This window comes from Sciurus vulgaris (assembly GCF_902686455.1).
Source record: "Sciurus vulgaris genome assembly, chromosome: 2".
Taxonomy (NCBI): Eukaryota; Metazoa; Chordata; class Mammalia; order Rodentia; family Sciuridae; genus Sciurus; species Sciurus vulgaris.
The window spans coordinates 170,806,854-170,867,801 of NC_136462.1; the positions used below are offsets into that span (position 1 = coordinate 170,806,854).

At 36.8% G+C, this 60,948-nt stretch overlaps 1 protein-coding gene across 1 annotated transcript; it reads left to right on the plus strand.

The window, feature by feature from the left end:
- The first annotated feature begins 21,655 nt into the window (after nucleotides 1-21,655).
- On the plus strand, nucleotides 21,656-60,325 carry TMX4 (thioredoxin related transmembrane protein 4). Its single transcript, XM_079129633.1, has 8 exons — nucleotides 21,656-22,025; nucleotides 31,058-31,173; nucleotides 39,664-39,709; nucleotides 41,302-41,430; nucleotides 43,158-43,203; nucleotides 49,959-50,060; nucleotides 55,048-55,111; nucleotides 56,252-60,325. Exons 1-8 carry the CDS (start codon nucleotides 21,850-21,852, stop codon nucleotides 56,614-56,616), a joined length of 1,044 nt encoding a protein of 347 aa, XP_078985759.1. The 5' UTR covers nucleotides 21,656-21,849; the 3' UTR covers nucleotides 56,617-60,325.
- Nucleotides 60,326-60,948: the final 623 nt, after the last annotated feature.

A 60,948-nucleotide genomic window follows, 5' to 3' on the forward strand; every position in this document is an offset into this window, starting at 1 on the left:
AACTGGTGAAGAAAACAATCAGTCGCAGGAAAAGTTTTTCTTAGAAAATTTTCACAAATATGAGTAAAAATGACCAAATGTGTACACATAACTGCTCTTGTTAGCAAGTCATAACTTGCTTTTTGTGGATAGTGTCCTCTATCAATGTATATCAGGGAGGCCATGAAGCTCATGACTTTTCAATGCCTTTCTAGACTTCATGTTGTTTTGCTTAAATAAAGCTAAACTTGTCTCTTCCATTTTCTTTTCCTCTTCCATCCTTGAGTTTGTTAACTTTAGGGGTTCTTGTTAAAAGACCTAAGGTAAAGAAAGCCAAGGTCAAGGAAGACTTTATGTTTTTCAGATGTGTGTGTGTGTGTGTGTGTGTGTGTGTGTGTGTGTATGAGAGAGAGACTTGAGAAGAGTTTTGATCCCTTGGGTTTTGGATGGGAGGAATTAGATTTGATGCTTATATTTCTTTTAATTGTCTTCTTCTATTTTCCTTTTCATAAGAAGCATTGTGGCTTAAATGTCCCTTTCATAAGTCTTGAGAAATACAAGCAGGGTTGTTTTGACATGACTTTTGAATGTGGCATTATATTCTTGCTCCATACCTGAGCTACATGGTGTATACTTTTCTATGCATCACAAATGAAAAAAGTCTGAGCTTTAATATCTAAGAGGTGTTTAAAATTGGCATGCATTTGTCTCATCAGTCAGAGTTTAGAGTATATAAAACACTATGCTAAATGAAGGCTTTCCCTTGGATCTTTGAATAAAAGAAAAAGTCTTAGGTTAACAAAACATAACTCTCACAAATTAAAATTGAAGAAGCATTTAGTGGTCAAGTAAGTTTAAGGGGCTCTGTTTTACAGTCTTATTTGATCTCTACAGACATGTTTTTACAATGCCCATCAACTGAGAAAACAAGTTTAGCTTGCTATACATGGGTGTTTCTAATCATTAGCATAGTTACCATATTTATCCTGACAACCTCCAGACACTACATTCAAGTCTTCAGTAGTCCTTCTGATTTAGATATTTTACCACTCATTTCTAAAGTATATAGGGGGGAAAACACTTCAATCTTATACAGTGCTTTCAGAGAATCCACTGCATGAGACTAGCATATTCTAGATATGAAAACACTAAAGAGAAAAAGAAAATTATGGATCATCTTAAGTCATTAACAAGGATGATGCCAAATCTTAACCAATGTTGTCAAACTGAATCCAGAAAACTATAAAGATACAGTACCACAACTAAACTGCTTTTCCTACCTGCCCTCACCCAAAATCAAAGCTTGCTTTAATATTAGAATGTAAGTTAATATTAAAAAATCATGTTTTAAAGATACAGGAAGTGTTTATAGATGCCAACACTCATTACTGGCAAAAATTTTTAGCAAACTAGGAATAGAAAAGAGTTGCTTAATCTAGTTAAGAGTATCTATAAAAATATCATATTTAACACTGAAACACTGAAAACTTTCCCTTTGCTAAAAACACTAACAAAACTAGACACTCATGCCAATACCATTGTTTCTAGTCAACTTTATAGTGAAGGTCTTAAATAAGGGTGCAGTAGGAAATAAATTGCTTGAGGACAGGAAAGGAAAATAGGAAACTCTCTTTCCCTTAGGAAAAAATTTGCGTATGTTAAAAAATAGAAAATCATTGTGTGTAACAAATTAGCACAAACCTGGTAGCTTAAAACAGACACATTTGTTATTCATAGCTTCTGTGGGCTGCAAGCCATGACCTAGTAGGGTTTTTGACTCCTATTCTCAGTTGACCCAGGTGTTCCCATCTGGTGCTCAGGGACTTTTTCCAAGCTCATTCAGGTTGTTGGCAGTAACCAATTTCTTGAGGTTGAAGAATGATGTCCTCAGCTGCTGGAAGCCAGTCCCTGGAAGTCAGGCCCCTTCCAGAGGCACTTCACCCTCTGTCTGCTTGCTTCCCAAAGGTTAACAGGGGAGCATCTGTCTCTTTTGAAAGAGCCTCACCTCTGGGTTTTTAAATGATCAGACTGGGCTCACCTGGAGAAAACGCCACTTTGAGAGCTAAATGATATCTGCAAAATCCCTTTACTTTGCCTATAACCTTACTTAATCATGGGTTACATCCCACAACCCTACACAGGCCCTACCCACACTCTGCAGCCTGCATACCAGAAGGCAGGGAGCCCAGATGCCATCTTAGAATGTGTCTTGCCACAGAAGTTTAATTTTTTTATGTGAATAAGAGTTTAGCCAGTTAGATGTATACAAAATTTATAGAGAGTCATTTGTGATTTTAAGTAATAGAGACACAAATTTAAAAGATACCATTTAAAGCAACATTTAAAAATGGAGTAATTAGCTAATACAACAAAAAAATGCAACCTCTATGGAAAAGAATATAAAAATTTGATGAAAGATATTAAATATGTTTTAAAAAAATCTTTTTTGGTACTGGATATTGAACCCAGGTTCCCAATGTAGCTTTACCACTGATCTACATTCCCAGCTCTTTTTATTTTTTATTTTGAGGCAGGGTCTTGAACCTGTGATTCTCTTGCTTTAGTCCCCTGAGTAGCTGGGATTACAGGTGTGTGCCACTCTCCAGGATTAAATAAGATATCTTTAAAGAAATGATATATATTGTTGATAGATTGAAAAACTCTTAACTGGTTAAAATGTCAGTTCCTATCAATTGATTTATTGACCTATGGTAATCCTTTAAAAAAAATCCAACAGGTTTTGTTTTTAGGTTTGTTTAATTGGTTTTAGGATTGGCCAGAATTAAATAAGTCTAAAATGTATATGGAAAAATAGAGAAACAAGAACAGTCAAGGAACTCATAAAAAAAGGTAGATGATTTTCTCTACCAAATGTCAAAATATATCATAAAGTATACTAAAAAGCAGGATCGTATTAATATAGGGAATGAAATAGTTCAACGCAATAAGTTTGAGCTATTTACACTTAGCTTATGATTTACAAATGTACATATAATCCGTGACACACAGGTTAGTACATCAGATCAGTAACAATAGTATATTATTTCTGGGACCACTGGGGAACCATGTTGAATTGAATTGAATTAAATTGAACTGAATTGAATTAAATCCCTACTTCACAGCACACAAAAAAATTAAAGAGTGTAAAGGTCTAATAATTAAATGCATAATTGGATTGCTTTTAGAGGATAATATAAGAAAACCAGATTTGTGACTTTACATTCGAAGACAAATTCCTGAATAGAATTGTGAAGGTACTAACAAAAAGGAAAACACAGGTAAGGGTATTAAAAACTTTGGGAAACTTTATTAATCAAAAGACACCATGAAATTAGTGAAAAACAATCTAGGTGTAATGGCAAAAGACTAATTTTAAGAATACATAAAGAAATCCTACAAATAGATAAGAAAATTTCAGACAACCCAGTAAAAAACAAGTGAGCAAAGTACCTGAGTTGGTCCTTCATTACAGAGGAAAAATTGACAAACTTTTGTAAAAACTCCTTAAAATATCACTAAAGATTCACCAGATAGGAGTTTCTTACAGTAGAAAATACTGGAAGCTGGGTCTGAAAGTACCCAGAAATCCACTGTGGGCACAGAAACTAACACAGAGATTTTGATAAGTAGATGAACAGAGTGTCTGCCCTTAAGGGTGAGAGAAAGAGAAAGAGCACTCATAGCAGGGGAACTACCCTTAAGTAGTGGAAGCCCACAGGCTAATTGGACCAATAACTAACTAGGAAGTTAACAATCTAGATTGAAAAATAGTATGTGGGGAGGGGGCAGAATCAGGGGAGAAATGACTACAGCCTTGACCTTTCATTCTAGTTTTTGTTTTTATAAGAAGATACCTTTTGGGGCTAGGGCTGTAGCTCAGTGGTAGAGCACTTGCCTCACATGTGTGAGGCACTGGGTTCAAGCCTCAGCACCACATAATGATAAATAAAGATATGGTGTCCATCTGCAACTAAAAAATATTAAAAAAAAAAAAAAAGAAGATCACTTTTGGGTGTATGGGCAAAGATCCATCTTCAGTGACTGCTTCCTGCTAGACATAGGTATAGAACTGATTCAGGGGAGTAAGATGTCATTGCAGTAGATGGGGATTAGGGACTAGATAGTTTCCTTGGGGAGTACACTTTAGCCAAGCTCTAATTCCTTTATAAGGAATTAGATATAAGGAATTAGATATAAGGAATTTATCCTTTATAAGGTCCTGATAGTCCTGTAATACAAGCTGGACAGATAGTTAGGAAAATGGCAGACAGGGAAAATAGCAGGAAAAGGCAAGAATGTAGCTGTCAGTCCAGTCCTCATGACTGGGTGTGGTTGTCTGGTGCCTCAGTGTTCTGGTCCTTGGCCTCCAAAATGGAAAGGAAGGTGGAGGTCTTGATGGCCTTCAACCTGCGGTGGAGAGGTCCCAGTGGGGTGGCCGAGTATTGGTTGGAAGAAGCCTGAGGATTAGAAGCTGAAGAGGAGTTTTTGGATTGAGAGTAGAGCTTAACCCAAGAAATGTGTAGCCATCCCAGTAAACCTTGCACTTTGACAGCCGTTGATGTAACCAGGATCACTGTATGGGGCCCCTGCCATTTGGGAGATAGAGGGACTGTAGCCTCCTGAGGAGGAGAAATAAGAACTTGGTCTCCTATTTGATGAGGTTGAGCCAGGGGTCCAGACAAGGGTCTGGGCAGGGAGGAGTTGGTGTAACCTCATAGGAATGCCCAAGTGTGGTTTAGAAGAGGAATGAACATATGAGAAGTAAGGGACAATAACCCCAGGGGAAGGCTGGGACAACCATATATCAGCTCAAAAGGGGAGATATTGGCAGGTTTCTTTGGGAGTGAACAAAGACACAGAAGATCAGCATGCAGGAGTTTATAAAAAAAAATGTTTGGTTAAGACATTTTTAAGAGCTCCGTTTATTCATTCTACTTTGGGTGAAAGAGAATACGGAAATGCCAAAGGACTCCAAGAGCCTTGGCAAGTTGTTGGGAAATAAATTCAGGCCCATTATCTGACAGGAAGGAGGAAGGCACTCCAAAGTGAGGAATGATTTCATGAAGGATGAAGGTAGAGACGGTTAGTGTCCTTTTGTTGGAGGTGGGGATGGCTTCAACCCATCCCAAGAAGGTGTTTATCATAAACCAAAGGTATTTAAATTTTCTACCTTTGGGCATGTGAGTGAAGTCAAGTTGCCAATCTAACCCTGGACTGGCACCACAAGCCTGGTGAGTTGAAAAAGTAGGGGTCTACAGCTGTAGGATTGGTTCGTAGACAAACTTCACATGTGGAGGAGAGCTCCTTCAGAAATGAGATGTCAGAGGAGGATGGTTGCAAATGAGTCTTAGTGGAATTGAGAGTGAAGAAAGGTTGGGTGGAATAGACAGTGGAGGTACAAAAAGGATTTCCCTGTTGGGGGGCAGAGTCATAATGGGGGCTGGTATGGATGATAGGACTACTCTTCTAGCCTCCTCATCTGCCTTGTTGTTGCCTGAAGAGACGAATGATTGGTCTGTCTGATGAACTTGGCAATGTTCAACTTGGCAAGGCCTATGATTGCTGGGAGGTTAAGAGCCTCAAGGAGGTTTAGGATGTAGCCAGAGTTGGGGATGGAGTTCCCCTTTGTGACAAGAAGGCCCTTCTCTTTCCAAATATTGGCATGGGAAAGGATAACGTAAAAAGTGTATTTAGAGTCAGTGTAGATTGTGTGGAATTCTCCCTTTGAGAGGGTGAATGCTCAAGTGAGGGTGATTATTTCTGCCTGTTAGTTGGAAGTGTTGTTTGGTAGTGGTCCTGAGTCTACAACCTTTTCCAAGGAGACAATGGCATATCCAGCCCACTGAATTCCTTCGTAGACCAAAGAGCTCCCATCAGTGAACCATATGAAAGTAGGGTTGTTTAAGGCCCCCTCCTGAACATTGAAGGGGCAAGGAAGTAACTCTTCCAGAATCTCAAGGCAGCTATGGGTTGCTGAATTATGCATATTGGAAAGAGGGGGTAAGAGGGTGGCTGGATTTAAAGGAGGGCGTGTCTTTAAAGAAATGGAAGAGTCCTCAATAAGAGCAGTTTGCAAAACTAACACCCGACAGGGTAGTAGAGTTTGCAGACCCTTATAAGTAAGAAGCTTGGACAGATGATGTGAGAGCGTCAGTGGGAGCCCCAAAGGAAAGATTTTTTGATTTCTGGGTTAAGACAAATGTTGCAACCAATACCCTAACACATGGTGCCTAGCCTCTTGCACTGGGGTCTAGCGTTTTTGATAGGTATGCCACTGGGCCAAAGGTAGGACCGAACATGTGTCTTAAGACCCCCAGAGTGAGCCCACTTTTCTCAGAGACAAACAGAATGACCTGGTGATGTCAGAGAGGTGTAGGGTTGGGGCTTGAAGAAGGGCTTTCCTTAGTGTCTGGAAAGGAGTTTCCACCTTGTTGAGAAGAGGTTCAGTGGGAGTTCCCTTTGAAGCCTCATATAAGGGGGCCACCAGGATGGAAAACTTTGGAATCCAGGATCATAAATATCCTGCTAGTCCTAAAAAGGAAAGGATTTCTTCCTTGGTAGAAGGAGGGCATGTTCTGCAACAATGCTTTTCTCTCTACTGTGAAGGTCTTAAATCCAGTTGAGAGGCTGACTCCTAAGTAAATAACCTGAGGTTGGGAAAGTTGGACCTTTGCTGAAGAGACCCTATAACCTCTGTCAGCCAGAAAATTTAGAAGCTTAATGGTGTCTCCTTGGGAGTCCTCAAAAGAGGGACTGCATAGAAGAAGATCATCAACATACTGTAAGAGAGAGGAAGAAATGAAAGTAAGAGAGGCAAGAACATGAGACAGTGTTTGGCCAAAGAGGTGAAGGCTGTCCCAAAATCCCAGTGGGAGAACTGTCCAGGTCAGCTGAGAAGAAACTTGAGTGAGAGGGTCAGTCCAGGTGAAAGCAAAGAGATCCTATGAGTGAGGATGAAGAGGGACAGTGAAAAAAGTATCCTGCAAATCCAACATAGAGTAGTTTGTGGTGGAGGAGGGATAGAGGAAAGCAAGGTGTAGGAATTGGGCACAATGGGGAAGATGAGGACAACTGCCGAGTTGATGATGTAGAGATTTTGCACCAAATGGTAAGATCCTTTAGGCTTTTTAACACCCAGGATGGGAATGTTATAAGGCAAGTTGGTGGGGCACAGGAGGTCTTTACGCTTTAAATCCTGGATGACTGGTTGAAGCCCTAAGAGGCTACTTTGAGGAAGGAGATATTGGGCTTGGGCTGGGTAGGATGTAGGGTCCTTCAAGCGAATGAGTACAGGTAAGCATGTGGCTATAGAGGGTGTGTGGGTGTCCCAGACCTTGGGGTCAACAAGGGAGGGAGGAAGGGAGTATGAAGACTCACATTGGGGTGTATGTTCCTGCAAGGTCATGAGCAGAGGAATAGCAGAGGAGTCTTGGTGGAGGCTCATGGTGGGTGAAAAGGAAATAAAGGCACCCAATTTGGTTAGGATGTCCCTTCCCAGGAGAGAAATGGGACACATAGAAATTATCAAAAATGAACTGAATTAGATAAGGAAATCTCCAATTCCTGGTTATTTGGACCATTGAATCATTATGGACTGTGTAATGCAATCAGATTATTTTCTTTTTAGACATTCTTGAATTACACCAAAGAACCTGAAACTTAATTTTGGTTAAATTATTTATTTATTTCATACATTCATTTTATTTCCCTTTTTAAGGTCTGGATGAGACTTTTTTGGGGAACTCTAAAAACTCTTCACTGTGGACCACGGGGCACTTAGAAGCCAGAGTACTCCTTCTCCAGGCTCCTTCCCAGTACCTTAGGACCTCCCTAAGGTAGTGCAGAGTCAGCCCAGGATGCCAATAGGCAGGACCTAATTAAGTCTAAAAGTAAAATAAAATAAAATTAAATTAAATATTTATTTTAGAATCATGTCTTTCTATATACTAACTTGGAGAATATCAGTTAATATTTAGGATATAAGATTTGAGGTGAACCATCTTCCAAAAAAGATGGTTCCATATATAATAAAGTCCTGACATAAGAAAGTACAAGTAAACTGTACACCTTTCTCCCATGGGTTTTAGGAACTGTAGTAATATGGCTTAGAAAGTATAATGGCCTAAATGTCTTCAAAATGTAAATTCCTGTGGAGAAGAATTTTATTTATTTGGGAGAGGGGTCTTTAGGTTTAAAATAGAATGTATGTCAGCTAACTGATTTAACAGGCCTTTAATTGATTTGTTTTTTTAACCCACCCTCCTCTTCTGATGAAGAAGAATTGAGGGGAAGACACTTACTTGTATAAAATTCCCAAATTGGTGGTATTGACTTCTCACCTTGAACCTTTCCAGACCTGATTAAAATTTGGTTTATTCTAATTTCTGTATCATATCATCATCTGAGGTTTAAGTGGTTACTAGTCTTATAACATGTATGTATCATATGTTTGTTCATCTAAAGCTTTTTAATCCAAATAAAAATGGAGTTTGCAAAGTGGAAAAAAACAATGAATGAGTGAAGCAGATTTGTCCGATAGGGATGGTATGGTTTTCCCTCTACCCTGACAATAGAGGATTTTGGAGGGGAAGTGGGTCCCCCAGACTCCTACAGTACTGAAAAGGTGACTCTAGTATCTATAAGGAAAGATAGCTGCCTGCCTGCCCACTGTAAGGGTCATGTGGGGCTCCTGAACAGTGATGGTCATTGGGTGTAGAAGTCCCGGGCCCCTTCAGTGATCCATTGCCAATCCCAGTAAGTCACTGGGGGAAGGGAATGAGGGTGACCTGGTACTTCTCTGAGCACCAGGGCAATCCACTGCCCAATGTTCCAGTTGGTGGCATTTCAGACAAAGACCTGGGGGCTTCCAGGGGTTGGGGCAGTCTTGTGCCCAGTGGCCCTCTTTTCTGCACTTGAGGCATGGGCCTGGAGGTCTTCTGGGAGCTAGGGTGCCCTTAGTAGTGGCCAGCTGAGCAGGTCTAGCTGGCTAAAAGGTTTTGGCTAGCACTATTTTTTGGTTAGCATTTTTTTTCTTCCCTTCTGTTATTCACCCTGAATGCCACTGCTTCAGCCTCTGGCTATGGGGTAAGGGATCCCCTGTCCAATCTCCTCAATTTAGCCTTTATGTCTGGGTAACTTAGGGAAAAAAAGTAAGTCATGAGTAGCTGTTGTCTCTCTGGAGTTTCAGGGTCCTGGTTAGTATATTTGAGCATGGCCTTTGTAAGGCGACTCAGAAAGGTATATGGGTTTTCGTTTTGTCCTGTATTACTTCCTGAAGTTTATCATAATTAATGGGTTTAACGGTGGTCTTTCAGAGGACTGCAAGTATGCAGGTTTGGAACTTGTCCCACCGCAGATGCCCGATTCCTGTATTATAGTCCCATTGGGGCTCCCTATCTGGTACTGCTTCAGCCCCACTGGGATGGGTTGGGTTCAATTGGTGAAACTCATCGCGTAATTGCATGCCTGTTCCCAGACTCTCCTGCACTCCTCAGGGGTCAAGGTGTTGGACATGATCGTATAAATGTCATGTCAGGTAAGGTCATAAGACTGAGTGAGATACTGAAATTCTGTAATGAAGTTGAGAAGTTGAAGGTGAAGGAACTTAGTCACTTCTCTATCTGGGAAAGATCATGGAGTGAAAAAGAAATATGAACTCTGATCACTCCTTCCACACTGGCCACCTCCTTTAGGGGGGCTAAAACATGTGCACGGGACCACGAGGTGGGAGGACTGGGTAGACTTGGCAGGGGTAGGTGGAAGCAGAAATAGAGCAGGGCAAAGAAGATGGAGGGGCCGGAGGGACCTCTGCTGAAGGGGACCAGTATGGGTGTGGTTCATTAGCCAGGCCAAAGTTGGAGGAGGAGGAGAGATTAAAAGGGGGAGTAAAAGTCCAAAGGAGTTGTTTGGGTTTTCAGGAAGACCAAAGATCAGGTTTAGTGTGCAAGAAAGAAAAAGCTTGAATGTAGGGAAATCTCTTTCCATTTCCCTGAGTACTCTCAGAAGGTGCCATTTGGTTTGAGTTCCAGGGTGAGGCAGTTAAATTAGCTAAGAGGCAACCCAGGGGGCATGGGTGGGAATTGAGAGTGAGTTGCCCAGTGTGAGAGAGGAATTGGTGAATATAGAGGCGAGACATCCCTTGGCCCTTAGGGAATCACCTGAGTAAAGGATGGATTGGGGGGGGGTTGTCACCCCCACTAGGTGAGTGTCTAGCCTAAGCCCATAGCGTGCCTGGGTGCCCAGCCCTGGGGCTTCTGTAGAGACACCAATGTCATAGAGAGAACCCAGGACTGGAAGTAGGTCTCACAAGAGGCAATCCTCTCAGGAAAGATTCCCCCATCAGTCTCGAATTTTCCCCGCCTCTCAGGAAAGAGTCCCCGGTCAGCCAGCAGCTCTCCCTCAGCAGTCAGGATAGGGATTCAGCTGTAGTTGCAAGAACCGTAACTGGGGGTTTCCCCAACCCACGGAGAGCCTCAGGGGTGCTGGATGCTCGATGGTCACTTCCCAGGTCTCATGGGTCATATAATCAAAAGCCAGGGAAGGATTAATTTCCCAAATGAGGCCAGTGTCTGGATGTGGAGGAGTGCATCCAGGCAAAAGGAAGGTAAGACCAGCGTCTGGGAGTCTGGGGCATCAGATGGGATTCCACTCCCTAAGTGGCAATAGAAGAGCCCATCTGAGTCACAGCACCAATGAAAGCATCCAAAAGACCACTCCAGATGTGGGAATTCACACAAGAGATTTTAATAACCACACTAAGAGTGTCTGCCCTTAAGGGCGAGAGAGAAAGAGCACTAATAGCAGGGGAACTACCCTTAAGTAGTGGAAGCCCACGGGCTAATTGAACCAATGACTAATGAGGAAGGTAACACTCTAGATTGAAAAATAGTGTGTGGGGAGGGGGCAGAATTAGGGGAGAAATGTCTATAGCCTTGTTCCTTTCAGTGTTCAGTGGTATACAACTGTAATTCCAGCTCCTTGGGAGGTTGAGGCAGGAGGATACCAAATTCAAAGCCAACTTTAGCAATTTAGCAAGACCCTGCCTCAAAATATAAAATGAAAAGGACTGGGGATGCAGCTTAGGGGTGAAGAGCCTTTAGCTTCAATTCCCAGTACCAAGAGAGCAAAGGAAAAGAAAATGCTGGAGACGATAACCTGGACTCAGGGATTTTTGTATAATACTGGTAGTAGTATAAATGGGTACAACTATTCTGGGAAAGAATTTAGTACTATCTGGTAAGGTTGAAAATACATATACCCTGGGATTTGGTATTCCAATCCTACGATGTCAAGCTATAGGTAGACAAGTGTCCCAGTGTTCATATACACACATGATCCCACCAGATCTGCAGTCCTCTCAACCTAGAAGCAATCTGAACATCAATATACCTTAAAGTAGATGAGTCATATTTTGTTCATATAAGCAATTGAGTACCACAGTGTAAATAGAGACAGTACAACTACATTTTCTGAAATGCATAAGTCTTAAAAACATAATAATGGATAAGAGGAGTATTAAACTAAAGATTACCTAATATATAAAAGCATTTCAGTCACCTGAAAATTCTATGCACAAAATATTCAAGACAGGTAGAACTCTTCTCCCATATTCAGTGACATGAGTTGTAACATCAACTGTGAAGGTAGGCAAGCAAATAATTGCCACATAAGTTGAGACAGAGATCACCTTCAAAAGAGATGGAGGGCTTTGTGATTGGGGAGGATCAACTAAGGGACTTCACTGGTGGAAATGTCTCATTTCTTCACCTGTTTGATTTACATGTGTGTAAATGTTCAGATATAATACAAGGTTTCTTTTAACATTTTGACTTTGTATTGTGAGGTTAGTTCTGTCATTATAAGATATTTAGTAGCATCCTTTGTCTCAGTTCACTAGATACTACTAACATCCCTCCACCTTCCAAGTTTTCTAATTACCCCAATGTCTCCAGACAAAGCCAAATATTCCCTGAGGGACAAAGTCACTTCTCACCCTCTGTTAAGAACCACCTGTACAGTAGTTTTCTAATGAAAATCTCTGACACAAGACTAGTTGTTATATTTGAACATTAACCAACACCATTTTGACTTGACCCCATTTTTTTTTTTTAACATAGTAGACATTATATACCTTGTCCCAGGAGTTCTCTGCTGCTCGTTCAAATCCTGGGTATGAGATTGCTTCTCTTCCTTAGTTCCTCTAAAGTGAAAGCTTTAGAGGCCTTTACTTTGTAGAAGAGGAATAGTTAATCACCTTGAATGATTTGATGAAAAATCTTTAATTTGCATGGCACAAAAATAAGAACAGTAGAGAATGTGCTTATATTTTCAAAATAAATACCTTAATGAGCCTCTTACTTCTGCTCCATTTGCATGGGAAGACTAGTATTTTTAAAAGTTAGAAATATTTATTTTTGCTGGTTAAAAAAAGGGTAGAAGTGAAAACTTGACAACACAGCACATGTTTTATGTTACGGATGTTGTAAAGTACATGCTGTCTTTTATGTAAATATATTTTGACAAAAAAATAATGTGACTCATTAGGGTTCAGGCAGCACTGTAATTTGCCATGGAACATAGCAAAAGCCTCATTTACTTACGTTAGAATGTTAGAAAGAGGATCATGGGCTGGAGATATAACTCAATTGTTAGAGTGCTTACCTTGCATGCACATGCACAAGGCCCTGGGTTCATTATCCCCAACACTGTCAAAAAAAAAAAAGAGGATCAATGCTACAGCCCAACCACCTGTACTAAATCAAGTTATATAAATACTCAAGTGTGTACTTGTTCGTGTTGAGCATGTGTCTGCGTGCAAGCAAATGCAGTCACTCAACACAAGTTACATTCCTATATAAGAATTCACTTAACAACATATGTGTTCTTTATTATGTTTTAAAAACCCTTGTAAAAGAAAGTCATTTAAAAAGTGCCAAAAAGCATAGGATTAAATCAAGAACCGTATTTTACGTTCATAAATATGCAAGATGCACACCTGTAATCATATATTTTATATGTGTATTTAAGAGTTTTCAATTTATACCATTAGCACTCAGAACAAGTAGAGGGTAAGAATTTTGATAAGTGGTGGTATATTATGATCAGTGTTTATGGTGTGGATCTGGAGTAAACTTGCACCCAGCTGAAAGAACCAATGGATAAAATTTAGAAATTTCACTAGCTGGTGAATATCAAGTTGGTAGTCTAAAAATCAGACATAGGAGGATTCTTAGGTCATAGAAATTGGCAAACTCAATAGATTAGGGCTTTTTGGTCTCTGAAATGAGGGTTTTAAAATATTTACTAGCATACCACATGTGCTCAGGCTGAGTGCTGTAACATGGACTGTATCCTACTATACTTAGATTTATTAAGTATTGTGTATATGCTTTAGCAGTAAATTGTAGAAGTGATTCGTGAAAAATATAAAACTTTTGCCAGACATAGTGGCACACACCTTTAATTCCAGTGACTCAGGAGACTGAGGTAGGATTGTTAGTTCAAAGTCAGTCTCAACAACTTAGGGAGACACGTCTTAAATAAATAAGTAAATAGATAAATAACTGACTGGGATGTGGTCAATGGTTAATCATCCTTGAGTTCAATCCCTGGTATAAATAAATAAGTAAATAAATAAACTTTATAGTTGTGTTTTCTCTAAGAGAATTTGTCTTTAATGTTTTCCCAGCTTCTATCAGTTGCATAGAAATCACTGCCCAGCAATTATCCCAAATTATTTTGTTGGGCAAAATGCAAAATATTGAATTCTTGGCATGTATTATCTAATACTCTAATGTTTATATGTATCTAACTTTGGATTTTAAAATTTTTATGATGACAAAGGGAGAAGAGATTGAAATATGGAAAAGTATTTTAAACTGTAAATGTAAAATTAGGTTTACTACACAGTGAAAATTTGATTTCTACCTTTATTGAAATGTAAACACAACAAAATTTTAAAAATATGACTAGAGTATGTTCAGAAAGATTTGACTCAAATGTCAAGAAATAGTTCCTAAAATGAGATCTATCAAGTAAAGTAAATTCTTACTAGACACACAAGAACTGATGGCTTAGTTGGCATGTCTTATTTCCTTGGAACATAGCAATAACCTCAGTGGACATCTGTGTTCCTTTCCAGTTTCTTCTCTTCAATAAAAATAAATCTTGCATAAATGTGTCCAGTGCAGAAATACTGATCCTGATTTCCCAAACTTCAAATGCCAAAACACAAGCACAAATATTTGTTCATAGTAAAAGCAGTTGAGATTTTTTTGTTTGATTTTAGGTTGAATGTTAAACTTCAAAATGTTTTCTTCTTTCTTTTGCAGTGCTGGAAATTGAATGCAGGGTCTTTGGTATGCTAGGCAAATGCTCTCCCTCTGAGCTACATCCTTAACCCAACATAAATTCTCTCTCTCTCTCTTTTTTTTTTTTTTTTTTTTCTTAGTACTAGGGATTGAACCCAGGGTCATAACCACTGAGTCACATCCCCAGTCCTTTTTATGTTTTATTTTGAGTCAGTGTCTCACTAAGTTGCTTAGCACCTTTTGCTAAATTGCGGAGACTGGCTTTGAACTTGCAATCCTCCTGTCTCAGCCTCCTGAGCTGCTAGGATTACAGGTATGTGCCACCATGCCTGGCTATTTTGTCGTCATGGCATTTTCCAACCTGAAAATTTCTTTGCCCCTCTTCTCCATCGTTTTCTTCCTACCTACATATCAGAGTAGTTCTGAAGTTCAATATCTTGCATAGTGTATCCTCAGCCTTCCCATTCTGAAAGGTTCTAGATCACTGAACACTTTAGAATATGAATAAACTAATTTAGCCTTTTCTCAATATCTTGTATAGCATCTTTTGGGTTATTTATTTCCAATCGCTGCTGAACTATTTTTTTTTAACATCTTATTGATTAATGCTCAGTCTCATATAGAACAGAGATTCACATCTCCATTGTCTCACAAAACTTAGTACAAGTTCTGTGTACCATTTGTGTTTTATGAAATTTGTTCAATAAAATGAAGATACCAGCTCATGTGTTCCAATATTCAGGGCCTGGTGAATACTGGAGAGCACCCAATATTGTAGATAATTTTATATTTTATACATTTATTTCCTTTCATGTATTATTTCACATATTTAAGGTACATGACTGCTATTGAATAAAATTTATGCTCCTTCTTTTTCAGTTTTCATTTAGTTGTACTTTGAATTGATATACACATGCCAGATTCCCAAGTGTCATGTAATCAGGGGAAATTATGACTGGAGTCTGCTGAGGATTTAAAATATTGGGGTGTCTAGTCCTAATAATAGTTGGTTGAACCTAAAGAGAATCATAGAGAAGCATCAAATAAACTATTAGTAACTTCAAAATATAGTTATCTGATAAGCAGTATGCTCGAGTAGCTTTTTGTAATCATCTTGTTACTTTTTCTTCTCTGGATAGTTGTAGTCTTGTAGTTATGTATAATCTTGTTATTATCCTATTGGATTTCATACTTTCCTTATTTATTTGTAGAACTTCTTCAACTTTATAGTTATTAAACCTTTGTGTGCTATGAATATTTCAGACCATTTCACTCTGTTTGGCTTTGCTTTTTACTCTTACTTTTCATTATGTGGCCAATTTCTAGAGCAAAAATCTCTTTGTAGTCTTACATTTCTTTGCCCTGCAATGATTTTGGAGAAAGTCTCATGTTAAGAGAACAGAGTCATAAGATTGAAGCAGTATGTATTGTGTACACCCTGCCTGGTGTACAGCTTTCCTGGAGAGTTTCTTGAGTCCTTAGTGAATTTGTATCACAGGGAAAGGAGATTTGTGAGTTAAGCCTCTGTGTTTGTTATTGTAGCTGAAGTCTACCTTATCCGAATATGTTACATATGTAAATATATATATTGCATATTATATATATATATACACACACACGCACGCACACACACATATATATGTAGTATGTTTATTTCTTGGATCTCAACTATGAACCATCTATCCACTTGCTGCTTCTTATGACAGTATCTCCATTTACCTATTTTATTGCAACTTTATAGTAGATTTTAATACCTAAGAGGACCAAGACCTACATAATTGTTCTTTTCAAAATCCCATTGACTGGTCATAATAATTAAGACATTTAAAATATTCTTTTTTTTAGAATTCTGTTCAAAAAAAGACCTTGGCTGGTTTTCAAATGGCACTGCATTATATTTATAAATTATTTTAGGAAAATTTACTTATGTGCCAAATAAAGTCCTTAGCATGTTTCCTATATGTCCCATGTTTCTTTTAATTTTTAAAAATAGTTTTTGTTACTATTGTATAGAATCTTTGTCTATATTACCTTTTTAAATGAATTCCTACTGATATGTAGAAAGAGAATTGATTTGTGTATCTTTCTCTAATATGAGGCTACTCTTTTCTTGGGCTTATTTATTAGTTCTGAAGAAACTTAGTTGATTTTCTTTCTTCAGGACATGGTCCTAAAGCTATTTCTTAGAGACTTATTGAGTGTCCTTCTGGATTTGTTTCTAGTCACTAGTCTGGGTACATTTCAGCTTATTTCCATCCTTCATGATTTCTTCTGCCATCTGTTCTAGGACATATTACTGTGTCCTATTTAAATTTTCCTTCTACCTCTTGTTCCTGTAAGGCATTTAGCAAATCTGTTTGTGTAATTAAATTCCTCTACTATTATTACTTTATAGACTAATTTTACAGCATTGCTTCACTTATTTAATATTTCCATACCAGTTTCACCATCTGTAACAGGAAAACCATTGTATATCATAATTTCCAAAACTTATAATTGTAGATATTTTTGTGATATGAACGCAATCTCCTTACCTCTCATTGGTTATCCACCTAATATCAAGTCCTATGTTGCCAATTTATTGAAGTCTTTGGTTGGTAACTCTGTATTAAAATTTGTAGGTTACAAATTAGAATATAAGATTTTATTTCTCTTGAAAATTGTTTTTCTACACCCATTATGCAAGCAAAAAAAGGTTTCTGAATACAAAAGACATTTGTCATATTTTCTCAGATTTGTTCATACAAACCTTACCATTTTTTGGAATCTTTTGGAACAGGTTTAACAAAAATTTTGTGAAGTTTTATGGGTACGCAAATACCACACTGTCAAACCATTTGACTGTAGTAGGCTTGAAAATCATTCTCTAATATGTTTTGCCGAAATCAGCATCTCACAGTCACCTCCCCACAAAAGATAAAAGGGGAGAGGGAATTCCCATTCTGTTTTGTAGAAATATCATCTTCTTTTCCCTTAAAACACCCAGCCTACTACTGAATAAGTCATCAAAAGAAGCAGAGGATCAGTCAGAATTGGCTAAATTGTGCTTCAGTGATAAACAATCCCAAATGTTTGACTTTTTGTAGATTAAAGATAGCCACAATTGCTGGATGTGGTAGTGCATGTCTGTAAACCTGATAACTCAGGAGGTTGAGGCAGGAGGAGCACAAGTTCAAAGCCAGACTCAGCAACTTAGGGACACCCTAAGTAACTTAGTGAGACTCTGTCTCAAAATGAAAAAGGGCTTGGAATATGTCTCAATGGTTAAGTGCTCCTGGGTTCAATACCTGGTACCAATACTTAAATACATACATACATACATACATACCAACCAAAAAGGTGGCCAAAATTTATTTTGCTGCTTCTTATTAAGTGATAAAGTCAAATCCCTCTTCTTTCCACCAGGCTGGCCTTTAGTGCTTGTTTGACCACTGGAATGTGGTACAAGTGACATTTTCATATTTTTGAGTCAAGATTTTAGGAAGTAATGCAACTTCTAGTTGTGTATGGGAACTTTTGCTGTAGAGGAATTAAGTAGAATAGCACCCAAAGTGCCATGCTGTAAAGAAGTCCAAGCTGTCTACATGAAGAGGATGCAGGATAAGAGAGATGCCTGGTCAGTCTCTCTAGCTTTCTCATCCTATATCAGATTCCAGATGTGAATGAAAAGACTTTGACTCTGGCCTTAGCTCCAAACATCTGCCACCACATGAATACACACACACACACACACACACCATTATTGTCATCATCATCATCAATCCCCAGAACCATGAGATGTGTTTTGGGGTGGTTAGTAACAGCTAGGTTGAATAGGTTATCATAATGAATATTTATATCTTGCCTTTGTGAAGTGTGTTAGCTTCTCCTCATTGTGACCAAAGTACCTGACAAGATCAATTCAGAGGAGGAAATGTTTATGTTGGGCTCACAGTTTCAAAGGATTAGTTCATGATCAACTCATTCCATAGCTTTGGACTTAGATGAGACAGAACTCTATGGTGAAAGGGTGGTGTCAGAGTAAAGCTGCTCACTTCATGGTGGTTGGGAAGCAGATGGGCAGGGGCCAAGGGGACACAAGGAAGGTGAAACCTTCCAGTCCTACCTCCTCCAGCCACAGCCTACCTGCCTGCGTTTACCACCCTGTCAGTCTATTCAAGCTAGGATTTACTGAATAGAATATGGTTCTCACAATACAGTCATTTCACTACATTAACACAGGAGCTTTTGGGGCATACCTCATATCCAATCCATAACAGTGGAGTCTATAGAGAATTCAGGGAAGAAAGCAGGGCACCTGTTCTCCAATGAGACAGCTCAGCAATTCAGGCTACTCTGGGCTAGTAGACTCCTAGATCATGAACTTTGCTCTGAAATATTCACAGCAGGAGAAGGGAACACTGGAGCATCTTGCAGCAGTGAGTACATACTTCAAGTTGGAAGTGATACATAGCCATCTCCTAATGTTTGCAGCTGGTCAGAACTATTTACATTGTGGTGCCCAACCTGAACATGGTATTGAAGCATGGTTTCTATAGGCTGGGAGAGAGGGGAAATGGATATGTGTCTACCTAATTCTTCCCTTCTCTCTTGCTATAATGTCACTTCATTAAAGTCCAAGAGATTCCTCTTCCTATTAGGAACCATGTATTTTTGTGTAAACATAAGTGCCCCACAGTAGCAACATTACAAACTACTCTGGGGACAGAATCTCTTTCTCCCAGTACCTCTCTTCATTCAAATGGAAAAGAATCCTTTACATATGAAAATAATGTGCATGGCAAATTACTCCAAATCTTGGTGGCTTAAAACACCAATACTGATTGTGTCACAGTGTCTGTGGGTATGGCTCGGCTAAACTGTGTCTTCTGGCTTTGGGGCACTCATCAGGCCCAGTCATTTCAAGTACACTGGGGAAGGATGACTTGTAGGTTACTCACATGGTTATTCCCAAGATTTTGGTTTTGGCTGACTGTTGGACTGAGGCCTCTGTTCCTCACGAGATGTTGGCTAGAGGCCTCCCTTAGTTTCTTACCACTTGAAGTTCTCCATACAGTGTTTCTGTGTGAACAAGCAGCAGGGAGAGCTGGAGCAAGATGGAAGCCGTAATTTTTTGTAAACTTGTTATGGAAGACCTCTCCCATGACTTTCATCATGTTCTATTATTTAGAAATGAGTTTTTGGGTCCAGTTCACACTCAAGAAGAGAGAATCACCCAAGGGCCTGAACACCAGGAGGTGGGAGATTTTGGGGATCATGTCAAAAACTGTTTATCCTAAGTACTGCTATGAGAAGGGTATTATGCTATTCTGGAGATGCAAAGATGCCTAAGGTAATACTCTTAACTTTGAAGACTATCTAGTAGGGGTTATAGAAGTGAGGTGAGAGGGTGATAACTAGGTGTAATTGTATTGAATACAAAAGGGGTGTGGTAGAGTTACACAGAAAAGTTATTGAATCTGAAAGGAGATAGCAGCTCATTTTGCATCAGAGGGACACTGTGAGCTACATGACAGAGGTTGAATAATGCCTCATTAGGCAACTAGAGAAGAGGAGTGTTTAAGCAGAATGAAGATGCAAGGTGGTATCAAAGTATCAGTGTGCCTGGGGAATGGTTTTGTATTACTGGAGCAAGGAGGATTGTGAGAATGGTAGAATGTAAGGGGGTAGAAGTGAAGCTGGGTGTCAAGGACATTGTGTGTCTTTGACTTTAGGAAAATCAGAGGACCTTAGAAGCATTATAGGATATCATTGCCTCTAAATAATATTAACCTGTTCTGAGTTATACCATGTCCTAGGTATATCAGTTTCACAGTCACCCTTTAAAAGCATTTATATCAGCTTCACAGTCACCCTGGTTCTGTCATTACCTTCATTAAGCAGAAGTTGAGTATAAACTTGTTTTAGCTCCAATCACATGACTAGGAAGTGTCCAGGCTGAAAGGCCATCACAGTTGATGGGAGCAGCTGCTCCCTTAGGCTGCTCTATGCCTCCTCAAGACAAAGTCCTTCCCACACATTCTTGCTATATTGCTTCCTACTAGTCTTCTCTGTCCTCCTCCATCTGAAGGCCAAGAAATGCAATTCCTGAACACACAATTTGTACTTGAGATAGGACGTGCTTCAGCAATGAGTTTCTTTTGTGCCTGAGATGCTTTCTCCCTCTTGTTAACACAGTAAACTGTTTTCTATTGACTGCAGGATTGGTGTGTACACAGTAATAGTGAGTCTTAGTAACATTCATTGCAAAGACATTTTTCTAATTTACAATAGTTTGTAAACTCTTCACTGTTAATTTGGTGATAAGAGCTGGGTCTACATAGGTTTTATCTAATACTAATTAACACCTAATTCAGACAAGCTCTTTTCTGCAAGCAAAACTCATCTTTCTTACTTATTGAAGATTGATTGCAGGTGCCTGAAATATTCTTAGTATGTCTAAGCAACCACATCTTTTTCAAGATACAGTGACTACACTACTGAGTTTTATGCTTTGTACACCTAGTAAATGCTTATAAAGCAACTCTTGAAACTTTTCTCCCACCCTCTAATTGTAACCAATCTTACATACTTAGGGTGTGGTGATCCCAAGGTACAGATTCATTTAATGTGTTAACTGCAAAGAGATTTGGAAATCATTTAAGACTTCAGCTTTATTTTGTAAAATTAATTGTTTATTTTTGGCACAGGGGTTTGAATCCAGAGGCACTTTACCACTGATCCACATTCCCAGTTCTTTTCATTATTTTAATTTTGCGACAGGGCCTTCCTAAATTGCTAAGGCTGGCTTTGAACTTGAAGACTACTTTACTTTCATTTTACTACGCCAACAAAACTGTAGCTGAGAGAAACACAACGTTCGTTGTATTCCCAATGGCCATGCATATTCTTAACTGACGTATCCATCTGTTAATGCCCATGATTTAATTTTCTATAAAATTGTATTTTAAAAAATTATATACAATCTCATCGTCTAGTTTCATCATCATCCCCAATTAGGCGGTGATGCTTCAATGTATACATGCAGAAGCACTTAAATTTTTCAGCGAGAAGCCGGCCCACCTAGTCCCTCCAGTTTTCAATGACCTTAAGATTACTCCGCAGTTCACTGCTGCTATTTTTGCTACCACTGGAGACAGCATGGATTTGAAACGACCGACTACGTTTCTCTTTAGAGAGACGCACACGCGCCAACCCCCTCTTTCAGGGGCCTGAGCCATGCAGGCACTAACTTAAACAACATTGGGTCATCTGTTTATTTTCAGAGTGGCAGTCAGGAAGAAAGGGCGGCTGTTGCCTTGGCAACCGACACCCCGGGCAACGGCAAAGCGAGGCGGGAGGGGGCGTGGCCTCGGAGGACGCAGGCCGATAAGAGGCGGTGCCGGCCGCCCGCCGGTGTCGTGAGAAGGGTCTGAGTGCACTGCCCGGCGGAGGCGGGGCGGCTCGCCATCTCCTCCGACTACCTGGCAAGGCCCAGCTGGGCGGGCGGGCGAGCGAGGCCGCGGCCCCGTTGTTCCCCTGGCCCACACCCGGCGCTGAGGAGCGTCGCTCCGCGCCCAACATGGCGGGCGGGCGCTGCGGCCCACTGCTGACGGCGCTCCTGGCCACCTGGGTCGCGGGACTGGCGGCGACCGAGGGCCCGGAGCAGGCCACGCCGCCGGCGGAGCAAAGTCGGGTCCAGCCCATGACCGCCTCCAACTGGACATTGGTGATGGAAGGCGAGTGGATGCTGAAATTGTGAGTGTGCCCGCCCGCCCCGCACGCCACATTATCCTCGCGGGCGCCACCTTCCCGCAGCCCGCGTGGTCGGCTCGCAGTGCGGTCCCGCTTGGCTAGACCAGGGGCCAGGTACCGACCCTGCCAGGGACCTGCGGCGCTGGGCCGACCCCTTTGCGCATGCGCGCACGTCTGTCGGCCCTGACTGCTCTGGGTGAAGAACATCCCTCACTTTGTTCACCCTTTGCATTAGGGGAACCTGTTTCTCGGATAGAGAACGCAGCTTACCAAGGGAAGGAGAGTGGAGGGTGGAGAGGAGGAATCAGCATTGGAAAACCGTGTCTTCATGGGAGTATACATGTACGGGATAATTGGCAATCATTCAGTGACATCATATACAGTATGAATACGGAGCAAAGGATAGGTAAAGATTTGTGTTGCCTGTAGAACTGCGAAGGCAAACCGATTTGTACCAATGTCTCAGTTTTTCTTTTGAAGAGCTTGAGATGTCATTGTGAGAATAAAACATTAACAAGGGTGCATTTTATTTTTAAAACATGATTACAAATAAACGCTGTATACATAATTTTTAGAGGTTGAACTTTTGGGTGAATGTAATTTAATTGTGCTGACGTCATAAAGTAAAGGTCATAAATAAATTGTCCCTTTTGAACAACAAGGTAAATGTTGGAAACTGCTTTTGCTAGAAAGGGATGGGCAACTGTTTCTGAGTTAGGAGAAGGCAGGGGATTTGTTGGTTGTAACTTTCAGTTAACTGAATAGTAAGGAAGTGATCATTTGAAAGAAGACTTGAAGTTGACAGAGGACAGTTGTCTGAATAGACTTGAGAAACCATCAAGATGGGCTTTTAGGGAAAATGAAGTTCTGGAGAAATAATTGCTGAGATTGCATCACTGTACCCTTTGGTTTCAGGCTATATATATACATGATCCCTAATATTTGATAATTAATTATTCATTCAGGACATAAACAATTGAAATTGTCTTTATCCAAGACCAAAGTTTGATTCTTTTCAATTTAGATTACAAGCAGATGCCTAATGGAGTAAAAGCAGTATGAGATCAGGGCCAAAAGTTGCTCAAAGAACATAAGGCATATTGTCCCTTCAGATTTGCATTTAGCTTTTAGTTATAAAGTAGGGAATATTTAGAACTCAAAACGAAATGCCCTCTTGATCACAAAAAAAATCAATGAAACTGTTAAAGCTAGAGATATGAACAATTTATTAAAATAAACTGCTTAGCTACTTTGGAAGGAAGTGGGGAAGTCATATTCTATTTAAGAGAAACTTTTAAACCAAGTAGAATTTTATGTTAGGAAAGCCATGTTTGCAATAACTTTAAGAACTTTAAAGAAACTGCATTTTGCCAGCTAATACTACAGAAAGTTCTTTTTTTGCAGTGGGTTCTTACCTCATGTCCCCCCCGCCATGTTAATTTTCTGGTTAAAACAGTTTGTGTATGTAGGTCATGACAGTCACAGAAGAAGACCCTCATATTTCAACTCCTCAACTCCATTATGGTTCCTTTTGGAATTGCTGGATTTTGTTTTTGTTTTGTTTTTGGTAAGTCAAAGAACTAAGAACACTAAATCTATGATGAGTTTAAACCCCAGTAAACTTCTAAAATTGAGTGACAGCCAACATCTCCTATATTTGTCTACATTGATTATTGGTGGTTCACATTTTACCCTTTTATAAATGTACAAGCCTAAATTGTAGTGATCACTTGCTGTAAACTTGCCATTTGTTCAGTTTTCTGGTGTATGCTTGGATTGTGATGCAAGAAGAGTCTTGTAACTCTGAAGTAAGTTATGTACACACTTGAGATCATTTTAGTAGAAGTTCTCATTTCATGGAGTATTCTGCAGAATTGGTATATAGGAAGTGACTGGAAAGGAAAGGACTTAAGCCATTACATCCAATTTCTGCATACCAGAACCACTTCAGAAATGCTTCCTCTGAAGAAATACTGTGGCTCTTGTCTATTTTTTATCTATTCTTATGTATTATTAGATGAAAATCTAATAATTTTTTCCCTTTGGAAAAAATCTAACACTTTAAAAAAATATAAAATTCATTATACCATCAGTACCACTATAGGCCTACAACTTTCTAGGAATTCAAACATTATTGGATTTTTGTTCTGATAAGAGAAAAACAAAATGTGTTTGTGCTACCTCCCATATAAACATTTTGTTTAAGTGGGCTGGTTTTATAAATGAAGATTATTAGGAGTCTGCCAACGATGTATTTAACTTCCTATAGAAGCAGTGTTGGGAAACTTTCTGATCTAGTAAAAGTTTGATAAGAATTTAACATCACTTTGAATGACAGTTCTTTATTTGTTCATTTGCTTATAACCTACTTTTCTTCTGAGAGTCTGCTCTTCTATATCTCATGTCATATAAAGCTCCTGTAATGCAATTCATGGTTATTTTGGTGACGATAATTTAATTTTAAGGACCTAACAGTGTTTTGCCTGACTGAGACATGTAAAGTTCCTAATACAAAATTTAATTTGTTAAATTTCCAATATCTTTCAAATAGTCAATTTTGGGGATCTTGGCGATTGAATTTCCAGTTTTAGAAAAGCAGTGCTATGTTAAAGAGAATTTATCAGTTAAAAATATATTTGCAGTAATTCGTCATTTCTCTTCTGAAACCTTTTTACAAATCTGAAAAATTATTTCCTTACTACTTATATTTTCTTTTAGTGCTAAGGGCTTATTGTATGCCTTTTTTGTTTGTTTGTTTTTTGTTTTTTGTTTTTTTCAGATCTTCCCATGCTTACTCTTCCAGTGTTTTATACTATGTTTCATTCCGTTGCTTTGCAACCTTTTGCTGTTTTAAACACTTGCTTGACTCCCATTATGTCAGTCCTTGAGAATACCACTTTTATTCTTTTGAAACACAAAAATATGCAATATGATACATTCTGTGTAACTGTTCTGGTGACTTTTTTCCTGTAAAATGAACAAGCAGATATCCAACTAGCTTATTTTTGACCTGCTTATCTTTAAGCCAAAATGTAGATTAAAAAGATAAAAAGTAAATCTTTGAGTTAAATTACTTTGCTTCTGTAAAGCAGATCAGATTGATTTTTATAAAACACTTTTTCTGACTTTGTTCTTGGACTGCACATGTTTCAAAACAGATTAGTCACCTGGTGATGGAGCAAAGCCTCATTTATTTGTCTAGGACCTCTAGATTTTGGTATTTTCTCTCCAGAATCCTTCTCATACCTGGAGGAAATATATTGAACATTATTTCCTTATCTGTGTCAAGTAGTAGTTACTTCCTGCAATTTATAGATTGTCTGGATTTACTGATTGAATGTAAAAGAGGTAGCTGCTAAATTCTTGTAATGCCAATTTCAGGGCTGGGGACTTGGGAAAGTGGAGATGAATGAGCTACAACCTTGATTTTAAGGGCATTTTATCAAGCTCTGAAGAAAATAGCATGAGTGACATTCATCTGATTTAGCAAATGTTTGTATGTATCATTGTCCTTCTTTCTATGAGTGTAGTAGGAAATACTAGTGAGATTGGAGCCGAGACAAAAGAAAAATTGTACATTTTTGGTGAATAAAAACTTGTTTTTAATGAAAAATCCAGAAAATAAATTTAACTAACTCCTCCCTCTAAAATGTTTAGTATACCTAATGAAATCTCACATTGAATTCGATGACTTCATGCAATAAAAGAATCAAGGTCATTTACCACCATGCATCTAGCAGAACTTCAGTATACTTTGTGTATGAATATAGTCATAGATAACAAAAGCACAGTGTTGAATTTGGTTCCCCAAAAATGATTAAAAATATTAGACTTATATCCAACTTATGTAATTTAACAGCATTTTGTTATCTGAAACATTTCAGATGTCTTTATGAAGTTTTGTAATTTTGTAATATCACTGTGACCTGCAAAATGTTTTAATAGAAAATATGCTGACTTACAGTTTCCAGGATTATAATGATACTAATTTCCCCATAGAGTTTCTTAAAGAAGATTAAATTATGTGTAAGAGACACATTTATGGCAGGTCAGATTTTTATTATAGTTTTTAAGAAAAGACTGCCACTATGAGGTAATTTTCTTTTTTTTTTTTTCAGTACTGGGGCTTGAACCAAGAGGCTAGAAAATGCTAGGCAAGCCCTCTATACACTGATCTGCATCCCCAGACTTTTAATTTTTAAATTTTGAGGCAGGTTTTCCAAGGCTGGTTTTGAACTTTTGGTTACAGACATCTGCCACTGTGCCTGGCTCCTTGTTTTAAACAATGTAACAAGAAAGACCCTGTTTGGTTCTTTCCGATGAGTTTTATTTGTGCCTATGTGTGCATGTACATAAGTAAATTATATTTATAGATATATATATATATATAATTTATATATATGGGGAGGGAGGGAGGGGAAGCAAGAGAGAGACAGAGACATGAAGGTCTCTTGAATTATCTTGTATTCATTTTACCTCTGGCCGTGTTTTGTTTATAATAGGTTCTAAATTCTTATCTAAATTATTTTCCTTTAGATACCAAAAAATACAGGAATACACATAATTTTAAAGCTGTGGCATCAGTGGACCAGTTAACCCAGAGCTGGCTTATCTCCATCATTGAAGGAACATGTTGGTGCATGGACCACAACTAGCTCTGACCGAATCTTAGAAATAATGGCATTGACAATCCATGAAGCAGTGGGTAGTAGCAGTATAGAAAATGGAATAATTAAAATTACATCAGTGTATCATAATTGTATATCTGAATACCAATTTCACCAAAAAAAAAAAAAAAAACAATTTACATAACAGTCTAGCCAGAATTTAGGGACTTGATTTTTTTAAAAATTATGTTGCATGATTTAATAATTAATGATGTAGCACATGTATGGAAAGACAGAGTCCTAGAGAAATTAAGCAAAGAACATCCAAAATCCATTAAATTATTCTTCAAGAGTTTTTCCTTATTTTTGGTACATTCTTTCTTATGCCTCTCCTCTTTCCCTCAGAGTGTTGGTGTTGATATTGTCCTTTTGTTGGTGTTGTGTCTTGAAGATGTTTTTTTTTAATCACATAGATACCTCCACCTGTATTCCTATTGTAAGTGGTCTTTGATGACCTTAAGCAAGTCTCTCTAAACCTGCTCTCTCTCTTTGTCGGTGAAAATATAAAGTTCAGATGAGCTCAGGTACCATAAAAATGTCTTGGAAACATAGTAGAGTATTGTAAATGTGGTCTGTGTTAATGATAGTTCTTACTATGTGCTTGCTTTGTATGTGCCATCTAATCTTCCAGTAACCTTCTAAGGTAGCTACTGTTATTATCTCATTTTACAGTTGAGGAAGCTTAAGCATGGAAAGATTATTAATCTTCCCAAAATCATATGGGTAATTCATGGTTGATCTTTCTGTTTCCTGTGGCAGAGCTCTTATCCAAAATCCTGAAATACCTTTTGAAATATTCTGAATGACTTAGTGTTCCTTTTTCTCTTAAGTTTGCCATCTGCCTAAATCTCATCTGCCATTTGGATATTTAGAAATTATATAGAAAATAACTGCTTTTTGTCATGAAAAATAAAATTTTTATTGAAATTTATACATTTGTTTATCCAGCATTCATTTATAGATCACTTGCTGTGTAGCTGGAATATACTTTGCCCTGGAAATACAGAGATAAAAGTAAAAAAAAAAAAAAAAAAAAAAATCCATGTTCAAAATGTTATGGAATTGTTTTCATGCCCATGTCTCTTGTCTCTGTAATGGAAAGACTGATGAACTTTTAGAATGATCTATGGATTAGCTAGAATACTGTTTTCTAGACTTGGAGTTAGGAAGAGTGAACATCAGAGTTTTGCTGGTCTTGCTGCTTCTGGGACCTGATTTGAGAGAGATGTGCCTTAGGTTTGGACATCCTATTTCTTCTGATCTCTGCTTGATTGCTAGTATTTTACCTAAAATAAATGTACCCTTCCCTCTAGTCTTGACTTTTTAACATCCTTCCCCTACCTTTTTATAATGTGAAATACTAAAGTCTTTTCTGATTTCAGTTTGTTTTTTACTTTTTTGTTGTTGTTGTTAGCAAAATGTATGTTTATCATTGCTTTGTTGGTTTGAATGGAACTTTGCACAGTTCAAGATTACAAATGGTTTTGAACTTGCCTTCCTCCTGCCTTAGCCTCCCGAGTCAGCCTCAGTAAAAGTGAGGCCCTGTCTCTAAATAAAATACAAAATAGGGCTGGGGATGTGGCTCAGTGGTGGAGTGTCCCTGAGTGCAGTGCCCTGTACCCCAACCCCTGCAAAGAAAGATTGCAGATGGTGATCTGACATTCCTTTAAGCCTAAACCTTGTTTAAGAATTGAATCAATTTACCACTTTTCCCCCTTACTCTGTTTCCTTTACTAGGGCATGGTGTATGTATGTGTTTTGGCTGTTGGCAGGCACTCTTTCCTACTTTTTTTTTCTCCCCTGCCTCTTCCCTCCCTCAGTGTAGAAATAACTTTTTGTAAAATCAATTCTGTAAAAACAGTTTTTGTAAAACAGTTTTGTAAAAACAGTTCTGGAATTGGAAACATAATAAATTGAGCATTCTATAATGCTCATCCAAAATTTGGTGCCTCTTTGATCAAGTCTTTTAAAAAATATTATAAAAAATTTTAAACAGACATAAAAATAGAAGGTGTGTAATAAATCATCATTTTACCCATCATCCAGGTTCGGCAGTTATCAGTATCTTACCAGTCTTATTTCATGTATACTTTCTGCCCTTTATCCCTTGGTGGTATAGTTTTTATACCATTGAGACTCATTGCAGTGATCAATTTAGTGATGTCAGTTCTTTTTATGTCTATTTTATTTATTTCCTCAATATTTTGACTTGCATTAAAGATATTTTTAAAAGCTTAAGCGGATTTTAAAAAATATGTTTAGTTGTTGGTGGCATCCTGAAATGTTATTTAAAATATGCCTGATTATTTACTTATTTATATTTGCCTGGAGTATCCTGTTCTATTTTGTGAGCACTAATTATTTTATTTACTATCCTTCTGGGAAGTATTAAGCAAGACCAAATGTTTCTCCACTTGTTCCAATGTATTTTTGTGTCACTATTCTGAAAATGTTAATTTTCCTTTTAATTTTGTCATGATAATATTTTGGAATGCATTTCCAGCATATGGTATTGTTTGTTCACAATATTTTATATTAAGCATAACACTGCAAGCTTTGTAAGTTTCTATACAACTTGTTTGATCTAATTCCTTCTACTTTCAAAGGATATCTTCCTTTCTGTATTAGTTTCTTTAATCTGCTGTCACAAATTAGAAACTGGGTGATTTTAAATAACAGGAATTTATTTTCTCACCTTTCTGAAGGTCCAATTTTGAAGGTCAACATGCAGCAGGGCTGGGGCCCCCAGTAGGCTCTGTAGGAGTATCTGTTTGGTGCCTCTATGAGTTTCTGGTGGCTGCTGGCATCCCTGGGTGTTCCTTGCCTTGTAGGTGTATTACTCATTTCTTTGCCTTCATTTTCACATGACTTTCCACTTACTTATTTGTGCCAAAGCTCCCTTTTCTTCCTCTTCAAACAACTGTTATTGGATTTAGGACCCATTTTAAATCAGAATGATCTCATCTTGGGATCTTTAATTATATGTGCAAAGTCTCCTACTTCAAGTGAAGTCATATTTGTGAGTACCAGGGCTAGCACTTGGACATATCTTTTTAGAGAATATTATTCAACCCGCAACAGTTTCCAAGCAGCACACTTCTCTGGATTCCCATCTTAACACTTGCCGATTAAACCCTGAACAAAGTTCAGAACTTTGTAGGAATGAGTCTTTGTTTTCCAGGACATGGGAGGGCAAGGTGAAGCCACTAATGTATTGCCAGGACACTTCCTGTCCCTTTGGTTTTTCTGTTTGAGTCCATTTGCCTTGCCTAATCCATGTCCACAGAGCAATCACTTTAGGTTTTTTCAAGATATAAATCCCATCATAATTCTCTGACCATTTTAGGACCTACCTTGAAGCTTTGAATAAAGTCCTAACTCCTTCTACAGCATTATTAAAGGCTGTGGATGATTTCCACACCCTCCCCTCCAGTGTTCTGAGTCTTTACACATATCCTTTTCTCTGCTAAGGGTAGAACATTCTTTGACCCTTCCTTGGCAGTTATTCTTGATTAGATCTTTCTCTGTGAGCCTTTCTGAGATACCCCAGCTCCTCAGTATCTTCACAGCATCTGTTCAGCACTCTCAATCATAGCATTTGTCACTTGAGTTGTATTTACCCCTGTCTCAATCATAGCATTTGTCACTGGAGTTGTATTTACCCCTGTCTGTAACTCTCTTCATCTCTGAGTAATACAGCCACAAGGAGAGGAGACAAGTAGTCTACCCATTCACTATTGTGGATTCAGCTTTTAGCTTAATGCTCAGTGTTTATCGAATGAAAAATATGTGTAAAAAGTGGGGTTCTGGCTTGAAGGCCCAGGCATTTTTAACTCCTTTTCCATTTAAAAAAAGTGTTGGATAGAGCTTCTCCTTTTCCTCTTGGAATGATTCAGAACACAGATATTCAGATGTTTGAAAACATGCTTGAGGACCCAGTAATGACAGAGCTTCTGGCCTCTCAATAGATCTATAGCTTTGATGAATCAGAAACTGGTTTGGCATAGAGGTTATCTTGTGAAAACTACTTTCCTTTAGTGGGGCACTGAAAGACCACCCTCAGAGATCAAAATGTATTTAGAAAGTAACAAAGTTTTGTTTAAGTGTAAGAATAGTATCAAAACATTTTATATATAGCAATAATTCCTTAAACTTTGACTAACCTTTTCCATAGAATCGATAGTCACATATTAAATCCTAGAGGGAAAATATGCTTCTGTTTTTCTATATTAAATGACTTTGGAAAAGCTTGATTTTATATTTCCCTTTAGTGAAGAATTTATTTTTTAATTTAAGTATTCTATTTCTCTATTTTGTCTTATAATTTTTTCCATATATTTGTGCTAATTAGCTATTCTTCTCTTATAGTTATGCCCCATGGTGTCCATCCTGCCAGCAGACTGATTCTGAATGGGAGACTTTTGCAAAGAATGGCGAAACACTTCAAATCAGTGTGGGGAAGGTAGATGTTATTCAAGAACCAGGTATTGTAAATGTTGAACATAAATGCAAAAATTCGTTAACTTTTTATTTTGAAATTTTTTCAAGCTTGTAGAAAAGTTGGGAGACTAGGACTACCTTGAATCAACATTACATTTTAGTATATTTGGGTCGATTTTTGTGTGTTTACACATACATTTGTGCATGTGTATTTTTATTATTATTTTTGCTGAGACATTCGCAGTAAGTTGTGGACATCATGATAGTTCACCCTTCAATTCTTTAGCATGTAAAATCTTCCTGATTGTTCCCCATGAGTCAGGGGGAGCCAGTCAGAGTTTGTAAGCTGCATTTGCTTGTTCTGTGTTTTTATTCTCTCTCAATTTAGAATAATCCCCCCCTTTTTTTTTTTCATGACAATATCCTGATAAGGACAAGCCTGGTTTGCCTAGCTGAATCCTTATGGTGACATTTAACTTACTCTTGTATTTTATGCATTTTCTGTAAACTGGAATTTTGATTCAGAGTTACAGTTCAATTCTGGCTAGACATTTATGGCAATAGTACTTCACAGGTGGTACTCTGACTTTATGTTGCATTTCAGCAAATATTATCACCATTAGTGGAGTTAAGTGTGTACATTTGGTTAAGGTGGTGACACTATATACCTAAAGTTTTTAGAAACAGCCCACTTATTAGCAAATAATTAGTAGAATGTTACTTTGGGATTTTAAGATCCATGATGATCTTATATGATTCAGTGGATTCCAAAATGGTGAATATTTAATTCTGTCATTCCATCTATACTTATAAGCTGGTAAGGGCTATAATTTTTTAAAAGAAAGAATTACTTCCCCAAAGAGTAAAAGTGAATACTTTATATTTCAAAAAGAATCTACAATAAATTTGTATTTGTAGTTTTAAAATAACTTTGTGTGTTATATGTAAGTTGAGAAGACTATCTGGGCTTTTATGATCTAAATCTCTGAATGTGGATATTTCCCAAAGTTTATCAGTTATATTTTCTTATCGAAATTCAATTTCTAGCTATGACATCACTTTATAAGTGAAAAAGAAGTTAAGCATGAATAGGTAGGTATTTACCCTTCTGTGATACATGTGAATTAAACAACTACTAAGTAATGAAATACCATTTATTTGGACAACAGAATGGATGGTGTATGTTAATATGGACATATGGAGAAATCCATGGGGAAAGTTTTTTTTTTATTATTAAGCCACATAAGCCATGAATCTTTGAGCTTCTACCTTTTAAGCATTGCAACAAAGTCACTTCTGTTCATCCTCTACTTAGAGATGGACAATTATAATTATTAGTTCTTGGTTTTTGCTGTTATGAGTTACTCTGTTTGGAGATCAAATCATTGTAATTACATTTTTGCTGAATACTTGATTTTATTTTTTAGTAGTGTGAGTCCAATGAAAACTGGTGTAAGACTTGTTAAATAGTAGACACCAGACACACTCATTTTATGATGGTTTTTTAAAAATGCAGCCAGCCTATTCACATTTCAATCATTTGGTATCCTGTTGTGAATTCATAGCATGATTTGAATTAAAAGGGTTTAACAGCCTTCAGGTGAATTTATAAATTTTTAGTCTTTCCATTATATGTAAACTTAAAGCTGCTTTTTCCCACTATGAATGGATCAAGAATACAGTAAGATAAATTGCTTTGAAGAAATATTTTTAAAACATTTATTGTTGACTTTAAAGTTTTATGTAGATGTAAACTAAATATATTTGAAATACATAAGAAAGAAAAATTACTCTTTTATCTGATATTTTACAGAAAAAACAAAAGAAAGTTCAATGAACTGAAAGTATTTTATGTTTTTGGGACAAATTTTTAAGGCAAAGGTTATAAAATTCTTTTAAATGATAAAAACTTGAAAACTGCAACTCATAAATACAAATTAAGAGACAAAGTTATTGCATGATTGTTTGAATGGCCTAGAGAATACAGTCATGGGCTACATCATCATGTTTTAGACAAGGAACGACTGCAAATATGACTTTGGTCCCCAAAGTTTCTATTGCCTAATAATGTAGCCACCTTAATTTGTGTAAGTACATTTTATGATGTTCTCACACACACAAAAAACTGCATATTGATGTATTGGCAGAACACGTCCTAATCTTCAAATCATGCATGACTGTATGCTTCTGACTTTATGTTTTAAGTTTATAATTTTACTTGAAATTGCAAACCTCATGCTTTCATTAATCTTTCAATAAGTCTTACAAATAGTGTGTTCATTCAACAAATATTGAGTTCTTACCAGGCACTAGGCTTGTTCTGGATACAGGTGATACAGGGGTAATTGAGGAATACAGAAGGTTGATTCTTCATTGAGCTTACATTCTAGTAAAGGAGATAAATAGCAGTAAATATAAAATGAAAAATGTTAGATAATGGTAGGCAGGGTAAAAATACAGAAACTAATGGGAGAAAGTTTTTTTTTTTTTTTTTTTTTTTGTTATTGTTGTTCTTTGATATGACGGCCAGGGAAGAAGTCTTTCACCAGATGTCTTGATATAATAAGACAGTAAACTTCAACAAGATTGGGGCAGGAGCATTGCAGGTAAAGCAAACACTATGTACAGGTAGGAGTATCCCTGGCTTTTTTGAGAAAGCAGTAAGAGCGCCAGTGGAGTACTAAAGATGAATGGGAATGGAGAGGTAGCTAGGCACCAGACCATGGAGGGTCTTTTTGGCCATGGCAAGGAGTTTAGGTTTTATATGAAGGACAATAGGAAAAAAAGAAAACTACTGGAAGGTTTGAGTAGGGAAGTTCCATAATATAATTTGTTTTAAAAGAATTCCCTTTGACTGCTATGTGGAAAAAGCTGACTGCAGGGAGCCAGAAATGGAAATAGGGAGATCAATTAGGAGATAAATGTAGTAATTCAGAGTTGAGAAGATGGTAGTTTAGCCTAGAAGCAGTAATGGTTAAGTGATTGGATTTGAGAGTAGGATTTCCTAATGGATTGTTTGTAGAATGTAGTAGGGAGACAGGAGGTAGGTCTGAGGAAGGACAGGTTTGGGACAGTTCAGAGTGTTAAACAAACATCCAGTTAGAAAGGAGCTAGAGAGATGTATTTGAGGATCATCTGTGCAGATGTTTGAAGCTAGGGAAAGAAAGAATTGAGATTACCTAGGGGATGTGTGCTAGAGAATGAGAATATTGGGCATTCCAATATTTGGAGAAAAAGAATTTTTAGGAAAGAAAGGAGCAACTGGTGAGGCAGGAGAGAGAGAAGTAGGAAAGTGTGAAAGCCAATTGAGAAAAGTGTATCTCACCTGGTACCAACTCTCAGACAAACTTCTGTGGCAGCTTGTCTTCATGCTGGAAGCAACTTGACTTATTTACTTATATAAAATCTATTATCTTAAATGAGTAATGAAAAACCAGGGAAATGATATTGATTACTTTCCCCACAATTGAGCACTCTACTAGATATTTTTCTATGCAGATTTCTATTTGGTTATAGAGCTTTATTTGCATATTCTTTCATCAAGACTGCCTTGCCACAGGCCTTTAGTCAGTAGTAATTTCATTTTTCTCTGAAAGTAAAATTTAAAATCAGAGGAAAGCAAGAATTTTTAAGTGTTCATGCATAAGAATATGCATTAGTTATGCCCGTGACACTTCTATCGGTATATCTTATTAGAGATTCCTTTATGTATTCTAAATAAAAATTAACTTCATAATGATCAAAACAGGCATTATAAACATGTGTTTTTATAGCTGAGATGTAGAATTCAAGGAAAGGATGAGCCTTAGATTAGGTTATGTTATATTGCCTGTTTAAATACTGCATAGATAGGGTGATGTTTCAGTTGAGTTCTCTTTTTGAAATTAAACTTAATGAGTATGTACTTGAACCTTCTGTTCCATGCAGATGAGCTTAGTTGCCAGGAACAGGAAAACAGCAGCTGCTCATACATCACCCATGGGTGGTGGCTATGTCACCCTTCTGTATTAGAAAAAAGCCAGATCCTACCTCAACCAAGAATAAACATTGTGTGTAAACCACAGTTTAATGCAGTGGAAGTCAGTTTAGTTCGCTGTACTTCAATTAGTCATAGTTTTAGCTTTATAATATAAAAATCTAGCATTTGTATTCTATTATTTTGGCAATATTATTTCAATCTCAAAGGTGAGGTTAGTTCTACTTTTTAAAATTGTTTTCCTTCAATTTCTGTGGTAATAACTAGCGTTTAATACTATATTTTTGTCAGTGATTGTGTTAGGTACATGCATTTTAGCTTTATACTAACCCTGTGAAGAATGAACTGTTTATCTCCATCTTACTCAGAAAACTGAGCCTCAAACAGGTTTAGTAACATGACCAAGATATCTCAGATAATAAATATAGAACAAAAGCTATTAGCTTTCTCAATATTGAACTTAATTTCTATAGTTTTTATGTATATCGAAGCATAATTTTTTTCTCTAAGCTTTAATCTTTATGTTTTCTGATAAGAAATTTAAAACTTTGTGTATTCTGCATTTATACCAGTCTTACTTTGTGCTGTAACCTTTACTTTAAAGTAGAAATCACCCTTAAAGTCGAAAAGGCATGTAGAAATTTTGGGAGTCTTGGTCAGACTTTGAGTTTCGGAGTGCACTAGGTTCTACTTTTCAAAGCCTGCTGCGGTGAACCATGTGTGCTCCTGGAAATGGCTGCTGCCATGCTGTTCTAATTCTTTGCAAAATTCACTTTACTTTACTGGTTTTAAACCGTGAAGGCACAATCTCAAATGGTTTATATATGTTCCAAAGCACTCATGTTTTAACTTTGCAGATAATGAAAGATGTCTCTTCCTATCTTATAGCATCAGTGTGAAAGGTTAGAATATGTTTGGAGCACTGACATGGATTTCCTATGATCAGATCTGCAAGGGTTTTAATAGTGTGTCACACTTCAAAGATAATTTTGACTCTTCTAGATTTTGTTTTTGGTTTTACTAAATGCATCCTCACTGATGATATATTTTTCTAGAATAAACTGAATTCATATCTACAATCCTATTATGCTGTAATCCAATTCTTAATATTCCATGTGGATTATCATTTAAAAACAAACTGACAAAGAGGTGTAAATGAAAGCAATCATGAGGTGATACAATCTGTAACAGTAGTCTTTATTTTAAATGTATCATTTTATGGCCTTGTAAATTGGTACAATTCAGCAATTCATACCAAGAGCCATAACATTCTCATACTGTTTAATCTAGCCATTTTGGCCATAGGTGTCTATTATACCCTCTAGCCTGAACCAGAAAAATGCAGAAAAATTTTAGAGATCATCTGTTACTTGTTTCATTTTCTTATTTTCTTTGTACTCATTAATTTTCATAGATTCATTTATTTAAATGGACATAATTTACGTTTCCAGAATGATGTGCAGTTTACAAAGAACTTAAGACAAAATTGGTTTGTGCCTATTACATCATCTTATTTAATCAGAGATTTAAATATGGAATATCAGAACTAGCATTTATTAATATTTATCATATGTCAGGTACTGAATTCTACGCGCTTTTAAAATATAAACAAAATCATTAATACTAAATGCTATGTGATAGAAAATATGGTACCTACATATAAAGAAGAAAACCAAAACCCAGAGAACTTTAAATTATCTGTCTCAGATTAAAAAGACAGAAGTGGGATTAGATCCCAGGCATGCTGGCTTCTGAATTCGGAGGTATTGTTCTGTATTTTATAAATAAACGTTAATAAATAGGAAATTTTTTGTACTTATTTATATATTTATTTATTGCTGTCACTGATGATGACTAAGCACATAAGAAGGCTTTTAAAAGCAGGTTAAGAAAATTGCTGTGATACATAATTATTAGAAATTCCATTTATTGTAACAAAAATCTAAATAAACTTTAAGGATAAGATACTGTTTATATTTTTTATTCCAACTAAAAAAACCATATAAATGGAATGTACTTCTCCAACACTGTAAATATCAGATAAAATTTCAGAATAGGCATAAGAATTAATATCTAGGAATGAAGTGAGGCATGACACTATTTGTAATTATTTTAAATCAAAAGCATGTTATAATTTAAACACTTAGAAATACCAATACACTTCCACCTGGCAATTTAGAGTTGAAATTGTACTGCAGCAGAGATGTCCTTGCTCTTCATTCTGGTGGAATTCCAAGTAATGTCAGAAGTGAATGCCCTCAGAGGTGCTTGTCAAAATAAAATCCTCATTTGACCTCTCCGTGGGTCACTTGCATTTGTATAGCTGACAAAACAATTTTTTTAAAAAAGATACAGTGAAAAATTTTTGTAGTAAATGTTTCTTTTTGTGACATTGACTTTTACCACCCCCACAATGCTGTGTTTTCTTAAGTTTTAGAGTCCACTTGGCCTGTTAAGGGAAGAAATAGAAAATCTTCCTTTAACAAGACTCATCATTAATCAATAAAGTTTTATGTTAAATATGGATTTAATTTATAAAATGAGTTACAGTAAGTCTCCCAAGTAATTAAAAGTAAAACTTCAGTATTTTAAATTTCAGGTGACTTCAAAGATCTAATATTTGAGCAAGTTCATTTGAATAGTTACTTCATTTTGTTCAGATTGTTCTGGAATTGGAAAGGTAGAAATAATAAGAAATATTAAAATGATGTTTGTTATTTTTCTGTGCTGTATCCTTTTGCATTCTTTCTCTTTACTCATTTTTGATGCCCTCATTAATCTAATTTATTTGTAAAATATTATTTTTGTAAACATCTGAAGGACAGGGATCTATTCTCTACTTCTAGTCTTATTAAGGTTTTCTTGTATGCTACTTTTCTCAATATCATCTGTCTCTGTTTATAGTCATGATTGTGACTGATTAATTTTTTTTCCTGTATCTCTAGATTGCATAGTTTCTGGAACAAATAAGGTTCTTAGTAAATATTTGCTGAAGTTACTGAGAGTTTTATTATCTGTGCCTTTACATATATGTAGTATAGCTTTTGATATGTATTGAGTGTTCAGTAATGTTTGCTAAGACAAATTGAAAAAGCATGGTTTAGGTGTGTATTACACACACACACACACACACATTCCTTTATAGTACTTGAGAATTTTATAAATATATAAAATTATATGTGATCTTAAGTATTTACTGTTATTTTTACATTACAGATAATATTATATCAGTTATCAATCTATTGAGTTCCTCAGTTTGTATCAGGCACCAGACTAATCTCTTAACATCTTGATCTAATCTAACTTCAGAATAATTCAGTTAGGTTTTATTTATTTATTGTATTTTATTTTTTGGTACCAGGAATTTAACCAAGGGTTGCTTAGCCACTGAGCCACAGCTGCAGCCCTTTTTATATTTTATTTTGAGACAGGATTTTGCTAAGTTGCTTAGGGCCTTGCTAAGTTGCTGAGGCTGGCTGTGAACTTGTGATTCTCCTGCCTCAGCCTCCTGAACCACTGAGATTATAGTTGTGTGCCACCGTGCCCAGCTCTCAATTAGTTTTTTTTTTTTTTTAATTTTTAAAATTTTTTATATTTACAGATTGCATTTTGATTCATTGTACGCAAGTGGGGTACAACTTTTCATTTCTATGGTTGTACATGATGTAAATTCATACAATTCCTGCAATCGTACATGTACATAGGGTAATTATGTCTGTCTCATTCCATCATCTGTCATACTCCTGCCCCCTCCTCCCTCTCATTTCCCTCTACGTAATCCAAAGTTCCTCCATTCTTCTCTTACCCCCCACCTCATTATGTATCATCATCCACTTATCACACCCATTTTATGCAGCAAGTAAGTGAGACTTAGAAAGGAACATATATAAATATACCACAGTGAATCTCACCATCATATTCATTCACAAGACACTAATTTAAAAAAAAAAAACAAACTTTAAGTAAATTGCAGAAAGATCAATTGAGTAGAGGGAAGGGAACAGTGGGTTGGAGGAAAGGAGGGGAAGGGGAAGTATAGGGGACTGGATTAGAACAAATTATATTTCATGCTTAGAACAAAGTATACTCTATTGCCATGTATAACTAAAAAGAACCACTAATATAAGAGAAAGGTTAAAGAATATATCTAAAGCCATAAAGTTAGTAAATAGAAAGTTAGTATTTAGCTAAGATTGTCTGACTCTATAACTATCCTTTTAGCCCGTGTACATTTCCAAGTGATAAACAAGCTAGACTATTCCAGGGTAACACATGGAGGATAAGCAAGTTGTATGTCAGTGACTGGAAAGTGTTATGTAAATCAAAATATGTAAAAATAATATTTCTTTAAGTCGAAAAAAGTAATAAATGTGACTCAGTTATCTTAATTATTTTAATAATTGATTATAAAGAAAAAGTTTTAAATGTGATTCAGTAATCTTAATTATTTTAATAATTGATTATAAAGATAAGTTCAAGGAAGCTTTTTCTTAGAACTTAAGTTGCTTCTTTTACTCTGAATTTGACTTATAACCCTTTTTGTTTATGCTTCTTGTAGGTTTGAGTGGCCGTTTCTTTGTCACCACTCTCCCTGCATTTTTTCAGTAAGTTTAAATATTTTTTCTGGTCTTGCAAAGATTGGAAATCAGTAAATGTATCCCAGAAATTTTGAGGTGTTTTTCATGACCACCACCAGTTTGGCAGAGTGTTTGAGGAGAGGAAAACCTGCATTGTTCTGAATGATAGCTGTTGAAAGAGAAGGTTACCTGAAGTGCTGTGAAGAAACAGGACCTAGTATCAGACAGGGAAAAGATGAATAGGGGGGTCAGAGAAGATTTTCTTATGATATAAAAGGCATGATGATTTTTAATAGGTAAGTAGATATGAATTAAACCAACAAGGTAAAGTCTTTCCAGATAAAGGAAATTGCATAAATAAGCTCAGAGAAATGTGATACTTTCTGAGAACTATAACTATTTCTGTATGGCTGGCCCACAAATACAGTTGGATCATATTGGGTGATGAGGCTAGAGAGACTCAGGTAGTAGCAGGGGAAAGAGAAAGGAAAGAATGGATTTCAGAGATGCTCAGAAGGTGGGTTTATTGGGATTTGGTGACTTATTATCTATGGAAGGAATAGTCTGTGATGACTACTAACCGGTCATGTAAAACTAGCATGTGCTATTGCTGGCCTGCAAAATGAGAAGCCCTTAAAATAAGGTGAGATTTGGTAAGTAGAGACTGGAATGGAGAAGAGAGTGTGTATGTCATTCCAGATGAAAAATTCCAGTGGCAGTTTGATGTCAGGATCTAGAACTATGAAGAAAGATTAGGCTGGAAATACATGTTGGGTATTCCTCAGGCTTGAGGTAGATAACAATTGAAATATATGTATATGTAGAACATATACAGTGTGAGGAGAAGCAGGAGAAAGATAGAACCTGGGGTGACAAAGATTAAGACATCTGCCAAAGAAGACAGTGACTCACGAAACTGAGAAGGGGTGGTCAAGAGTAGTAGAAAGACAAGCTAAATGAATTGGGGGCATGGCTCATTGATGGAGCAATTGTGTAGCATGTACAGGACTATAGGTTTGATTCCCAGCACTCCCCCCAGCTCAAAAAAAAAAAAAAAAAAGGCAAGTTAAAGGAGAAAGGAAGGGGTGTTCAGTAGTTGACAGGTGAAAGAAAAGTGCTCCATCCTCATGGCGCTTAAGAGTCATTGGAGACTCCCAATCTGAGCAGTTTCAATGGAGTTGTAGGAATAGTACCCCTGATTCTCACTGAGTGGTGAATGAATAATGAAGACAAGAAAATTAAATGTAGATGTTTGACCATAGTGAGAAGGTAAGAGGGAGGGAAGACTAGGCGGATATGAGTTTCAGCAGTTTTTTGGTTGATTACAAGGGGATGGACTTGAATGCCTTAAGTTTAGAAACCCAATAATAATGTCTATTTTGTAATTAGGACAGAAAAATTGAAATATTTGGTAGCAAAAGTAATAAAAAGTAACTTGTCAAATTAAATATTGCCATGAACTTTGCTTGAGGTTACAAATTATACAGTGATAAAGCAAAATGTTAAATGCTTTCAGTTTTAGAATTCTCATGTATGGCCAATAGTTATTTTGATTTTTATGATTTGTAACCTCAGTTATTTTGATTTATTTATATTCTACTTGTTTCTTTAATCTGTAGTGCAAAGGATGGGATATTCCGCCGTTACCGTGGACCAGGAATCTTTGAAGACCTGCAGAATTACATCTTAGAGAAGAAATGGCAATCAGTTGAGCCTCTGACTGGCTGGAAATCTCCAGCTTCTCTAACGTAATTTGTTAATTTTTATAATGGTAAAGTGTTAAAAACAAAACACTAGGTATCAAGTTAGCCTCTGTAGAATCCTATGTTTTTCTTCATATTTACTTCTGGTTACTCAGAAAACACACATGCCCATAATTGGCTAATGTAGTGTTTCTGGTTTTATTATCCACTTGTATTTCAGGTAGATTTTAGCCTATTAGAAACTGAGTAGCCAGATTGTATGGGTTACAGAAAGCCTCCCCTCTAGCTTTTGCATGTTGACCATTTTCTCTTTACAAAATATGGTATTGAATGCCAGTTGCTATTCTTTGTTCTTTTTATATTATTGGTAAGAAGGAGGAGCAGCTCTTTCCTGAATTACAGTTTATAAAGAAACTGCTATTGAATCTTACGTGAAAATAAAGCCTATGTGGTTTTTGACTGCCTGGCAGAATATTACTGGAAAAACTTTTGGCCATGATGATAAACTATATAATATTTGGCAAGGAAGATAAGGCCAGATAATGATACTTTTTTCCATAGTTAGTTTTAATTTTGAATGGTCCTATTTTATAATTAATTTTATTTTAACATATGTAAGAAACAACCCTACTAACTGAGGAACAAATAGTATAATGGTTCAGGAACAAATGGTATAGTGGTTCAGGAATAAATCATCTAATAGCCTCTGTATTAATGTTCAGGAGACATAGCTTACCCTAAAAGCAGCTTACCTCTAGTCTTTTGTTCTATAAATAATTAAGCACTAATCTTATGCAAGATATTTTTCAAGGTGCTAGGTTTATCAGTGAATGAGACAGACATGATCCCTCCATTCTCTTCAGGTAACTCAAAGTGAGTAAGATTAGAAAAATTGGAGCTATCAAGAATCATAATCTGTATAAGAACTGTTAAAAAACAACGTACTTTGTTCAGTTCCTACCACTGCAGAACAAAAATCAACCAACCAACCAACCAACCAAACAAACAAACAAACAAATCCGTACTTTGCTAGGACAGAGAAAAGCTATGGGGTTCTGGGCCTACTAATTTAGATGTAGAGTGTAGGAGAATTTGCTCTGAGGGAAGAACTAGAAGTGAGATCTGAGAGATGGAAGGCACTAACCCAGGTAAAGAGCAGGGCAAAGACTATTCCCAGCAACAAGTATGGCATGAATGTAAGCCCCATTTTGGGAAGGAGCTTGCTGTACATGTGGAGCAAAGTGGTAGCCAGAGTGGAGCACAGTAAAAGGGAGAAGAATAGCATTAATTTTACAAGTAAGAGAGGCAGTCTGAAGCCAAATCCTACAGGTCTGTGGCCTTAGAGATGAACTTGAAAGTTAACAGTCCTGCAATGAGAAATGAATGAGGAGAGACTAGTTAAAATTATATCATAGCTATTATCTCAGAGCCTTTAAAAAATGTCCTGAGTCCAGGTGGAACTGAGTATTCCCTTAGGCTTGGGGGTCAGCTGTGCATGTGATCTTTCCCAGAGACATTCAGTTGTTCATGTTTGGGATTTTGCCAGGCATGTACAATGAAGGGAGAAAAAAATGAAGAAATTGGAATATATTTAAAGCAGGCAGATTCAAATGATGGCCACAATTGTACACTCCTAAAGAACAGAAGTAAATCCAGGAAAGAGAAAATATGTAATTGGATTAGTCCTTCTGACCTGAATTTTTTTTTGCTTGTGTTCCCCCCACCCCTTAGTATACATAATCAGTGTTTCTCTTCTCTTCTTATTTTTTAAGGATGTCTGGAATGGCTGGTCTTTTTAGCATCTCTGGCAAGATATGGGTGAGTAATCTTAAATAAAATCATTATATTTGCAGAGAGGTTTCTAAGAATAAATGTGTAGCTTTTAATCAGAAAGAAAATTCTTTTATAATTCTGCTTTTCTCCTTAAGTCATACAAATTGTGTTTAGAAGGGCATAATTTGAACAGGGACTTGTCACAACTTTGTCAAAATCGTACTTTTTTTTTTGTTTATTGATAAAATACTTATCAAAACAAAAGAGCTTGTATAGTTCTACTTCATCTTATTTTTGCATTGGCAAATATCCCTACAGATCAAAGGTTACCTAAACATTAGGGTAGTGGTGTATGCCAAAGGTCACCAAAATGTAGCCTATGGGTAGGCCACTATTTTTGTAAGTAAGACATCATTTGAACACAGCCATTTTCATTCCATATTCATTATCTGTGACTGCTTTTACATTTTAGTGGTAGAGTTGAGTAAATGTTACTGACACATGGTGACTTGTGGTCCATGAGCTTAAAATATGTACTATCTGACCTTTTAATATTTGTGGACGACCCTTGCTACATGTAATTATATAATTTTACTTAGTCATTTCAGTGTACTAGAACTGTTGTTCAGGTTATAATGTTGAACTATTATTTAATCTTGACTCTGTCCCATGACCTTTTGTTTCTCTTCTCTCTAGAGGGGGCTAAATGCAGCATATTTAATGAAAGTGCTCTGGAATTAATAAAAGCTCAAAATATATAAATATATCTTTAGATATGAATTCCCATGTTATGTCTTTTCCTCTAAGCTATGATTGTAGGTCATGGTATCATGTTTGAACTTAACATTTAAAGAACTCATGAAGACTGTGTTCTTATACACATTGGTATATGTTGAGGGAAATTTAAATACAACCTTTCATATGCCAGGTTCTTAGTTATATATACTGCCTTGTGAGATAGATATCTGTTTCATTGTTTTTTTTTTTGTTGTTTGTTTGTTTGTTTTTTACAAGAGGCCAATCAGAGACTTGGGATTCAATCTTTTTGGTTAAAATCTAACTGGTGTTAAATTTTGGGCATTTTAAAAATCACATTCAACAATAACTAGTATTTTTCCTCTCTCCAAATAGTTTACGTTTCATATGGTTACCTTCTGCTGATTTATTAACGTTGGTGAGAAGTTTAGTCAAAAACTAAGAACTGTGAATTGCAAACTGAAAATTTGAGAATAAGGGATTTTGCCTTTTGTAATATGTTGACATTAAATGTTGATAATCATATCTAATAGGTGTCTGAGCCTTGTAGATTTGCTGGATATCAGCACTGGGAGCAAGATCTAAGCACAGAACCTATGATATAAAAAATAATAGATGAATTTGTCCTGCAGGTTGAGAAGAAATCATGACCCTCATGGGTTGTTAGAGAAAAGTTTTACTTTCAAAGACTGTATCAGGAAAGAGATGTATTTAGTGCCTTGTAATAGTTCTTGACTTCTTGTTTACAAGATGTATGCTCTCTGGCCTGATGGGACCCAATCCTTGACTTCCCATCCGGTGCCTGGTCCCCATTTCTACGTCTTGGCACTGTCTGGCTTCTTTGCTCTTACTCAGCGTCTTAGCTGACTGTCCTGCCTGCTCAGTTAACTGGCTTTTCATTTTGCCCAGGAGCCTTATGTCAAGGTTAAATATATAATTGTCTCAAATGTCATCTGTTTTTAACTGATGTCTAGATAAAATAAAACTGCAGTGCAATCATATTAACAATGAATAGAAGAAACACTGCAAGAAAGAAGTAATGTGGCTAATACTGGAGAGGCAAGATTGGTGATGCCTATCCACAATCTTTTTTATCCTATTGAGATTTCATGGGTATGTATACAGATAGAAGTCAGTCTTTCCCCAGCAGTCAACTTTCCTGCATGACTAGCTGGTTAGAAATAAATATTTTTCAAGAGAAAGATGGAACTTATTAATTGTGGGGAGAAATAACAAAACATGAAATATCACTTATGTAGAAAAATGCCTAAAGAGATCAAATAGGTTATCGATAATGATTTTCTAATACTGGAATTATGGCTGATTTTTAAAGACCCATTTTTTCCCTGTAATCTCTAATTTTTCTGTAATGAAGAGAAAACAATGAAAAAAATTTAAACATCTAGAACATCAGAGCCTACTAAACTAGTTATTCTTTCAAGTCCTTGAATTTTTATTTTAGGAGTGAAGTGAACTTGCTTGTCTCACATTTTGGAGATAAAACCTGGCCCTTGGGATTCTAGGGTTGCATGGTATCGTGATACTCACTTAACTGAATTCCTGTGAATGCAAGAGATTTTGTTTGGTTTGCATTTGGCCTTTTTAATTTTGCATCAGCTTCCCCTGGGTTCTTGTTTGAAGTGAACCTTGGAGTTGGGTAGTCACTCAAATAGCCTTCCTGCAGTTACCTTGAACCCTAGGATTGTTTTTTTTTTTTTTTTTTTTTTTTCCTTCTTTGTAACAGGGATTGAACCCAGGGGCTCTTAACCCCTGAGCCACATCCCCAGCCCTTTTTTTGTTTTTTGTTTTTTTTTGAGACGGAGTCTCACTAGTTTGCTTATAGCTTCATTAAGTTTCTGAGACTGGCTTTGAACCTGTGATCTTCCTGCCTCAGCCTCTTGAGCCACTGGGAATACAGGCATGCTCCACCATGCCCAGTGGAACCCTAGGAATTTTTGATAGGTAATTTTTACTGCAACGTGGCTAAGAATAGATGATCCCCAGTGTTCTCTCCATTACCAAATTCAAATTGTCTTTCTAATCCAGCTATGAGGACATTCACCTATGTACTTTAATCTTTGTATAAACTCATAGAAGTAGTTGCAATATCAGCTATAATCCTATCCTCATGTCTTGACATTCCACATGCCTCATTCACAGAAAGAGTCAATGAAGCCTAGGAGGTGAACAACTTGAGGAGTTTCTCAGAGAGGAGACATCCTCAAAGTCCAGAATTGACTCTGATTTTCGAATGCAATAGCAATATAAAAAATTTTAAACTTTTATTACCACATAAAATGACTCAACTTAATGCAAAGTTAGTACTCTCAAGGTGGTACAGGGTGAGGTGAATGTCATCAAGCTGATGTGAAGAAGACTGCATTTTTGGAAGCACCGCCATTGGCTATAGCACCTGCTATAGTCAGGACTAGGGTTCCCCAAGCCGAGATTTTGTCTGATCGCACATGTGTGGAGAGAGTTGTCTAGTCTTTCTGTTTTCTCATCTCTCTTTATGGTTGGCTGCCATGCTTCAAAGGCACTATCCTTCTCATTTTCAGAAACACAAGGCATCTTTTCCAACCTTATGTTCATGTCTCTGAAGCTTTTTGTTTTCCCTGACATGGACTGTTGTTACCAGAACTCTTTGAATGTTTAGCATAGAATCTGGTGCCTGCAACATACTTGATAATTACTTTTTGTTATAGTTATTAATCATTGTTGTCTTCATTATCTTATTTTCCCTTTCTGGTTTTTGACAACACAGAACACTTTTTTATTTTTTATTTATTTTTGTTTATTTTTAATCAAGACTAATTAGACTTAAAACAATTGTGTGGCACTTGTACAGAGTACATGCTTTTGCTAACTAGGTTTAATGTTTAAATATATTTAAAGCATTATTTGATTGGATTTGGTGAATTACTGAGAGTAATATAGGATATAACTTATGTCTCCTAAACGTCACTGTTGTTATGAAAGGGTATAGATATATGGCATATTTTTGCTAAAATAAGGTGTGCTACATCTTGGGGAAGACAATCTGTTTGATGAATATCACCACTTTTGATTAGAATAGCATAACAAAATTTAAGTCTTTATAAATATCCAAGAATGAGAATTAAAGGTCTTGAGTGTTTAGATTGTAAAATAATACTATTTTAAAACTTGAAAACATTCCCTTGTGATTTAACTATGTCTCTTGTCTTACTGTGTTTTTTCCCTTCTTATAAAAAAGTCTAGAATGTTTTGTAGAATGTTACAATGAGATGGTGCCATTCACAAGGTTTCTTTCACAGGCCCTACAAGAGACTGCAAGTCTATGTCTCCTTGCAAGTGTTGGGGGTGGAACATGGCAGTGGGGTTGAGTCCTTGGCTACCACTGAGTAGTCCTTCCTAGCCACTTGCATGCAGGGATGTTTTGGGGATTCTGATCTGTGTGTAAGAGGTATCAAGCTTGTCCTTGAACTCAGAGTATATATCCTGTGATACAGGTGAGTTCTAAATCCAAAGATTCTCTGTTCTTCAGGCCCAGTGCATCTTTGAGTGAGACTGTGTAACATTGGTCTAGATCAACCTGCAATGGTTCAGACTTGAGGAGGGGGTCCTGGCCTTCCAGGAAGGAAAGTTCTGCCTCTGACCATAGGAACCTTACCTGGGTTCCTTAAATCCAGTCTGCTGATTGGAAAGTTCTCATTTGTTTGGTTGTAGTGATGTTTTTCATTTAATCTCCTCAACGCAATTATATATTTAGCCAGAAATTAGCTCTGAATCAGATAATATAATATGTAATGGTATAGGGTATCATGTCCATCAGGTGACACTTTAGTGCATTTTCAGTAAATAGCAGGACACTTCCTTGTAATGAGAACATGTAATATTGAACCAAAGATCAGGATTTCTCACAAATGAAAACTAGTATTTAAAGAAACATGAGTAAAGAAACAAACATGAAAATCTACAACTAAATCAGATAAGAGTTAGTTGTTACTTTGGATGCACATACATACACACATGCACACATGTACTCATAGGCAAGGGGGACCGAAAAAAATCTTTCATGATGGAAGAAAGGACTAGCAAAACAGTTTTATCAGAGTTCTATCCAGATCTCGAAGCAAAACTTCAAGTACATAATACTCTGAATTCTAACATTCACAGAGGGTCCCTAAAGCCATTATGAACTCAAAGTTAACAGATAAAGATTCTGCAGTTGTGAAAACATAACTTGATTAATGTCTTTAGTAATAATTACCTGAAAGACCACAAGATGGCAGAATTTCTTTAAGAAGCTCAAATTGCTTCAAGACTGGGTTGCTCCAAGAATTGATATGAAGCTTATTAAAATAAGATGATTTGAAACTGCTAAAAAGTGTCAGACTCAGAATGCAATGATTTGAAAACAAATAACTTACTGAAATCTAAAAATTTGAAATTTTCTTGATAGTTACAATCATTTATTTTGTAGAAAGGGCATAAGACACATCCATAATGACCCAAAACTCTACGTTATTCATCCAAAAACTTCAATTTAAGTAAGGCATATCCAAATATATTCACAAAACAATTCTAGAATGCATCCCTGAGTCAGCAGTGAGCCAGATTGACTTCCACTGTCTTAATTCTTTGGCACATTTCAGGGCTTAATCCTGATGATGGCACTAAGTCATCAAGAAGAGCATAAATTGTTCAATAAACATTATGTTCTAAAGTAGGAACTGTATAATACCTTTTTAAACTTGCATTGAAAAAGTTTGAAACTACCCTTAATAAGCAATTGTTCTGACTGAGCACAGACTGATGACAAGTTCCATCAACAAAAGACAGACGGCAGCTTTACAAATTAAGAGTTTGTTATATTTCCTGTGAATAGTTCAAGCATTTGGTCTATCTTTTCCTTATCCCACAAATGTTGATTGAATACTTTGATTACATGTGTTAGTGCTTAAAATATTTGCTGAGTCTTTATTTAGAGCCATCAGATTGTATGAGATCATTTAACCAACTTTTTTGTTTGCTTGTCTATCATTCAGAATTAAGCCAGAGTAAAATGTATTATTAAACTGCCTAAAATAAACTAGGAAACCAATTGGAATGATTTAAATTTTGAGAAATATGAAACTAAATAAAAAATTGGACTCATTTTCATCTACTTTATCAGTTCTAGGCAGATCATTGAGTCATTAACTCAGCTTGTTGGTTATATCTAACTTGGAACCATTTCACCCTGTGTTCAGAAATTGCTTGGATTATAGTTGATGGTAATTTATGAAGCTATAAGGATCTAAACAATGCTTACCATGAGAAAGCATGAGCTCTGTGACTTCACATCTAAGTGGACCTTGGCGTTGAATGAGCAGGTTCATGTCTGTACCCTGTAAGAGTTAGCATGTAACTAGATCCTAGCTAAGATTATGTCTTTTTACTCATTTTTAAAGTGTTTATCATTACAGTCCCATAGAACAGTAAGCATAAGATGGTGAATGCTCTACTGAAAGACTGATGAAATCTCATTTGCTCATAATAAATTAACCAAAAAAGAAAAACCCATTTTTTCTGCTCAGTATTACATCTTGTGGTAGTGTAATAAAGTTGTTAAGGGGTAGAATAATAAGTGTTATTAGAAAAGTAAATATGGAGACATTTTAAATAGTGTGTTTGGTAAAATAGTCATTTAACTTTACATAAAAATTGCTAAAGGACCAAGCGATTTCATTTTTAACAGATGCCATATTTTGATTAAACACTGAGTATGCATAATTATTAAGCATGAGGACCAAAAAAATCTATCATGATGGAAGAAAGAACTACCAAAACAGTTTTACCAGAGTTCTTCAGATCCAGAGTTCTAGGGAAGGATAACTCTTAGGTATGACCTTAATAATTACTTTGAGTTTTTTAATGCTGTAAAACTTGACTTGTTCAGTAAGAGTCATTTGGGTATATAAGCTTTTGTGGATAAACAATTTGCAGATTGGAGTTAGAGAAAGAGATTGAAATATTTTTGGTGCTCATTACAAATAATTTATATTTTCTTTTGATTGCAGCATCTTCACAACTATTTCACAGTGACCCTTGGAATTCCTTCTTGGTGTTCTTATGTCTTTTTTGTCATTGCCACTTTGCTTTTTGGCCTCCTCATGGGTCTGGTAAGAGATAAAACCAATTTTTTTTCTTCTTTAAAGAAATGTGGGTTTTGTGTAAAACTCAGAGAGGGACTAAGAAAGAAAAAACACAAAACCTCTTTTGCATATAATTCAAGTAGATAAGTAGCATTTTCTTGTTTAGTACTGCTTTCAATGGTAATGTGAGATATAATGGAAAATATTATTGTTCCCTAACCTATCCCTTAATTATTCTGAAGATGTGTATTGCCCAGAACATAGACACTCATGAAAGAAGAAACAGAGACCTGACTTGAATTGATAGTTTCCAAGAAAACTGAGTTGACTACGGTTTTTACACACTGTCTACTTGATTAGACTGTGGTGGTGATGAAGCCAAAGTTGTGAATTTGTTCCTTACCTAGATCAAAGATTTTTTTCTTGTTCATATCCTCCAATTGCACCTCTGCTCTGATAAGCTGCTTATATATATACTCTGGTTTTCCTGAGGTGGATTTTGTAAAGTAATGTGGATAAAAGAACAGTCATTATTGGGGCGGGGGGAGATTCAGAGTAAATCACCTTGTTCTTTTTGGACATGAAAATCAGTATCCAGTAGGCATCTCAGCATTTTCTCCCTAGGTGTTTCAGGTGAGAGTTGAAATAATAAATTTGTTTACTTAATTCTATATTAATAAATGTGCAACTATAAATGTGTCGGCATATTTTACTCTTTGATACAAATTATTTTTATCTTTCTCTTAACCTGCCCTTGATCAACTTGATTTCATGTTGAATTCTAACAAGTTCTGAAAAGCCTTTTTGCTGTATGGTAATCACATAGCAGCTAACTACTCCATGGTGAGAATAATTAATGATTACAAAAGTTTTATATTAAAGAGGAAACTTTTAGGTAGGATTGTGTACTTTTTTTTAATAAGCTTAAATGATTAGCAATTGACTTGAATAATAGTCACAACCTGGTCTGACAAATAAATAACTCCAAGGAGACTCTTGGTTTTGTTTTTCTAAGAGCAATCTTTATTCACATTGTGGCTTATCTTTGAGATTCACTATTGGTGTTAACTTCAGCGATAGATATGAATCTTAGCAACCTGAATTAATAATTAGGTCCCTGGTGTGTTATATTCTGTTATATTAATTGTATTGCTAGTTAACATGTCCCCACTGCCCTCATTTAAAGGGATTTGACTTTGGATTTAACTAGGATAAACTGTGCTTCTGCCATGTATTATTTAATGTCAGATTTTTCTAGCAGTGTGAGGCTTTTGTAGGGAACAGTGTGAGGTCCTGGATAATTCAGAGATGGAGATAAAGGGGATGTGGGTTATTGTGAACCTGTTGAAAAACCAGTGAAAATTCTCAGCATAAAAAGTTTTAGAATTTTATCTTTGAGGCTAATTTTAAGAAATTCTAAGAAATTGAGTCAGGCTTGCCTATGCATGAGGTTCATTTTGAAACTTAGATTGAAATTACATTATAGGAAGGTTATTGAAAGTCTTGGCCTGAAAAAAGAAGGTTGATTCCAGACTGTTTAAGTGATTAAGTGAATACCCTGTCATTCCTTTATAAGAAATTGGGAAGATAATGTTATTTTGTAAAATAATCTATTAATCAGAAATAGTAAATATGTCTTTCAAATTGCCTTTTTAAAAATCGTAAAGTTCATAGAATTTTTGCCCTCAGAAATCTTTATTTTTTGTAGTTTTAAATCTTATCTTTGGGAATTAGTTGTACAATTTGAAACAGCTGCATTCTTTTAACTCTTTTGAAATTATGTATTCCAGAATGTTTTCAACAACTTCTCAGATTATAGAGGGTGCATCTCTCAATTGTTTTCACCTCTTAGCCACAGAGATAATAATGTAGCACACTAGGGAAAAGTGATGTTGCTGCTGAACAGAAACCACTGAGACTGCCTCTGAATGGCCCAGAGAAGCAGCTGCCACACATCTTGCTCACATTCCCAGGGATAACACATCTGTTGTGAAGCCAAGATCTAAAGATGAGTAGTTCAGATAGAATAAATCTGAGATAAAACTGCTGAGCATGGGATTTTCCAAAATAGAATAGGAATTGGCTGAGTACTCAAAGGAAAGAACCTTTGAAATGCTCTGTTTCGCCACCCTCTCCCCAGAGAACCTTCAGCCAGCACAGGCTTTGTGACTCACATGCCTTTCTGCTGGACACAATCAGGATTAGAGGCCAGAGCTTCATATGTGAGTTTCAGCACTCACTGACACCTCTGCCATTAACAGGCTAAAAGTCAAGCCCCGGCTTGCAGACATGTGAACTTGGTCCTGATGACTTTTGAGATGTTCCTTCCTCCTATGTGTCTTCATAGTGCTAGGAGGGCAAGATGCTTTCTATAAGAAGTGTTCTCTGTCATCTCTTTATTTAGCTTGACTATTGCATTTACTATTTTTCCCTAGCTTTAAAATATGGAAAATGAAAACATGTCCACTGATTTGATTTTTGTTTGTTTTCTTGATTGAGCCTAGTGATGGTTGAAGTATTTTACAAAATATTTTTCACATGTAAACAAAGGCTTCAGTTTTAGTATCAAGTACATATTTTGCATTTTTAACCAACATTGGAGTGATCTGTAGTTCACAGTCTATAGATCAGATCACTGTGGCAGCATCACATTCTACTGTCAATGACTGAACCCTGAAGGGTATAGGTGGCAAAGTTCTAGAGAAGCAGAAAAACCCTGCAGAACATAGACGGTGATGTCTATGTTCTAAAGTCTATGTTCTAAAGTGATGATATGTCTAAAGCCTTTTCAGTTCAGATTGATCATTCACAGAAAAATAAAAGGCTCAGCTTACTTTCTCCTCTCTTGTATCTATTTCTGTTGATGTATATAGGCCCTATCCAAATTCTGGTGTATAAGTAATTATTTTTCTAGATGCTGATGACCAGTGTCTAGTCTGGGGCCTTCCACAGAGGAAGGTCTCCAGTGTTAGAATCATTGATGTCACACTCTGTGAAAAAAACTTCATCTTTCAGTGCATCTCTTCATTTTGGAGCAGGGCTACCTGCATCTATTTGGGTACAAGCCAAACCCTGTTATGGTCATTGTAGAAGATCATTGTAGAAGAGGAAGGTGCCATTTTCCTATCGACTATTTCTAAAATGTTCTCTAGAGCAGAAATTAGATCTTGAAGTAAAAGAATCTAAGGAAAAGATGTCAGGGTTTCCTCCTAGTTTCTGAGAAGGAAGACATAGGGATTATATAGTGTTAGACAAAATAGACCTTAATGATAGGCTAGCCCAAACCTGTCCTTTTGAGCACAAATGAGAAAGTAATTAAGGGACCTAAGGTCATTCAGCTAATGCAAGAAAGACCAATGTGGGACTGGTTCCCTGTGAGTCTTTTTTCTAGTACCAGCCAGTCCTCTAGTATCATAAATGCAAGTTTCTCCCTTGCAGGTATTGTTGGAAATACTTCTATTGTCACTGGAAGATGTTTCTTCATCACTTGTAATATGTTAGGACTTTGTTCCTCCTGGTGGAAATGAGAAAGGAAAAAAATGTCACTAGAGGCATTATTTCCTAAAAATAGCTAGTGAACATATAAATATCACATTAAAAACTTAACCTTAGTCTAACACACAGAAATGCTTTCTCTTTGCTGTTAAGGGTGTTTTAATGACTTGAAGCTTATTGTTCCCCAACCCACAGAGCCTTCCTGAAACCCATTGCCTCACTTCATGGGTCTCCTGAACCTGGCACTTGTGACTTTCTCAGGATCCAGGAGCCTCAGGAATCCCAATGGGTGCACCTTAGAGCAGCTAGGTAGTGAATGTTTCCCATGCTGCCCTGGCCTTAGTGCCTTGATCCTTCTCTACCTCATACCTGGGTGAATTCTCTTTATCTCTTGAGTATCATAGTTCTTTATTGATTGTTTATATGAGATTCATTTTCCATACACTTGCAGTTTTTACCTCTTTGCCACACACTCCCCAGATGTTAACATGCATGGTGCCTTGAACCTAATGAATCAAATATCTAGCAAAGTAGTAAATGAATATATGCATAGTAAAAATCCTAACACAAAGTATTCATATGATGTTTATAAAATTGAATCAAAATGACTATGAATTTGACTTATTTAAAATTTTAGAGCACATGTAGAACAGCATACATAGCACTCTTCCTGTTTTTAAAGACTGGGCAATTATTCAGAGAAAAGTTGTAGTCTAAGCATTAGATATAAGAAGAATTGTATAGCCTTCTAAATGGGCAGCTTCCTCCATCCTTGGATCTGTTTGTGTTGTGCTATAAGGGGAGGGAAAAGTTGTATGTGGAAGGTGTCTCCCAACTTGTTCCATCAACAGCGGACTCTGCCTTGCTGGACATAGTCATTCATATCATCAGTTATGGCCCATTACTGGTCCCTGGCCATGGCACATGGATCCTGCCCTTAAGGAGCTTGTAGTTTATCAAGGGAAAAGACATGCTTATTATGGTAGAAAGTAATTTATGCTTCAGTTAAGGTCAGAGATGAAACTAATGCATCACTGCCTAAAATAAGATTTAGTTTACATTTTTGAGAAGTTTTCACACAGTTTATCTGTGGAAATTCCTTATGATATTCCTAAGAATTCTAGACCCTTAAATGTTCTTCCACAAAATTGAGGGTTACCCATTAGTATGGGGCAGCTCAAATACAGAGTGGTTTGTTTGTTTGAAATAGCATTTTTAAGGAGACCATTTTAGACTTAGCCAGTAGAGCCTCGTTTCTTATACCTGTTTGATTCATCTATTTATAGTGGACTCTCTTTAAGCTTTTGGCATTGTGGCCCTTGTTCTAAATTTTAAGTATTTTCTTATGTCACATTTGAAAGTAGGAAATTCTTAATTATATCCTTATCTTTTTGAAGATTTTGATCAGCTGTTAATTATTTTACTAAGAATATCTGGTTATATAGGAGCAAGGCCTAATTTTGACACCCTTTGGTAATAGCTGTCCTATGTACTTACTATAAAATCACTTTTCCTCCAGGTCTTGGTGATAATATCAGAATGTTTCTATGTGCCACTTCCAAGGAATTTATCTGAACATTCTGGTAAGTCTGAAAAGTTCATGTGGTGGAGTATGTTTAGAACTTTGTGGTGTTCTATGATTTGGAATTCCCTTTTGTGCTCTTAGAGATAGTGGGTTTCACCCTGATTTGTTAGGTGAACAAAATATTGCCATTGCCAATTTTCTTAAAATATGTTCTCTGGATATGTTTGAAAATAAAAAAAATCCTTTTTTTCCCTTCTCAAGTTGGAGAATATTTCATATTGGTAATTGCTTTTTTTCCTTTAGGTTTGTGCCCTTTATTAATCAGTGAACAACATTTAGAAATGAGAGAAACTCACTTTTATTGTCTACTGTATGTTACTGTCCTTTAAGGAAGTCTCCCTGAATCCTTGTGTTGGTCCACACTGCTTTTGGAATTAAGTGGCCCTGGATTTGAGTGTCTTTATTCATGGCTGTTTTTGAGACTTTGCATAAAGACTTTGTAATTTTTGAATTTTATTTGGAGTTTAAATAAATTTGTATTTTCATTCATGAAATTTTTGAGGCTTTGAGACTTCATAGATAGTTGAATAATATATGTTATCCTTAGAATTCTTAAACATAACAGAAAACCAAAATAAAGCATCTTCAGGGGACCATGAATATTTATTAGCTCACTTATCTGTAAAGTCCAAGGGTGTTCTGGCATCATGCCCAGCCTGAGTGATGTTGGGTTTCTGTTTCCCTGGTGCTCATTTAGTGGCTGTTGGTAGTCCCAACTCACATCCACAGTTTAACTAGTGACAAAGAAACAGGATGGCCTTTCTTCCTGACTCTGACCCAAACTCCTGGGGATTTTTCTGATTGGTTCAGCTCAAGTCACATTTCTGAACCAATTGCTATGACCAGTGGGCCACTGACCCTTCTAAAAGCTACAAAATACAGAACATGAAGGAACCTTTGCCTTCTGTGCCCACATGCTCTGTCAAAGTCAACACAGAGACTGCAGAGGGAAGGAGAAGCCCTGGGTAGGGACTAGAATGACAAGCAAAGAATTGTTCTGTATGTGACACGAAGAGCTTCAAGGTGGATAAAGCTGTCACTTCGCCTGTTTTTTTTCATTTCATAGCTAAGCACACTCAATTGATTACTGAATTACCATCATTTATTTGTAGGACATTTTTCTCTCTTCTCTCCACAGAGCAGAATCGGAAGTCTGAGGACGCTCACAGGGCTGAACAGTTGCAGGATGCAGAGGAGGAAAAAGATGATTCAAATGAAGAAGAAAACAAGGACAGCCTTGTAGATGATGAAGAAGAGAAAGAAGACCTGGGTGATGAGGATGAAGCAGAGGAGGAAGAGGAAGAAGACAATCTGACAGGTGGTGTGGATGAGGCGAGAAGTGAAGTCAGTGACCAAGGGCCCCTGAGAGAGGGCACTGTGACCCAGGAAGAACCTGAGGAGGCTGAAGAAGACATCCCTGAGCAGCCCCATTCAGCTGACACAGAGGTGGCAGAAGACTCATTGAGGCAGCGCAAGAGTCAAAATGTCAGTAAGGGGCCATAGACAGGGTCAGTGATGCAGTTTCCAACAGTGCAGGCCAAAAGAAAATGTCATCTTCCCTCTGGTTTGCCGTTTAAACCAAATCCTTAATTTTTCCTGACTGAGCAAGCTTCTCCCTTAAACGATGATCTCTGGTGGTATGGTGTCATAGGTGTAGGCCTCATGTACCCTAAGGACAATCTTTTCGGTCGTGACAATCAGGAGACAAAAACAACATGGTGTTAAGATCTGTTTGGGGGACTTGAATGGGAACAAGTTCATTTACTTGGGGCAGAGAGTCTTAACCAGAAGAGACAACCCCCTACCCTCATTAGTACCTTCTAGAGCAAAAGCTACAGATCCATAAAATGAAGGCAAAGCAGCCTTTACTTCTGAACATCCTCAAAGAATAGCAGAAGTCTTGCTTCCTTTCATGTGTTAACTATTTATTTTGTGAAACTAAGAAACATCAGGCAGCACAGTGCACAATACTTGTTTAGAGATAGAAATTGAGAGGGCCCTGGATACAGTTTTAGAAAAGAACTTGGAAAAAAGCCAGCTCTCTACTCCTTTGTTATACTTTATTTCTCATTTTTAATCTCTTCAATTTTTCCACTGTGAGCCCCACACTCTTCACAATTATTTCTCAGTGAGTCAACTCAGCAGCCAGGTCTACTTCCACCATGTTTATTGTCCTTGAAGGTTCAGATAATCAGTAACCACAACCCATGAAGCCCTGACTGCCAAGTATCTCAAATGAAATGTTGTAACCTTTGGAATTTGAAAAGGAAGTAGGGATTTTACAGGATAGATTTTAAAACATTTTTTTGGCCAACCTGTAGTACTTTTCTTTTTTCAAAAAGTTTCTTTAGCAATGCTTTTTATTTTTTTGAAGCCAGAAGTGATCTAAGCCCTGCCAGTACAAGGTAGCCTTGTGAAGAAAACTTGAATACTGTGTCGTTTTGTTTCCATCTCAGGGGGTTCCCTGGCTCTTGAAACACTTTAATAATAACTGGAAAACCATTTCTAGTTTTCCTTCACTGATGTGCTTTTGGTGAAAAAATTAACGAAAGTCAATATCAGGAAGTGAAAGATTTGATTTTGTTTCCATCTTCCTTAATCTTCTAGAGAATTGTATCTTTGTAAATCTCTCACTACTCAATCTACTGTAAGTACCCAGGGAACCCAATTTCTCTTAAAAATCCATCCATCTACTTCTCTCTTACCTGATTTATGTCTTAGAATAAATTCATAAAATTAGATTCCAAGCATATGAAAGATGCTTAAAGTCAATCTTATACCCCTTGGGTCCAGACAGAATAATGAACACAGGTTTATGAAATTCAAAAAGTTTCTGTCATCTTTAAAAAGGAAATGCAGTGTATTTCTATCTGACTGTTTAGATAACCCTTGCCTTGTATTAACTGTGAACACGGGGTTCACTGGTGGGGGAGGTTCTGAAACTCTTTGCCCTCCTGTGGTTGATTGAGGCTGCTGCAAACCTTGCACAAAGGAGGTTTTTATTCTGAGAATTGATTTTCAGAGATGGTTATTTTTCATCTTTCCAACTCAGCTAACAGTCTCCTCCCCTACTATTTTGAAGTTGTTAAAAGTAGCTGGTACTTGTGCTCTTCAGACCATCACAGAAGTAATATACTGGGAGGGAGAACTTTGTCCTGACCTGTGCCTGTTTTCTCCCCTCCCTCCAGTTCCTGCCCCTCTGATACACCTTCACCCAAAGTGCCATGGTTCTCATGGGGGCAGTTCCACTCCCTGACACAAGGATGCTTTTCTGGATCCTCTCAAGCTAGGCTGTGCCTGTCCTCCTGTCACTGAATTAGGTTCTTTTACAATCAACTGAAGCAAAGATCTCAAAGAATAGTGAGTTCAAGTTCAGAGTTATGAAATAAGAAAAGTTTCATAGTTTGGCTCTTCTATATAATGCCCATCCCCAAGTAGAATTTTTTTTTTTTAAGTGGAATATTTAACTAGAGGGAAAGGCATGAGGAAGGAAACACAACCTTATTTTTTGTTGTTATTTTTTTAAAGTGTAAGCCCAATTTATAGCTGGACCCCAAATAAAACCTAATTACGTAATAAGAAAACATTTATTTTCTTTTTAAAAAATGGAAAGTGGGAAGAAAAACATTTTGGAAAGAGGATCCAGTAAAAATTTAAGTATCTGTCTGTAGGAACCAGTTTTCCTGCTTTTCCCTTTTTTAACCTCCTGGCAAAAGATAGCTTTTCTAGTAAATGGCCCGATATGTACACCATCTAATTTATTATCTTTCTGCTTAAACTTCAAGATTTGTTTTTCAATACTTAATATAAAACTAAAGAAAAACATCAACCCAATCTTAAAATTAGATCAGCATTTCAATTGAACTTTGTGGATTTTTCCTATAGATAATATATTTAATCCAGTAATTATATGCATGGAAAACATAATTTTGGCTTAAAAAACTTAAAGTCATTTGTTATTGGTTATTTAATTACACAATAGTATTTTATGTTAATTCAAATTAAGAGAGTGAAGTAAAAGTAATGATTGTGGAGTTCCAGTACATAGCACCTTATGTGCAGGTAGTTGGAGCAGGGTGCCTTGTCACTGATTAGAAGGAATATGGGAAACTTCTAGTTACCCTTTTGTTGATTTATTATTCATCTGCTAGAGCTGCTAAAACAAGCCCACTTGCTTAGAGATCTCATTGAAGCAATGCACAGACAATGCCACTTTCTTTCCCTTTGAAGTATAAAAATTGAATGGGTGAGGAGGGACAGTCCTGTTCAATTCACAGGGCATTGCACTGTGTGGCACCTACTTGCAACCTCATTTTGTGAATATGATCCCTGTTAGCTAAAAATAACTACACATAACTACCTATAAAAAGTAAACAGGCTTTAGACAGGTTGGCTTTTGACAGCTATGAAAGCCACATTTTGATTTTTTATGACCCCAAACCCTGTTGATAATTTGGAGTTTGTTACATGATTTGAGTGTATGTAAGTTTGCACACCTACATCCTGCACCTCCTTTGGGGTAGATGATAAAAATGCTATATAAGGGAAAACTTGCCCTTTGACTTTATTAGCAAGTCTTTTGGGACTTGAGCTGGTTATGTTGCTTTACAGGATGGGAAACATTAAAGGATCCAAAGTAAAATATAAAGGTAGAAAAGGGTAAATTTCAGTGTAAAATCTTCAGCATGAAGTGAGAGAAAGAAGGGGGACTGGTGCTTTTCATAGTGTTTAGCAGTAGGTCCTTCATCTCAGTGTTGCAGTGTTATTTCTTCCAGTATTATATGTGTATGGTGAACCCATCCTGTAGAATATATCAACGTTTTGGACAGTGTTCATGTAAATTTTTTGTGCCAACAAAAAAGTCTTCTTGTGTAGTATCTCTTTACCTCAGTCTTACATTTTGATTCTCTTGAGAAGATTATAGCTTGTCTTGCAGAAGCCAAAAGTAGAGTCATCAAATCTGATGAAACCTGATGGGGCTGTTGAGAACAGCTTTCTGGAAGCAGAGGTTCTGCTGAAACTTTGAAAGCTTCAGCCCAGGACATGGCCTTCAGATGGCTTATTCTCAGTAAAGTTTTATGTAGACTGTGATGCTATATATATGTGACATGTAAAACTTTGACATGTTTTCAGTATAGTTAGATCATATTTGTTAGTAGATGCCTTCTTTGTGGAAATGCATTTTTTATACTAAATACACTGCTTATTTGTACTGTCATGCATTACAAATTTGTTACATATATTCTCTGTAATAGTCTTGATTATTAGCCCTGTTTAGTTTTCTCTTTATCCATGTGTTCTTTACTTCCTTAAAAAGCGTCTTTGGCAAGTGAAATGAGAAATCAAGATACCGTTTCAAGCAGTACATTGCCTGAATTATAGATCATCTGATCACAGAATTGTATATAATTCTTGATCCTATACGGTTTCATTGTATTGTAAATTTCCATTTATGTCAAAACCCACGTGTTGACTACATAGAAGCAAAATGGTGTATTGCTTTTCATATAAGTATTTTCACAAAAAACATTTGCCTAAGCAGTTAAAAATATTACTTTGTTAAAAAAAATTGCCTGTGTTTGTTATCTGTCTGTTCATTCCCACCTCTCCCTCTCCCACTTGGTAAAACCCAAATTGTGAGCCCTTTAGCTGCTCAAGGACAAGTTCAGTGATCCAAGAGCTCCTCCTCATCATAGCCAATTGTATTGCCTGTACCAAATCATTGCACTCACCTCCCAGGTTCACTTTGTTCTGAGGTCTGGGGGTGACAGAGCTGGAGCCGATGGTAAATGATGCTGCTCTTCTTCCAAGTCACTGTGAACTGACCTGGTCTCC

Bases quoted from the DNA above. Each gene is read 5' to 3' on its own strand.
- TMX4 (XM_079129633.1), top strand. From the start codon at position 21,850: ATGGCGGGCGGGCGCTGCGGCCCACTGCTGACGGCGCTCCTGGCCACC. The intron at 41,431-43,157 runs GTAATTTGTTAA...TTATTTTTTAAG, and splicing joins AAATCTCCAGCTTCTCTAAC to GATGTCTGGAATGGCTGGTC. The intron at 55,112-56,251 runs GTAAGTCTGAAA...TTCTCTCCACAG, and splicing joins GAATTTATCTGAACATTCTG to AGCAGAATCGGAAGTCTGAG.